Source organism: Carya illinoinensis, chromosome 11, assembly GCF_018687715.1.
Source record: "Carya illinoinensis cultivar Pawnee chromosome 11, C.illinoinensisPawnee_v1, whole genome shotgun sequence".
Taxonomy (NCBI): domain Eukaryota; kingdom Viridiplantae; phylum Streptophyta; class Magnoliopsida; order Fagales; family Juglandaceae; genus Carya; species Carya illinoinensis.
In genome coordinates this window covers 8920345-8992433 of record NC_056762.1, presented here as the reverse complement: position 1 = coordinate 8992433, position 72089 = coordinate 8920345, and the positions used below count along the sequence as shown (strand labels likewise).

Below are 72089 nucleotides of genomic sequence, written 5' to 3'. Positions count from 1 at the left end.
GTATTCGGTCCCTTTTTTCCCCACAGAAATGCATAAGCTTTTTAACATTTTGAGAGATTATTATCAACACAAATATATGCAAAAAGGGACCACTAAAGAGAACAACACAAAAATAAGAATTCCAAGATTTTGTTCTTAAAAAAAAAGCAAGATAACTTTTAGTAACCCACTTCAATGAAATAGAGAAGCAATTAAGTGGGTAGCCTAATTGGTAAGTGCAAATTTGTGTACATGAGTAGCCATGATGATGAGTTTCTAATCTTCGGAAGAGTTTTGGTTCCATAGGTGAGGATGCAATAATTAACAAAGAAACTCATTCCCTTTTTTGTTCAGCATTCATGACGACATCAAATGAATGTCTCAACACTCAAAAAAATTAGTCGATTCCGCTATAAAAAAATTTCTCTAGAGTTTATTAAAAAGAAAGTTAAAATTTCCTACATAACATCCATTTTCTACTTTTATTCATAGATTTATTTTAGTGTCACGCTTCCCACTGATTCAAAATAGAAAAAACAACTGTTTACAAAAGCATCGAAATAGATTTAAACCGTGTCTGTATTTGTTTTTCTTTCGGTGCAAAAAGAAAAAATCCAAACAAAACAAAAACAGTCAATGATAAAAAACCACTACATTACTGATGCAATACAATCCCTATTTAATTAACCAGAACATGTGCAAAATTTATGAAAAATGTGAAAATTTAGAACTAAAAAGAATAAACTAGAAAAAATATTGACACAGAGAGAGGAGGGACGGAGGGGGACGCCTGGGGAAAGGGGGGTTGGACATTTGAGTTTGGCAGAACTACAAGAATTTTTACGGTAAGTATTACGATCAAATAAGAGAGATGAGAAGAAGGAAGAATTAAATCAACCTGTGAGTGTGTGAAGAAGCAGAAGAACGATCTGTCCCTCTCCCTTCATGACAGAGTTGAGACTCCAGCAGCCAGAACAAAAGTTTTTAAGCAACCTCACACAGAAAATGAAATTAGCTAATTAGGAATTGTGGTTGACTACAAAAAATCAAAAATTCATGTGGCTCTCTCGAAATTGTTTAACAAAATTAAGAATCTTCATGTTCTATCAGATTTCTCCTATGGAAATCAAAACCCTGATGTCACAAGTCCAGCAAATAGATTAAAAAAAAATGAAAGCAAATCACATCATAAAAGGAAATCCAGTTGCAAATTGAATCCAATGATGCGAAAGAAATCACATTTCATATAAAACCAAAAAAATCAAAAAGTGAATAAACAGAGATAGATTGAGAACTAAAAAAATAAATTTTGAAGTACCTCTGGCTGGCTGTTGTAGGGGAATAACTCCAGAGGCCATCTCTTGTTGTTATTGAGACGTATGGCAAATAACAACGAAGATAGAAACACTTGGAGACAACTGTTGCGCATCTCTCCTCCTTCAACATTTGCGGTCAGTCATCGCCAGATCATCGAACCCAAATACTGCAATCTCTCTCTCTCTCTCTCTCTCTCTCTCTCTCTCTCTCTATGTGATTCTAAGTTTCTGTCTTTCTTTCTCTCTACATGCAGAGGTTTTAGAATTATGGAGGAACATTGTAAAATAAACAATATGAAACGAGTATCCTTCTTTTTGGAAATTCTAGCCGTTAATATATTTCTCCCTTCTCGGATTTGAAATTCCGAGCCGTTGCTTGTCAGTCCTTTTATATATTATGAAGAATATAATTTAGGATTAATTTTTCTTTGGGGGGAAATTTCTGACCGTTGGATGGATATCCAATCCAAACGGCTACCTAACCTTCAAGGCTTTTTATGTTGTGGGATTTTCTAGCCTTTAGCTCAACCTATGGCAATTTAATTTCCTGATATTCATTTTTAATTCATACACACACACACACATATATACAGATATAAATCTGTAATAATGTCTTTCACCACGGCTATTACCTTCAAAGCAAATACAGGGCTATCCTCACAAGATATGGAGCCTCGTAGCTTACAAAGGTAAATTAGCTTATATTCTGGATTTTTTTGAGCAAAGTTGTCAATGGAACTACAGAGGCAAAAAGACTGAGAAATAGCTGCCATCGGGTGTTTTCAATGCCGAAGAACAGTACCGGCGAGAGTAACATAGAAGAATACTGGTGTCGACATAGATGCTGGCTCCAAACTTGTTCGTAGAATTGCCAAAATGGCACCTCGAATTGGCGGCTTCCGGGACCTTTCCCTTACGGTTTTTTTTTTTTTTTTTGTTCGTGTTATTATATAGATATAGTTTATATACGAGCTGCAAATTATGAACTTTGAGAAAATTTCAAATTCGAATAGATATATATATATATATATGTTTTTTGTATGTGTTCTTTGCCTTCTAATTGTGAGAAAAAATGCCGCTTACAAATTAACACGTTAATGTATCTTTGTGGTTGGTCTGAGTATTGAACCAAATGTTTTGCTAAGCTCTATTTAGTCCGTTTAGCACATTGTCAATTTGTAGTTAGAGATTTGATCTTGGCTTCATTGTCTTGTAATTTTCTACTCTTTGCCGGTTTTATTAATTTACGGTGTTGCGTGATTTCTATTTTTAATTAGATGGTTCTTTAGGTAATGTGTTGAGGGAAGAAAGTTTGTTTGCCCCTTGTGGTTTTATGTGCTTTGCTAATTAACATATCTCGTTGCCGGTACAGTTGGTGTGGTAAGTAAGTTTAAGCTTGCATTTAAAAGTGGAACCCATGAAGGGATTGATCTGGTAGAGATTTATGTGATCGAACTCAATCTACTATCCATGATCAGTTTCTAATACAGTTTTAACTTTGTCCTACTCCAAGTTGTGATGAGTGTCAACGACATCGCTAGTTCTAGAGCAAAGCCATTATTTTTCATGGATTATTCTGCCACTAGCCACCTTGATTTTTTTTTTTTTTGTACATTTGGAGGAGGGGAGATTTCGAGCTCCATACATATTTTTTTAGAGGTTGGAGATTATAGCAATCAGGCAATAGGTCTTTTGCTAGCCACCTTGATGTTGACCTTGTGGAAAGGCACCCCAAATGCATTTCCACAGGGTATTAACAGACTGGGTGTCATAGGTCAATAAGATGGTATATGGACGCTGGGCTTAAGCTGGTTTGAATTTCTTTTTTTTCTTTTTTTCCCCTCATTTAGGTTATAGAGGCATTGTCGATGGTTGCCAACAATCTGATTGCACTCTTTTTTTTTTTTTTTGATAGACTGATCTTTTTCTAACTTTAATTTTTGCTTTGCTTTATTTACGCTGTGAATAAATGCTATCCCTTTGATACATTTTTTCTGGTGAATTAATAATATATCTGAAAGAAATGGAATGTAAAGTGCCATTGTGCCAACTTTATTAAGTATAATAAGTTGAGATATTGTCGGTGTCCACTTCAGTTTAAGGGTTTCACATCAGAGTAATGAATTACTACTTTGAATATATACACCGCTCATTCTAGGTTTGGGATAAGTAATACTAGTCGTAAAATTTACAACCACCGTATATTAGTTTTGAAAAATAGTAGAATTTATAATTAAAAAATTAATTTTTTTTTATATAGAGTCTTGTATTTATTTCTTTTTTTTTAAATAATTACGCGTTATTTGTATACTCACAACTATAATTATCATTTCTCAATTACAAAAAATTAGTATATGATTTTTTTTGTTTTGCAATTTGAGATTTCTATTTTAATTTTCATGAAATTAATTTATAAATTTCAAGAAACTTGCAATTAGGCACCTTCGTCAATTTGTCCCAAAAGTACTCGTAACTTATATGAAATTATATGAAATTTATGAAATTTTTTTTAAGTAATTTTTTTTGTAAATATAACACTACAAGATTGGTCTTGATAATTATCTAGAAGTATGTGGACTTCGAATTTCTCTATCATTTCTTATGTAACAAATCTTTCCACACTCTTCCTTGCTTTCTTTCTTTTTCAGTACCATAATTTTACAGACAATAAAGGAAGGACAAGCACGAGAAATTTATAATATTTCAGTATTTCACTACCATAGATGTCCTCTTACTTCCTTAGCTCAATCAACTGTAAACAAGCTTTCGTGCTAAGAGATTTAATGTAGCCCATATATAATATAGTAATTATTAATTATTATAAAGTTATAGGTGATATTGTTCATAAAAAGATGTATCTAATGATATACTAATTGTAGCACCTCTATTTCAGTATTTCACTACCATAGATGTCCTCTTACTTCCTTAGCTCAATCAACTGTAAACAAGCTTTCGTGCTAAGAGATTTAATGTAGCCCATATATAATATAGTAATTATTAATTATTATAAAGTTATAGGTGATATTGTTCATAAAAAGATGTATCTAATGATATACTAATTGTAGCACCTCTTGATGGAATGGTGCCAGCACTATTATAAACAGAGTCGAGAGGGTCTCTAACCCACCACATGAATCCAAAGTTTAATAGAGAATGTGTATTCCATTTACGAGGGCTTATGGAGATTAATGGGTTAGAAGATCCATTTTCAGAATTCGATGAGTTGTGTTTGAACTTATGGTAATTCACATTCGAACATATGGATTTATGTTTTAATTTATGTTCAAATGTAAGATAATTCATGTTCGAACTTATTTTAATTTACATTCAAACATATTTTAATTTATGTTAGAATGTATAATTCATGACAGTTATAGTTCCAATGTGAAAAAAAATTAAAAAATTAAAAATGGAGTCAGGAGCAGGAAAAGAGACTTTCGAAATCTATTATATAGTGAGGATAAGAGATTATGATAGATTGTAAAACGAGCTTATTATAGTGAATTCTCTCATCTCCGAACCCCCGTGAATGTAAGTCTAGTGCCGAATCATGTAAATCTGAGTGTTCATCTCTCTTTACTTTCCTTGCCTTTATTTACTGTTTACGACCATTTTCGTACGCACCTACACCATATAGTTGTACCGGACCACTATTGTGGGCCCACACAACACTGATTCAGGCCTATACCACATTAGCGGGGCTGAGAATGGATCATTCTCCCTTTTCGGATGTTTGTGACGTTTTTGGGCAATAACAGTTGGTGTCGTCTGCAGGATCGAGTTACTTTTTACACCAGAAGCGGAAGAATGACGATTTTCCAACACGGTCAATAATCTCCAAAGGAGCAAATGTCCAAATAAGTATCTTCGGTCTTTCCACTTTTATTTTTATGAAAAGTATTGTTACAGTGAATGGGCTAGTGAGTCTTTCCTTGCCCAATCAGTTAAGTGTATTGCACTTTTTATGCACACAACGTGTAGGCTAGGAACCCAAACTCCCTAGCCACCTAAACTGCAAATACTCTGTAAGAAAGGTCGGGATACACCCATTGTGCATGAAGGACACGATAGCTAAGGATTATGGAGGTGCATTGTGCACTTAAATTCACTCTGCACTTAAGTGCACAGTACACATGAAGTATGCATGTTGTACATGGCATGCATAATGTCATACACAAGTGGATTATTGGCTTCAAAGAAATTGTTGATTATAATGATTCATCCATTGGCAAGGAGATGGATGACTGTATAAAGGATTGAGAGATCATAAAAGTGATGTGCATCATGGTTGAAAATGCCAGTGCGAATGACACTGCCATTGATTGGTTTAGGCGAAACACGACGTAAATGAGAATATCATTTGTGAGAACGAGTTTATTCATGTTCGATATTGTGCCTATATCATCAACATCATAGTTTCTGAAGGGTTCGAGGAGGTTGATGATTCCTTTATTAAAGTTTGGAACATTATGAGGTATGTGAGGGCTTCCCCCAACGCTCCACCAGTTTAAGGCAATAGCCGAACAGCTTGAAATCTCATCTTCCTATATGTTGTAACTAGACGTTTCGACTCTTAGAACTCTACATGCATAACGTTGGATGTGGCGCAGAAGTACCAAACAGTGTTATAGTGGATAGAGGTCGAGGATGTGGGCATGAGGTACACTTTGCTGGAGTCAGTTAGGGGGAGAAAGGGGCTCAATGCACTGGACACAGTTGATTGGGTCAATGTCAGGTATTTTGTTCAATTTTTTAAATTATTTTATGATATAAATATGTGGATATCTTAGACAAAATATTCTACTATGAACATGTACTTCGAGGAGCTCTCGAGGCTTTATTATGTAGCCCCCAAATTCCGTTTGGGATCGAACGGATACTTGAAACGTCGAGACATGCAACACAAGGTTACCTGCCCCCGTTCATGACATATAAGATGCAATGTTCCTAACATGCATCTAACATTATGTAATATTCGCAGTGGATAAATTTTTTTCTTTAGCAATACTATGCACCAAACTGAAAATATTCCAAATGCTTAAAACATACTTCATACATAAAAACTCATTGAACAACTAAGATCACAACACTAGTCCAAAATGGCTATGATCCAAAAAGTACTGGAGATGCAACTCCATCGTACAAGTAGTAATTTACGTTAACTACTATATTAACATTGACGTCGCATCATCGCTCAGTCAATTGTGTCTAGTTGGTCAGTTTCCAATTCTCCTTCAGGTCCTGTAAGAAGATCTACCATTCAGAGGGAATGGTAGTTGGAACTACCACAGTGAGATTTGATTACAAATCTCAGTAAGTTAACAAAAACCCTCCACACAGCTAATGATGCATGCATGACAGTAAAAAGTATAAATGCATAATCAAATTCATAAGTAATTAAAGCATAACTTGGCATACAATATAACATAATTAGCATAACTTAAATTGAAACGTGAACTAAACTTGATATGAAACTTAACTTAATATGAACTTGCTCTGAAACTTGACTTAACATGAATGTGATCTGAAACTTATTCTTTAATTGCTTAAATACATACTCCACAGTTGTTGTGGCCCCATGTATTCTACATGTCACAATTGCTATGTCTCATGTAATGTATGTATCACAATTACTGTGACTCCATACTTCGTGTGCCTGAAACTTATTTTTTAATTGCTTAAATACATACTCCACAGTTGTTGTGGCCTCCTGTATTCTACGTGTCACAATTGCTGTGTCTCACGTAGTGTATGCGTCACAATTGTTGTGACCCCATACATAAATAATCAAAACATAACTTGACGTACAACATAGCATAACTGACATAACTTAAATTGAAACGTGAACTGAACTTGACTTGACATGAACTTGAACATGAACATAATATGTACGTGAACATAACATGACATAACATAAAGTCGATCTGAAACTTATTCTTTAACTGTTTAAATACATATTCCACAGTTGTTGTGGCCCTATGTATTCTACGTGTCACAATTGCTGTGTCTCACGTAGTGTATGCATCATAATTGTTGTCACCCCATACTTCGTGTGCCTGAAACTTATTCTTTAACTGCTTAAATACATATTCAACAGTTGTTGTGGTCTCATGTATTCTACTTGTCACAATTGTTGTGTCTTACATAGTGTATACGTCACAATTGCTGTGACCCTATACATAAGTAATCAAAGCATAACTTGACGTACAACATAGCATAACTGACATAACTTAAATTAAAACGTGAACTGAACTTATTCTTTAACTACTTAAATACATACTCCACAGTTGTTGTGGCCCCATGTATTCTACATGTCACAATTATTGTGTCTCACATAGTGTATGCATCACAATTGCTGTGACCCCATACATAAGTAATCAAAGTAAAATTTGACATACTTGAGATATGGTTATATCGTAACATGACTTAAACATGTATCACACAACATTTCATAACATGATATCACATGTAACGAAAACATAATTAACATGACATACTTGCAACAGTGAATATGATATGACATACATGTAATAGATGCCATATTTAACATTATGTACTTGCAATATATGATAGAATATCTAGTGTAACAGATGAAACTCATGACAGAATAAATTCTGTGTAACAGACAAATATGTGATAACTTGGTATGGCATGACATATATGATAACACACATACATATACTGTAGTTCCTTTACTTAGCACATATATACAGTAGGCTGCTAGTAAGTTAAAAGCTAACCTACCTCGATCTCCGCGTTTCTTATAAAACCTCAAGCGCGATCACGATGAACTGTAATTAGGGATTCTAAAAGTTAGAACTAAATCACTACTAATTTGAAATATAGAAAATACTAACTTAAAGAGTAAAATTTCCATTTTACCTTCTACATGTAGGAAAATGACTGTTTTACCGCTAACTTAAAGATTTTGCATGCTAACTCTAAAAGTCACCAAAATTTACATGCCTCATGTAAATTTTATCATAAACTAAGATATCAATTTAGAGAAATTTAAAACTAATCACAACTATTAAAACTCCATAGGGTCGAAATTCCCATATGCTATTTCCATTGATTTTTGTTTCTATCTTGTTTTGATTAACCTTTTGATCTATGACTTATAAAGATGTGATTTTCAAACCAAACCATTACATGATTTAAAAAGATATCCTAAAACATATATAAGCTCTAATTCAAGATCACATGGTTAAACATTAATCAAAACATAAATTGAGCCAAAAACATCCACACTTTGGCTTATCCGAACATCTTTTTGCATAATATTTCATATTTTTGAAACTTACATCAAATATCTTCAAAATAATATTCTAATATGTATATAAGAGGCTTAAGATCCTCCAATAAAATTATCAAAGCCATTGGAATAGGTTTAAACCACCAAAGATTTAAACTTTCTCAAAACAGAAACTATTTTTCCTCTTCCAGTTTCTAAGTTTCTAGATCTAAGAAAATATTTCATCAAAACCATTAATCATGCAACAAATCCTAAACCAATAATCATATACACATGTTAACAATATTCCATAAAAATTTCAGACCAAGATCTATCCATTAACTTGGTCAAAAGCTCCGAAATACAACATATTCTCCAGTTTATCTCCCAGAATGATATTTATAGAGTTTAAACAATATTTGACTAACCAAATGATCTTAAAATGTAACAAATAAGATATTCACGTAAACTAGACTAAAAAAGAAACAACTTGTATGAATGAGACTTTATGATAAAATACTTACGAAAGTTTCGAAATGAGCATGTAAAAGAACATCTAAAAGCTGTTCGAGAGAGTGTTTGGTGTTCATTCAATGAAAGGTGTAAAGGAAGATGATTTCATGGGGAGTGGGTTGGATACATTTATGCACAAGATATGGAAGAGGATGGGGCTGAAGTGAGAGTTGACTGTAGGTCTTTCTTACCCAATAATATCTACAAAAATCAGTTCAAGATATTTTTACTCAATAATATCCACAAAAATCAACTCAAGATATTTTTATCCAATAATATATACAAAAATCAGCTCAAGATATTTTTACCCAATAATATTCATGAAAATCAGCTCAAGATATTTTTACCCAAAAATATTCATAAATATCAGTTCAAGATATTTTTACCTAATAATATCAACAAAAATCATATCAAGATATTTTTACTCAAAAATATCCACAAATATCAGCCTAAGATATTTTCTAATGGTATAGTATAGATTTGGAAGAGTGAGGTAGCTCTTTGATTTTTTTTTTTTCCTTCTAGAACCTTCTAGATTCTCTTGACGACATCTGATTAGCCATGTAGGGAGATGAAATTACTTAGCCAAAATCAATGCTAAGGTGTCCAATTAAAACTTTTCTAACTTAATTTAGACATTCCACACTTCTAATACCATAGTGAGTAATAACACTAACTATGTGGTTAGACTAAAACCTATACGATTAGTGGATTTGTGAAAACTTATGGGGTCTTCACGAGGTTCCTAAAACCAATAGAAATTTCACAATTGAATTTCTAGCGGGCTGTTACAATCTTCCCTCCTAAAAAAAAGATTTTGTCCTTGAAATCGAAGTAAATAAGAAATAGCAAGTTAAGGAAGAGGTGTTGCTTACCAACTTGTTGTCTATCACGTATATATTTACCTTTGAGATTATGTCATTCCTTAACTCTTTTACTTTAATCAATAATTATATTATATTTCTTTCCACAAGGTTAACCAAGTTGTATCAACATATTCTCCAAACCTAAAACTTCATGTAAATAATCTTCCAAAATTCTTTCTTAGAAAAATATAAGCGATATACTTCAAGTGTTCTTGTAAATAATATAGGTAGTAGAGAATTCATCAAAATTAAGCCGCTAACCTCTTTTTTTTTCAACAAAAACGGTGGTCATCTGTTTTAGACCAGACAAGCTCTGATCCGCAAGATCTTTACAGGTCTTCTATAGCTATCAGGCGCCGCAGAGCTATGATACTACATTACTCTTCTGTAGCTGTCAGGCGCTATAGCTATGATACTACATCGCTCTTCTGTAGCTGTCAGACGCCGCAGAGTTATGATGCTACATCTCTTGTCTCTTGTAGAAAGATGCTTCACGAGAGATGTTGTGAAGCAATAGAGATGTTTTGTCTTAATTTTCTCTATAAAAGAATTATTCAGCTTATCTTCATTCACATTTCATCTTTTTCACTTTTCTGTAATTAGTTTGCATTCTTACTTTGCAATCTCTTTCTGCATTCTCATTTTGCAATGGTTCAGCAATCTTCTCATGATCAATATATGAGATATTCTGCACCTCGTTCACCAGTTATTTCTGCTTCTACCGTAGATGCTATAATGCAATACAATAATAATCTGACTAATAAATCAGATAATGAAATTATCTACAAGCTTGTGAGTCTCGGTACCTAATACTCATCAACCATTGTCGCATTTTCTCAACGACTACAATCCAAGACTGATGGGGTTGACAAACTCTACGAGAATATTTCTATCCTTCAACGGCTTCTTCTGGAGTCCAACATGAAGATAGAAGCACTAAAGTAAGAGAACAAAAATTTAAAATTCTTGCTTAAATTTTCTTTTCGATTGTCTACTCCTTTAGATAGGAAGGGCATGCAGATTTTTGAAGAACAAGAGCGTTTAAAAAATGAGGCGAAAAGCCTCAAATTTCTGTAATTTTGTTTCATGATAATAAAATAATATTTTACAAATATTCATATTTGTGTTTCTATCTTATGGTAGATGTTCTGTATGCTCCATTTTATTTCTCCTTTAATAATGCACATTTCTTACAAAACCGTAATATGAATCTGAAATATTAATTGTATTTAAGAGATGATATTTCAGATTTAATAATTTCATTCATCTCCCCTTTGAAGCCGCAAGGGTTTCAGATTTATATTTCAAATATGTGCAGTTTTCATGAGCTCTTCTAAAATCTCAATGTATGTCATGATCCAATGATCCATATAAATATGCAGTTAATCATGCAAATCCAATCAATCTTAAATAAGCTTAACAATATAGAGGTATTAGAAATATACGAAGAATGACATTTGCTCTATATGTTCTTGGGGCATCAGTGTCTGTCTCCCAGGAGTGACTGCATACACTCGAGCTGGCACTGGAGGTCGTGCCTTTGGTTTGGAATCTCTGTTGAGCGAAACCCCATTTCTATCATTCCTCAAAGCAACACTAGGGCAGTCTTGATCATATGACCCAGTTGACCGCATCTGAAACAAGTTCCCAACGCGATTTTGCACTTGCCTCCATGGTATTTACTGCACTCTCCACAAGGTGGAAATGTAATCGGCATTGAGCTCCCAGTCTCAATGTGTTTTTTTTTTTTTTATATATGATCTAGTAAACATCTTCTTCCTTTCTGAACTCTCTTCACTAGCATACAGTGAAGTCCTCTTTCTTTTTGCAATGACCGAGGTGGACAAACTCTTCTGCTCGATCTCTGCTATGGCTGCGACGTTTACCATCTCTTGGTAATTTTTCTATTCTAAGGCAAGCTACTTGATTTCGGATACTAGGCTGAAGTCCTGCTTGAAACTTCTGTGACTGCATCCTTTCAGAAGAAATTAAGTGTGGTGTAAACCTTCTCAATGCCATGAACTTAGCGGCATACTGCTCTACAGTCGAATTGCCTTGTGTTAAGGATGCGAACTCTAGGGCCTTCAGTTGTTTGACAGAGTCTGGGAAGAATTTGTTGTCAAACTCTTCTTTGAACCTCTCCCAAGATAATGCAGTCACACTTCCTAGTTCCATAACTAGAAGTTGCCTACGTGTATCCCACCATATTCCAGCTTCTCTTTGGAATAAGTGTCCAGCATATAAAACCTTTTGATCCTCAAGACATCCACAAATCTCATACGTTCTTTCAAGATCTATAATCCATTTCTCGGCTCTCAGTGGCCCTTCATTACCAAAAAAACTCGGTTAACAGTGAATCAAAAACTTCTCATATAGACAACCCCTAACTTCGGGTCTAGGTACATGCACTTATTGCTATTGCTGATGTCTAAGCATGTCAGTCAGCATACGTACAGCTTCAGCTAATCCTCCATCCATTGGAAAATATTGATTATCCTGATTGAAGTCTCTCCCAGGGTTCTGAAGTATTCTACCACAAGTCATGTGTCCATTCTTGAAACACACGAGTACACGTAATAAAACCACATACTACAACCACATACTACCTTTCATACCTTTAAGAAATCTAAGCCTAATGACAACTAAAATTTCACGCCTAATATTTGGTGCATTTCCTAAGGACATGTGGATTTACTGCCCAGAGACATATTGCTCTGATACCATCCTGTGACGCCCTCAAATTTCGTTTAGGATCAGACGGACATTTAAAGCGTCGAGACATGCAACACAAGATTACCTGCCCCCGTTCATGACATATAAGATGCAATGTTCCTAACATGCATCTAACATTATGCAATATTCGCAGAGGATAAATTTTTTTTCTTTAGCAATAATATACACCAAACTGAAAATATCTCAAATGCTTAAAACATACTTCATACATAAAAACTCATTGAACAACTAGTCCAAAATGGCTATGATTCAAAAAGTACTGGAGATGCAACTCCATCGTACAAGTAGTAATTTACATTAACTACTATATTAACATTGACGTCGCATCATCGCTCAGTCAACTGTGTCTAGTTGGTCAGTTCCCGATTCTCCTTTAGGTCCTGTAACAATATCTACCATTCAGGGGGAATGGTAGTTGGGACTACCATAGTGAGATTTGATTACAAATCTCAGTAAGTTAACACAAAACCTCCACACAGGCTAATGATGCATGCATGACAGTAAAAGAATGAATGCATAATCAAATTCATAAGTAATTAAAGCATAACTTGGCATACAACATAGCATAACTGACATAACTTAAATTGAAACATGAACTGAACTTGATCTGAAACTTGACTTAACATGAACGTGATCTGAAACTTATTCTTTAACTGCTTAAATACATACTCCACAGTTGTTGTGACCCCATGTATTCTACGTGTCACAATTGTTGTGTCTCACGTAGTGTATGCGTCACAATTGCTGTGATTCCATATTTCGTGTGCCTGAAACTTATTCTTTAACTGCTTAAATACATATTTCACAGTTGTTGTGGCCCTTGTATTCTACGTGTCATAATTGTTGTGTCTCACGTAGTGTATGCGTCACAATTGTTGTGATCCCATACAGAAGTAATCAAAGTATAACTTGACGTACAACATAACATAATTGACATAACTTAAATTGAAACGTGAACTGAACTAATTTTTTAACTGCTTAAATACATACTCTATAGTTGTTGTGGCTCCATGAATTTTACGTGTCACAATTATTGTGTCTCACATAGTGTATGTGTCATAATTGCTGTGACTCCATACATAAGTAATCAAAGTAAAATTTGACATACTTGAGATATGGTTATATCGTAACATAACTTAAACATGTATCACACAACATTTCATAACATGATATCACATGTAACGGAAACATAATTAACATGACATACTTGCAATAGTGAACATGACATGACATACATGTAATAGATGCCATATTTAACATTATGTACTTGCAATATATGACATAGTATCTTGTGTAACAGATGAAACTCATGACAGAATAAATTTTGTGTAACAGACAAATATGTGATAACTTGGCATGGCATGGCATATATGATAACACTCATACATACACTGTAGTTCCTTTACTTAGCACACATACACAGTAGACTGCTAATAAGTTAAAAGCTAACTTACCTCGATCTCCGCGTTTCTTATAAAACCTCAAGCGCGATCACGAGGAACTGTAATTAGTAATTCTAAAAGTTAGAACTAAATCACTAATAATTTGAAATATGGAAAATACTAAATTAAAAAGTAAAATTTCCATTTTACCTTCTACATGTAGGAAAATGACTGTTTTACCCCTAACTTAAGGATTTTGCATACTAACTCCAAAAGTCACCAAGATTTACATGCCTCATGTAAATTTTATCATAAACTAAAATATCAATTTAGAGAAATTTAAAACTAATCACAACTATTAAAACTCCATAGGGCCGAAATTCTCATATGCTATTTCCATTGATTTTTATTTCTAACTTGTTTTGATTAACATTTTGATCTATGACTTATAAAGATATGATTCTCAAACCAAACCATCACATAATTTAAAAAGATGTCCTAAAACATATATAAACTTCTAATTCAAGATCACATGTTTAAACATTAACCAAAACATAAATTGAGCCAAGAACATTCACACTTTGGTCTATCCGAACATCTCTTTGCATAATATTTCATATCTTTGAAACTTACATCAAATATCTTCAAAATAATATTCTAATATGTATATAAGAGGCTTAAGATCCTCCAATAAAATTATCAAAGCCATTGGAATAGGTTTAAACCGCCAAAGATTTAAACTTTATCAAAACAGAAACTATTTTTCCTCTTCCAATTTCTAAGTTTCTAGATCTAAGAAAATATTTCATCAAAACCTTTAATCATGCAACAAATCCTAAACCAATAATCATATACACATGTTAACAATACTCCATAAAAATTTCGGACCAAGATATATCCATTAACTTGGTCAAAAACTCTAAAATACAACATATTCTCAAGTTTATCTCCCAGAATGACCTTTATAGAGCTTAAATAATATTTGACTGATCAAATGATTTTCAAATGGAACAAATAAGATATACACATAAACTAGACTAAAAAAGAAACAACTTATATGAAGGAAAATTTATGATAAAACACTTACAACAGCTTTGAAATGGGTATACAAAAAAATACCTAAAAGCTATCCGAGAGAGTGTTTGGTGTTCATTCAATGAAAGGTGTAAAGAAAGATGATTTCGTGGGGAGTGGGCTAGAGACATTTATGCACAAGATATGGAAGAGGATGAGGCTGAAATGAGGGTTGAGTGTAGGTCTTTCTTACCCAATAATATCTACAAAAATCAGTTCAAGATATTTTTACCCAATAATATCCACAAAAATTAGGTCAATATATTTTTATCCAATAATATCAACAAAAATCAGTTCAAGATATTTTTACCTAATAATATCCACGAAAATTAGCTCAAGATATTTTTACCCAAAAATATCCACAAATATCAGTTCAAGGTATTTTTACCCAATAATATCAACAAAAATCAGCTCAAGATATTTTTACCCAAAAATATTTACAAATATCAGCCTAAGATATTTTCTAATGGTAGAGTATAGACTTGGAAGAGTGGGGTAGCTCTTTGATTTTTTTTTTCCTTCTAGAACCTTCTAGATTCTCTTGACGACATCTGATTAGCCATGTAGGGAGATGAAATTACTTGGCCAAAATCAATATTAAGGTGTCCAATTAAAACTTCTCTAACTTAATTTGGACATTCCATACTTTTGATACCATAATGAGTAATAACACTAACTATGTGGTTAGACTAAAACATATACGATTAATGGTTTCGTGAAAACTTATGGGGTCTTCACGAGATTCCTAAAGCCAATAGAAATTCTACAATTAAATTTCTAGCAGGCTGTTACATTTATAACCACTTGTAACAAAGTTGTGTTGATAGTGTGGATTTGTTGAATACAATGGTTACGAGAATTGTTATTATCCAGCCCTTCAAATGAGACATTCTTTAAAAAGATCTCTGCCACTCCACATACTTCTCCAAGCCAAAGATGGTTTATAACCCAGATAAGACTCATATTACCCTCCAAAAAAAACTTGGCTTTAAGTATAACAGTAGACAAAAAATCCTACTGTTGGAAAAGTCTCCACCATTGCTTTGCAAATAAAGCTTTGCTAAAAGCTTTCTACCGCAAGCTTAGAGTTTGTATTTAGCACTAGAGCATATTGGATATATTTTGGAGTTTATTGTGTCTTAACACTATGGAGGCTTTGATTTGCACTCAGAACTGAATAAAAGGGAAGCCAATTCAAGTTGAGAGGTGGTTGACTTTACAGAGAGCTAGGGGAAGGAGGATGTTAATCACCCTGAAAGCGATAATTGCTCTAAATTTAATATTTGATTTTGGTTATAATAGATTGTGTGATATTTATTTGATAAATTTAGTTTTAAGTTCAATTGTTGTAGGGACAGATTCCAAAATAGAGGCTCTATCTCAATCTACATTGGTCGCTCATTGATAGTTTGACTTTGATACACTATTAGTTTGTTAATTAATTTTTTGTAGTTTGTACTCATTTTATTTTTTTTCTCTAATTAAAGTTCTTTTCTTTTTGAGACATCATATGATTCATATCCTCATTTTCATACTTGTTTTTTTTTATTTTCTTTATTTTCCAGGTTTTATGATGCCACTTGGAGTTTGAGGGACTCAGCAAAAGATATTTGACAAATAATTTCTTATTTTGTTACCTTTATTTCCTTTTTAATGTATTGTAATTTATAATATTGTTATTCTTAAATTATTCAATTTATTTGTAATATTTTTATAGTAACTTGTAATATTTTTAGATTAACTTGTAATATGTTAGAATTATTAGTTAACAACTTTATTAGGTTTATGTATATTTAGAGATAAAGTGTAATATTATATATTTCATATTTTCAAATTTTATATTATGAATGAAGTGAAAAACAAGTTTGGCCCAAAAAAATCCAAAAACATATTCTAAGCCGAAAAGGGCTGGGCCCAATGAGACCCATGAGTGGATGCACAGCTTGGGAGCCAATCCACCCACCTGGCATTTGGGTGGGTGTACTCACCCAAGTTGGATGGGTAGCGGGCCTAGTTTCACTGATCAATTGTTGAGGGACTTGCGGGAGTAGGGACAAGCATAACGAGAGAGTTTTTCCGAATGACCAATTTCAACCATTAAGCATCATTGAAGGTCTACAAAGAAGACATAGGAAGTATGTATGAAGGACAAATAAACATGGAATAAAAAAAAATGACATCTTAATAATTCAAGTCAAAAATTACAAATACACTTTTAAAAGCATTAGGGGAGGTTCGGATTCAACACTCATCTCAATTCATCTCATTTCATTTCATCTGATCATTGCAATTTTCATAAATTTTCATATAAAATACAATAAGCAATTCAACATTTTTAAATCTCAAAATAAAAATTAGTAATATTTTATTCAACTTTCGTCTCATCTAATCTCAACTTAATATATAAGTTTAGAGTGAATACGGGTAAATACAATCAAATCTTAAAACATATAGTCTATTTTTATATAAATCTCGAACAAAACAAACAAAATTTTTGATTGACATTGTTGTCTAAAAATAGTCCCGACTAGGGGAAGTCCAATCCAGTCCTAAGTGGTTTTGTGGACTGGATTAGGCCAATTCAGTTCAGGATTTTCCCACATTGGACCAGATTGAACAACCTAAGAATCGAGACGGTCCAGTCCCGTCGATCTATTCAGTCCAACCTTCCATTTAAAAAAAAAAATTGATTAATAAATTTTTTTTTATTTAAAACAGTAAATTAAAATTAAGTGACTTATTAAATAAAAATTTCATAATAAATTGTACAATTACTAATATATACTAGTATTATATATTATAGTTATACATTAAATAATATATTAATACATTGATCTAAATATATATAGTTATAGACTTAGTACCAATACTATAATTAATAACTATACTAGTAGTATTACTAATATACTATATGTTAGTGATAAATTGGTAATATTATATTAAATAATAATCTATGTAGTTATAGTGATTTAATACTAATATATTAAGTTAACTACACTAATACTATTATAAATTTATACATATACTATAATTTATACTATAACTCTTATAATATGTTAATATATTAATATATACTAGTACTATATATTATAGTTATACATTAAAGAATATAATACTTATCTAATATTGTGATATATTAATAATTAATTATATACAATTATTTATATAAATAATAAAATATATATATTTTTTAATTTTCATTCGGTCTAGTCGAGTCCGATCTGGGGTGAAAAATTCTTAGACTGTGGACCGAACTGAATGAATTCAGTCCTATATAATTTGGACCAGACGGGACTAGACCAATTCGGTCTGGTCAAAAAATGGCCAGTCTGGTTGGTTTTTTCGGTCCGAACTAGCCAAATCTCTCCCCTAGTCCCAACTAATTCTAGAGGTGCACAAATTTTCGACAAAAAAATTACCGTAATTGCACTTTGAACAAAGCAAACAAAATTAAAAATAGAAGATCACGTAAGAATGTTATTGAGTAATTGTTGAAGATAATTTTCGTCTACTCTCTTATTACAATATTCTTTTTAAAAAAATATGATATGTTATGAAATCATGAAAAGAGAGAGTTTTAAAGATAGAGAGAGAATGATAGAGAGCCATTCTTATTGATTCATATATCAAACTTATCAATTTCTTAAAGAATTCAACGACATATATAGGCGTACAAAGGGGACTATGCTAGCTCACTATGCTAGCACTATGCACTATGCATTTGACGACTAGATAAATGTGGTCATACAATTCAAGATAGTTTATAACACTTCCCCTTTGGATGACCATATTTAAAGAATATGCCTCGTTAAAACCTTGCCAAGGAAAAACCCTGTGGGAAAAAACCAATGGCGAACGAAAAAGAGTACAGTATTCATATGTATCGCCGAGTGCTTTAGGATTGCCTCATTAAAACCTTGCAAAGGAAAACCCAGTGGGATAAAACCTTAGCGAAGGAAAAAGAGTACAATCAGCACAAGTCTTCAAGACATTACTTCCCCTGAAAAGTGCATGATAACAGGTCTTCAAACCTCCGCATTCCAATGTTCTGCATAATCTTTTTAAATGTTGCAGTTGGTAATGCTTTAGTGAATAAATCTGCCAGATTTTTACTTGACCGTACCTTCTTGATATCAATTTCAACTTTCTTCTCATGAATTGCAATGATCTTCTTGTGTGTATCTGAAAGATAACTCGCATTTGTACATCCAACTAACTGTGGACTTGATCCATGTTGATAAAATAATCACAAATGGATCTTTCTGCTGATCACTACTCTTCTGGAGTTCTTGTAAATAACACAGTTAGTGGAGAATTCATCAACATTAAACTGCTAACCTCATTTTTAATAAAAACGGTGGCCAGCCTTTTAAGATCAGACAAGCACCGCAGATTTTCAACTCCTCTGTAGGTGTCAGGCGTGCTGTCAGGTGCTGCAGCTGTCAGGCACCTCAGCTGTCAGGCGCCGCAGAGCTATGAAGCTATATTTCATCTCTTTTCTTTTGCTTCACGAGAGATGTTGTATCATAATTTTCTCTATAAAAGAGATATTCAGCTCATCTTCATTCGCATCTCATCTTCTTCACTTTTCTGTAATCATACTACATTTTTATTTTGCAATCTCTTTCTGCATTTTTACTCTGCAATGGCTCAGCGATCTTCTCATGGCCAATTTATGAGGTACTCTGCACCTCGTTCATCAGCTGTTCCTGCTTCTACCACAGGTGCTATCATGCAATGTAATGATCTGACTCATAGGTCAGATAATGAAGCTATCTATGAGCTTATGAGTCTCGGTACCCGATACTCATCATCCATTGTCGCATTTTCTCAACGACTGCAATCCAGAACTTGTGGAGTTGACAATCTCCACGAGAATATTGCTATACTTCAGCGACTTCTTCTAGAGTCCAACATGAAGATAGAATCAATAAAGCAAGAGAATAGGAATTTAAAATCCTTGCTTAAATCTTCTTTTCGATTGCTCACTGCTTTAGATAGGGATGCCATGCAGATTCTTGAAGAACAAGAGCATTTGAAGAATGAGGCAAAGTGCCTTAAATTTCTGTAATTCTTGCTTCAAGATAATAAAATAATATTTCACAAATATTCATATTTGTGTTTCTATCTTTTGGTAGATGTTCTGTGTGCTCCTTTTCATTTCTTCTTTAATAATGCATACTTCATATCAAACCCATAATATGAATCTGAAATATTAATTGTATTAAAAGATGGTATTTCATGACTAATAACATCATCCATCTTCCCCTTGAAGCCGCAAGGGTTTCAGATTTATATTTCAAATATGTGCAGTTTTTATGAGCTCTTCTGGAGTTTCAATGACATTTAAATCATATATATAAACTGCAATAATAGCTTGTTTTCATTTGCGTTTGGATTGCTTTAGATCATATAAGGATCTTTGAAACTTGATAGAATACATATTTCCAGATGTATTCATATTAGAAGCTTCAGACATTTTCTATCCTTCAGGGATTTTCATATATATATCATGATCCAATGATCCATATAAATATGCAGTTAATCATGCATATCCAAACTCTCGGTAACTTTCAAACTAATAAAAATCTCAATATGATTTCAACCATTTTAAAATCATATCAATATTGTTTCTTCGAGAAACTAACTTGTGATTTCTATATCACATTTTCATATTAAAAGGTTCGGGCTTTTTATATCATGTATATAAATATCCACTGATATTTAACAAAAATCACATCTTTAGGTGTTTGGACTTCAAGTCTATATTTATCACATTTTACTTAGTGATATCAATTCTGCAGGAATTGAGAAACTGACTCGTGATTTATATATCACATTTTTATTTCATTTCTATAAATACCCACTGACATTCAACAAGTATCACCTCTTTAGGTGTTTAGACTATAAGTCCCGATGCATCATATTTTACTAGTGAATCAATTCTACAGGAATTATTTCTTTCAAATATTGGCCAATATTTTACGTCGGTATTCTTCGACGGTTCTTGATTCACTTTCTCCATTACTTCTGGTAATGTCAATTGCCATCTCATATAGGAATACGTTGTCGACAACGATTTTATTTCTATCCATAATTTCTCCATTATTCATGAAATGTAACGAGATTTCATTATTTTCAGGTACCTGTCCCTCTTCAAGGGAAGACATTTTCATGAAAAACCTCTTCAGGAGGCACTTTTCAAGAGTTTATATAGGAGAATTTGGATGGACTTTATTGCTTGTTTTATGGGTATGGTCTCTTCAGGAGCACCAAATTATTTGTACATTTCTCTTTTGAGATACTCTATCTTTTGTATTAATAAGTCTCACATGCCTTTATACATGTTTTTAGACTGCTGAATTTCTTAATTGTCCTACAGGGACTTCAATCCTTGCTAGGATTTTAGCAGCTAGAATATGAGACATTTTTATCTTATTGCATCCAAAATTTAATTATCATCTGAACTTCTGGTTCACATATGATAATCAAGATAACGTTGAATAATTTCATCTTATTTGCTTCAAGCAAATTTTTCTTTTCACTTCTGGTGGTAAGACTTTATAGTAAAAGAATCTTCTGGTTCTTTTATGGACGTCCATATGAAAATCATTCGACTTATCGTAATTGATTTTGGATGATCAAAATAACCATGAAAAGATACAAATATTTTGAATCATATCACTTTTTGATGCATCATAATATTTGATTCCATAATATGTATAATATCATTTCAAAGAGAAAGTTTATAGCTTTTCCAATATGAGCTTCTGGCCCGAAAAGATATTCATTATCACGTTCAATCTCTTAGTTTCTTTGAATGAAACGCATCATTATTTTCACTTCAGAGAATAGAATGATATAAATTCATTATCATTCATTTCAGGGAATGATATAGATCTAGTAAGACGTGACTAATGATTCTTATCAAAAACTCATTATTTTGCTCAGTCACTGAAAGACTTGATACAAATTTAGAATATATTGTGAACGTTTGCATTTCATATTGCTACTTCAGGAGCATACTCGATATTGCTACTTCAGGAGCACATTCGAGACGTTCATTCAAATATATATTTTTTCCACAATTTCAATTATGCAACTTCAGGTGCATAAATCATAGAACTTTTAGTACACGTATCACTCATTTAAACTATGAGATACTCAAAAGCTATTATTGATTTAGGGCGATCCTTCAGGGATGCTCTATTTCCATTCCAAGATGAATCTTATCATCAATAATTCATAATAAGGATAAATAAATAAAACTTGTATATAAACTATGTGAATAAAAATTAATCACAGATATAATTAAAATATGAATTATAAAAATTTTAATTCATCAATACACACCTTAAATATTTCAAATGATATTTAAAAAAAAACTTACTTGAAATAGAAGATTACAATCTTCAATATCATATGAACTTCGTGCACTCTATCTCTTATAAAGAGGGACCATCATACTGTTGCCCGTAAAGATGTCTCATTTATCCATCAATGGTCAGACTCCTTGCTGTCAAAATTATGGACACGCAAATAAATACACTTCCTTTAAGTTGATGCCATAATTGCTCCTGCAGAGGCTACCTACTAACAAGTCATCTCTAGAATAAGTCTAAGAAATTGTATATTGCTACTTTAATAAAGCTACGGCCACCTACTAACAAGTCATTTGTAGAATAAGTCTAAGAAATTGCATGTTGTTACTTTAATAAAGCTACGGCTATTCCCTCATGCCATTTTTCATAAATTAATGTGCAAAAGTCATACTTTTTCCAACAACCCATTTTTAACTTTTATGCCAAGTTACTTTTCTACCCTATTTAATTAATGAATCTGGTCACAACTTTAAAGCTCGTGTTTGCCACTAAGTTGTGTTTGAAACAACTGGTTCTACATTGGCAAATCATGAGCAGCCACCATCATCATCATCATCACGTCTCGCTAGAAACCTGCAAAAAGTCACATGTGACAGAAACAAAATTGCTAAGCTTTTGCATAAATATGAATTTCTCATTTGCAGCAAATATAGACATTTCAAGAGCTGTAATATTTGATAGTGAGGCTGAGAAGTTTCTCCCCAATCATGGCCGACAAAGAAGACCTGCTCCTTTTTATTTTATTATATATATATATATATTTTTTTTTTCATATGTTGCCGACAAGCCTCACGCCTCTTGACTTTTCTTCTCCTGTAGGAAAAACTAATAGAAATTATTAGTTAAATATAACATGCCAACCACTCTCGAAAGCTAATGGAATTTGTTAGTATGCTAAATCATAAAAAAATTTTCTTGTCCTTTCAGCGCCATGATTGTTCCTTTGTCCTACGCTGTTGAAAAATAAAATGGAGTCCGGTCCAGCCCTCTAAACCGGGTCCTCTTTTTCTCCCCGTCGGCTTACAAGTTAAGCGAAGAGTTGTTCTTCTTCTTGCTTGCTTTCCATGAACCATGCCATAGCCTCTATGACCACTGGGATGAATTTCAAGCTGATACGACTTACTCACTTGGGAAGAGGTAGCAGCCTTGAGACACCAAGATCCGACGGTGCTTCTCGGGCTACTGGACTTCACCAATCACCGATCAATTTTCTGATGCGTCTTCGTAATGGATTGGATCTAATTTCGGGCTTATGGAGCCAATCCGTGACCTTCATAACCGGTGCATCTGGGTTCGTAGTCGGTATGCGAGTTGCCGAATGGCCTAGAAAACGTGCTTTCCTTTTCTTCCATGAATATTAGGTTGTACGAGCCAGTACTAGTATTACTCCATCTGGCAAGATTTTGATTATCTTCGAACAAATATTCATGGAAGTAAGCTGATCTTTAGATTCATCATAGATAGAAGCCAGCCGATCTGGTCTACCTTCTTGTTGCTGCTTCTCACGCTATTGGGGACCGACTGTCCGGATCTGGTTGTCGTGGTCCTATATGTGGTGGAGGAGGACGTGACCGGATCTACTCAGAGATCCTGCTGAGCTTGTCCTGGTGGATCATGGTGCTCACTCAGTTCGTGTACATGTGGTTAGCGGTGAGTGTAAGCAGACCTGGACAGGGCTTAGTTTTCATGCATTTACTGGACTCTGGGGGGGCGTGCCATACTTCTCGGTCAAAGAGTTTGGGAACTTGTCGGTGCGCCCATGCAGGTCCCGAAACTGGGCGGATTCAACTCCGACATCTCTCCGGAGCAAGATCTGCTCGTTAACCGCATCTTCAAGCTCCTACACATCCAATCCGGCTAGTTCAGAACAAGATCTGTCGGTGATCGGAGAGGAACACATGATTTCTAAGGCATTGAGGACTGCAGATTTCTAGGCAACCACAACGTGCTTGCCGTCAAGCCACTCGGTCTTGGTCGTACATATGAAGAGCTGGGACCGGGCCTTGAAAGCCTCAGACCGTTCAGAACGGGTCGATTTAGAGAGGTTCGGGTAGATGGGTTTTTGCAGAGAAAGAAGAAAAAGAAGAGGGATCTGGGTTTCTAGTGATGTGGATGAGAGAAACCCATAGAGAGAAATTGGAGCTGTGCGGAGGAAGAAAATTTTCGATCATGCTGATAACGTATTATGAAATCATGAAAAGAGAGAGTTTTAAAGATAGAGAGAGAATGGTAGAGAGCCATTCTTATTGATTCATATATCAAACTTATCAATTTCTTAAAAAATTCAACGATATATATAGGCGTACAAAGGGGACTATGCTAGCTCACTATGCTAGCACTATGAACTATGCATTTGACGACTAGATAAATGTGGTCATATAATTCAAGATAGTTTATAACATGATATATATTGTCCTTCTTCTTCTTTTTTTTGAAAGATATATTGTCCTTCTTGATTGTTAGGTGGTGATTAATAATAATAATAATAAGATAAAGTGTCATTATTGAAGTAATAGGTAAGTTATGTTGATGTAATCGTCTACCTTATCTTACAACGCAATTAAACTTCATTACTCTCATTATTGTCTTTTTTATTATTTTTACTGGAAGTTTTCACCACTTTTTTCTTTATTTTTTGGGTATTAATATACTGCCTATGCCAAATAAGAATACTAAGCAAAAATTAAAAACACCAATAAAAAGGAAACTTACTCCAAAAGCTATGTCGTTTTGGCTGTTTATTCAAATTTATTAGTTTACCCCTCATTTTATTTTTTATTTTTGGTGACACATCATCCTCCGTGAGAGAGAGATAGAGAGAGAGAGAGAGGATAGAGATTTTGGTGACGAATTTCCTCATCCTCCTCTCAGTGGAGAGAAGAGGGTGGGAAGTGAGGTTTGAGAAAGAGTTTGGGGAACTTAGGAGAGGGAAATGGAGAAAGCTCTAACAAAAGTCGGGAGCTTTTGGATTTCCAAGAAAGCCAAGGAAGAGATCTCCCACATCTCTGAAGACCTCTCTGTATGTTCCCCTTTTCTCTATCTCTTTCTTTTACCACCTCTTCCAACTATCAGTGCTCTCGCATTCTTCTGAAATTTTGTTTTCTTAGCTGGTTTGTGATCTTTATATGCATAATGCTGCTTGATAGTTGACACCTTATAAAAAAAAAATATATGTTGCTTGATATCACATGGCCGCTTGATAATTTGCACGATCTAGCATAGTTTAGTTAACAGGTAAATTAAAAATAATGGAGAAATTGGGCTGTTTTATTTTTATTGAGCTGAGGATTCAAGAGGGTCTTTGCCTTTGTGTTTTAGATGTTTTGCTGGCTAAAGTTTTATGTTTCGTTTTTCCTGTGGGAGGGAGGGAACTTCTAAAACTTTAGTATGTATTTCTAATATTTCTAATGCTTCCTTTTAGTATGTTCTACCTAAGTGTAAAACAGCCCTTGCATCATGGCTTGTTCGTAGGTTTCTATATCCTATTCCTGCAAAAGTTTGCCCAATTATTTGTGTAATGGTTGAAATGAAAATGAACGTTTTATAGCTCATTAGTAATTTCTGTATATTAGTTAGACAGGGCAGTGCTTTTATGAGATAAATGAGCCAGACTATTCTACATGATAGGTCATCTAAAACTACAGAAATTATGTCAGTAGTAGCCAAATTGAAGGAATAAAAACCACCATCAGATTTATCTATCGGTGACATTTTTAATGCCATATATTTGTAATATGGTATCTAAGTAGATAACTATTTTTTCTTTTTAACTTCATTTTTTTCATAATTGCAGTCTCTTTCAAATACCGTTGAAGGGAAGGCCAAATGGATTTTCAACAAGCTGAAAGGTAGGGAACCCTTTTTTATAAACCGTATATACCCATCTTGTAAGTAATTTCAAGGCCTTGACCTTGGTTTGCAACTCCTCGTTCAATGCCTTGGAATTCCTTTCATTGTAGATTTGTATGTGTTTTCATATTAGTTCTCTTAAGTAAAAATGTTTCTCATAGACTAGACTACATACATTTTCTTTTTCTTTTAAATCTGCCAGAGATTGACGATTTGTATATCTTTACAAAACAATTCAGGATGTGTACATCTTTATTGAAGATTGGGCCAATAGGGGATGATAAGAGACAATTGATGAGTTTTAAAAGGCCCTTTTCGAAAAAACAGCCAACAGGGCATTTAGAAGCCCCCTAAATTTCCCGATTAGTTTGCTTCCCTCAGAAAGCTGTGTTTGTTCGTCAGCTTGCTTTTCTTCTTTTATCTCAGTGTTCCCCACTTTGTGCATATGCTTCTGAAACTCATAAGTTGAAGGCACCACTCCACCACATGAGTCATGCAAAACATGACTCATGCCAGAGATTGACGATTTGTATATCTTTACAAAACAATTCAGGATGTGTACATCTTTATTGAAGATTGGGCCAATAGGGGATGATAAGAGACAATTGATGAGTTTTAAAAGGCCCTTTTCGAAAAAACAGCCAACAGGGCATTTAGAAGCCCCTAAATTTCCCGATTAGTTTGCTTCCCTCAGAAAGCTGTGTTTGTTCGTCAGCTTGCTTTTCTTCTTTTATCTCAGTGTTCCCCACTTTGTGCATATGTTTCTGAAACTCATAAGTTGAAGGCACCACTCCACCACATGTATAGAGCCACTTATACAAGGGTGACTCATGCCTCATGCTGCCCATGGCGAACAAAAAAGGAAATGAGAAACCATGACACGCTGCCCCCATGCAGGGCAGGTGCTTTCATAAATTGAAAGTCACATAAGGGTCTCTTGATAATTATGATAGAACGCCATCCCTTATCTAGACAGTATCACTGAATTGCATTTCTCTGGACATATTGACAGAAATCTAGAGATCCCATATCTCATGAGGGAATTTGGTCTTATGCTGACTATCCAACAGTAATTTGGATCACTTACAGTACCTATCAAAACAAGAATTGGGTCGCTTACAGCATTTGTCCCACTAGTTATCATCCTTGCCTTTTGAAAATCATTTAGGAACTAGTAGTCCCACTAGTCATCATTCCTAGCTTTTTAAAAATCATTTGCAACACTATTAGTTACACTAGTCCCTTTACCTCATCATTAAGTTCAGTTGAAAAAAGGTTGCAGAAACCTGAATTTTAATAGTAGGCGGCATGCCCTCTTAGCTATTTTGCGTTGTAGCTGGACTGGTTGCTGTTTCATTTGACTTCAGATTCCTTATTACTAGAGTGATTACCATACATGATAAGATGCATATATGTTTTGTGGTTACTTTCTGCTCCACTATTTTATGTATCTTGGTTAGAATGACAAAAGTGCTTTGTCTTTCCCACAAAGTGCATTTTTGAGGCTATGCAATTCTAGGCGCTGCATCTTTGGCAACACAAAAGAAGGCTGCCCCCACATGTAGAAAGAATAAGGGTTGGAGTTTAGACTGCTAACTGTAGTTCTACCTATAGAAAAAATTATTAAAGAGACAACCAGAATGTTGCTTGAATCCATTACGATCCCAAGTTTCCAGACACATTTCTCTTATGCATCATTTTCGTGCCAATTTTTTTTATTAAAGAAATCTCCATTACAAGTATGTGAGGATGTTATGAAGCTTAACCTTCTTACAGGTAAGCCATTGAAAGACTTGCCAGATCTCCTCCGAGAGTACAACCTACCTCCTGGGCTATTCCCACGGAACATAACATGTTATGAATTTGATCAATTAAAGGCCAAGCTCATAGTGTATTTTCCCTCTGCCTGTGAGGTTACCTTCAAGGATTCATCTGTTGTTCGGTATGCTACTCGTGTTAAAGGGACATTGTCAAGGGGCAAGCTCACTGGAATAGAAGGAATGAAGACAAAGGTTCTGGTGTGGGTCAAGGTCACCAGTGTAACGGTCGAAAGCTACAAATCTGACAAAGTGTTGTTCACAGCTGGTGTGAAGAAATCAAGGGCCAAAGATGCATATGAAATACCTAGCAATGCCATTAAAGTAGAAGAATTTTGAGGTTGTTACCGTAAATTTCTGAACTGAAGTAAGCTGTGCCAGTGCATGAATCTATTCATCAGTACATTCATTGTTACTTGTATAAATAAAATAAAAAGAGAAGCTTATCCCTTGTTCCAACGACCTGAGTGGTGGCTCTTTTCAACTTGTGGATTTTTTTTTTTTTTTTTTTTGAACTTTTTTAAGGAGATAGCATTGTTGAGACTTGAGAGGAACATGAGGATTTGTGCATATCCATTTGATTGAGCAATCTTTTCATTTTGTGGAATTCTTCTTTCTTTGTAGGCCAGTCATTTCATGAAAGTGACATTGCAAAAATTGACCGGCTGCCTAATTCTTTTCCTCTTATCTTAATGGATCTTGTTTTGCAGCCCATAATAGCGATCTGTTAAGTGGATTAGCAGATGAACCCCCCAAGTAATTAACTAAAAAACAAAATTTGGAAGATATACTTTTTATCCTTTTATTTTATTTGCAAGTACTTATTAACCAGTTTTGAAATCAAGATTAGGGAAAATTATCACAAAATGGCAAGTATTGTGAGCATTGGCAAACATTAAAAATTGAGTCCATGATCGTTTGAGATTTTATTTATTGAGTTGCACTTTACGATACACAATGTATTTGTATTCCAAGAGTCCTTGGGGGTTCGCTCAAGTGGAAAAAATCTTGATTTTGATGGTATACTCCCTCTTGAGAATCTGTGTACTCTTGAAATTGGTTGAGAGTCGAGACTTTATTTTCAAACATCTAATGCCAATCAAGGTTGTGCAACGTGTGTTTGAGTATGGACGAAGTGGGTTGATGGTTCTAAGGAGAAAAGAATACACGGGTTGTCAATGATTCTTGGTTTCTTATTTTGCCATGTGGTCCAGAAATGAGTATATGTACTTAGGTGATGTGTCAGCTCCCTATTGGATTTCATTAAATTCACATTGTCGGATTTGCCGTTCCAAAGAAAAACGGTTTATTTAATTGTACTTCTATTGATCACATGAGCTTATATCATTTAAAAGGCCACAAATAAAGCTAAATGATATGATACTTTTGGAGAGGATAACAACACACCGCTTCATCTATATTATAAAGACTATGAAATAATTAAACTATTAAGTACTAAAAAAAATGAACATTAAATGCTTTGATATTGCTTAGAATAACACAAAATTAAATCGGTCATTATGCGTTTCTTGACTTACATATCCCTGGATGTCGAGGTAGCTCTTTTACTATTTTGCCCCCATATGCATCCAAAATCCCACATCCCTCTCCGCACATAATAATTGAACGTAGACTCTCCATCGGCCACCACGGACCAATCAGATATGTCATTCAGCCATATCTACCTCCTCTGTGCGTAACACAATCACGGCCCAGAGTCCAAGCCCGTAATAAATCATAGCGTTCAGTAAACGCTAATTGTTCGAAGATGCAACCGGGCCCACACCGCAACACTGAATCCAACGGTTCGCAGCTAATTTGGGCCCACGATGAAACCCTAGGAAGAGTGTGCGTGCGAGCGACACCCTGAGAACTGGGACCTGAATTTACAATTTGTGTATATCTATATCTCTATCTATATATATCTAGGTGTATCTACCCTTGTTCGTCCTCTCCGCCTCCTCCGTGGCCCTTCTGCTGAGAATCCGAGTCCGTTTGAGTTGATTCGAATCGAATCTGTGAGTTGAGAGAGAGCTTTGAGGAAGAAAATCCATGTCTGACAGTGAGGAGCACCATTTCGAGTCCAAGGCCGATGCTGGAGCCTCCAAGACCTATCCCCAGCAGGCTGGTACCATCCGTAAGAACGGCTACATCGTCATCAAGGCTCGCCCCTGCAAGGTTTCTTTCTTTTTCCCCTTTGTTTGTTTCCTCTGAAAGAAACTAGTTTGCTCTTGAGATTTTTGTCGAGAATATGCTGTATATATTTTAGGTATTGATATTGGATTCGATAGATGAGACGTCTTCTTCCTATGAAATTTGATGTACCCAACAAAGAAAAAGATGTTTTTGGGAATTTTCTGATTTTAGGTTTGATTCCTGGACTGATTGTGGACATGAATGTATTGTTGCTTCTATGTGGCTCTGTAATTATGGTTGAGATCCGGTTGGTTAGATGATGATATCAGCCTTCCGTGCTGTCTGATTTATAATTCGGCTCATATTTCGATCTCATAGCCTCAAATTGATTACTTACAATGTTATTTTCTCACGGTTAATTTGGATCTGACCCGTTTGGGTGCTCGGAAATATCATAAATGTTTGGTCAACATAATTTTCAGCTAGCTATTTTGTAATTATTTGGTCTCTTGGTGGAGTTGATGTTGTTTTTCAAACTTCTTTCTTTCATTCCATTATGCCAATATTTTTGCTTCAACGTAGTCCATAAAAATATTCTTTTGCATTGGGGCTTCTATAAAAGTTCAAACGTAAAATCAGATAGGTGCTTGATGTCTGTTTGGTAGCTGAATTTAGGAAGGGGATAACATGCTTTAGCAGTATATCCCTGTTAACAGGGGCAGAACCAGGAAGTCTTGAGTTTTTATTTTGGCCGGGGTGGGGGCTATAATTTTCTTGATAAAAGTACCTCAATAATTCAATTTCTACACATTTGGAAATCCAAGGAACCTTGTGGTTACCCCGGCTCTGCCTGTTAACAAGTTTGGATATATATTTGAAGTAGTGATTTTGATAGGTATGTCGAGAGTGATGAATTCTTATGGTGGTCTCATGAGCTGATGAATCCTGTGTTTCCTGTAACAGGTGGTAGAAGTTTCCACCTCCAAGACTGGCAAGCATGGTCATGCTAAGTGCCACTTTGTAGGAATTGACATTTTTACTGGCAAGAAACTTGAAGATATTGTGCCCTCTTCCCATAACTGTGACGTATGTAGTAATTTTATTTGCATTATTGTTCTTTCAATTTGATTGCATTTTTTAATTGTTACATGGTAAGTTCTTGGTATTTAAAAACGAGTGTTTGTCTGTTTTGTGCAGGTTCCTCATGTTAATCGTACTGACTACCAGCTGATTGATATCTCTGAGGATGGATTTGTATGCTCAATTTTCTACACGCATTTCATCACTCCTTCACTCAACATGGGTGTTTTTCCTCTGAATTTCAGTTTGTTAATAATTTAAACTGTCTTTAGGTGAGTTTGCTGACTGAAAATGGGAACACCAAGGATGATCTGAAGCTCCCAACCGATGACAATCTGCTGACTCAGGTTGGTTAAATTCACATTTCATTTACTGAAATTAGAATGGATTTATTATACTTTTCTCCACTTGTTTCCATAATTTATTACTAGTTCTGGGGTGCATTTATTATACTCTTTAGTGCAAAACCATTTGTTGGTGATTAATTTATGTTTGCGTTAGATTCACTGAATATCTATAAATGGTTACACCATTTGTTGGTGAGTGCAGATCAAGGATGGGTTTGCTGATGGCAAGGACCTGGTTGTCAGTGTGATGTCGGCAATGGGGGAGGAGCAGATTTGTGCTCTGAAAGACATTGGCCCCAAGTAGTTTATTTATAATAAGTGGACGACTGTTTGTTGCAACTTTAGCTGAAAGATTTTTGTGAGCCCTTTATAGCTTGCTCTCCTAAGACAATCGGGTGTAATTCGGTGGTTGTGTGGATGGAGTTATATGGGTTTCGAACAAATTTATATTATTATTATTACTTTCTCTTGTTACGTTATGTTTGTTTTTCTTCTTGTTCCTTGTGTTTGCTTTCTGTCTGAATTGGTTGGAATGTAAAAGGGAAATAGAAATGAGAAGTTCTTGGGTGCAGAAAAGAATTCGCTGATAAGAGGTAGAACACAACCTGGTGCAGAAAGTGGTGTTTAGTCTTATTTAGGAATGGAGTAACTTGTGATGGTTTAGACATAAGACATGGCAGCCTAACATGTTTCTTTCATTTGTCAACCGAATCTTTCATCATATATATATATATATATATTCGCATTCTTAGAGAGAGAAAATCCTCTCCGTACACTTTCATTCTCAGACTTTTATTTTTTCACATGAAATTACATTTCGATGGTGTTCGTGATTGCTTCAAAGTTTGAGCTTTGCTCGTGATTGCTTGAAAGTTGTTGTCATTGAACTAAAAACCTTTGAGGTTTCTAGGGAGGGGCAATGGTTGATTCTTACTGAAAGAGGGTGGAGGTTTGTGAGATGCTTGAGAATAGAGCTAGCAAGGTTTGTGAGATGCTTGAGAATAGAGTTAGCCACTACACGGTGGTTTAGCAAAGTCTTAGAGGACGGCATGAATGCAAGGAGGAAAAGGTTTTATGTTAGCCATCGCGAAGGGGACAAGGGTCTCATTGTGCAGAGGTGCACAAATATTTAAAGTGCGTTCAAGGCGTTGGAAGAGCATTGAGGAGTGGGCGTCGTAACAACATACTTGTTCCTGATAATAGAGATGGGTGGGGATGATGGAAATAGGTGGAGGTGTTACGAGAGGTGGCTCATTTCAGCGGGCCAAGCACTACCAGCGATGACGATAACGTCCTTTACGAAACCTTCTCAATCATACAAGGAGGCTCTCCAACAATCGAGGTCTTCGGACCTATCTCGTCAACTAGACGAGGGTTGCAAGTGGGGTTGCCAGTGGTGCCCTTTTTGCAGTGAACCAGGGACGTGAGGAGGATGGCAAGAGAGGTGTTGGCCTTAAAAAGGAAATGGGCTTGCGGGTATTGACTCATGCAAAAATAGATGGGGGTTCTGCAAGTTAATATCAATTGGCTTAAACGGTGCGTTAAAGAGCAAGGCTAGGGGTTGGCCTTAATGTCGGGTGATGGGTCTGCTGGCCATGGGTTGCTAGATAACCTAGGATTCGGGCCCAATGGGCTATCTAAAGGCAAGGGCCCCTTAAATGGGCCAGGTACTGGTCCCTCTATTGGGCTCTCTAAGGGTAGGAGTGTAAAAAAAAAACTGGTGAACCGGTAAACTAGACCGAATCGGACCAAACCGGTGGGATCGGTTTGGTCCCAAGTTTGGTTCGGTCTGATATAGGTTTTATTTTTCTTAAAATCGGTCCGGTTCTAATTTTTCTTTTTCTAAAATCGGACCGGACCAGTTCATATATATGATATTAATAGTTATATTAATACTGTATTACTATATATTATAATATACTATAGTATATTACTATATTATATATTATCACTATAGTATTATATAATATAATATATTATATTATATAATATATTATATATAATATAGTACATTAAAACTGAAAAATTGGACTAAACCGGACCGAAAATCGGTAAAATTGAAATGTTGATTTAGAAGGGTAACTGGTACGTAATCGATATTGAAAAATGTAAAATCGGTGCATATAGGTTTGGTCCTAAATTTTGTCCAAAACTGGACTGGACCAGACAGGTTACACCCTTATCTAAAGGTAAGTGCCCCTCTAATCGACCCAAGCTCTTCAGGCCTTCCAACGGCCCCGTCTAGAGAAGACGTTGGGCTTCTCTTACCTTGCAGTAGTGGGTTTCATCGAGGGCGACGAGGCTCAGCTACCGATGCCAACGAAGGGTCTGAGTTTATCCGCAAAGGGAGAGGCACCACTATCAGAGGGTTCTCTACAGGTTGCAGCTCGAGCAGGCTCAGTCGACGCGATAGGCAATGATGTTGAAGCTATTTTGAACCCCTGCACCAGCATTGACGTGTTGGGTCTTGTATAGAGTAGGTCGACTGAGGCTACTAGGCCTTTGACGGTAGTCGTTGCCCCTTTTCCACCGCCTGCGACTGTCTTCTTATCTTCTGTGGGGTCGCCGTATGAGGCAGGTTTTCAACTTCTGCTCCAGCAGTCAAGTGGGGAATCTTCATAGAACAGGCCGACAGAGTCGGCTTGCCCCTCGACAGCAGTTGTAGTTCCATCTCCTCATTGTTTTACCTTTTGAGAGGGCTCCAATGGATATGGAAGACCAGTTTCAACCTCAACAGTTGGACTTTACTCAAGACTCAAAATTGGCAGTGAATGTTTTTGACAATGTGCAATCTGTTGGGAGGATGGAGGAACCAACTCCTTTATGCACTCTTCCCCCTAATCCGGTTTTGTGTGTATCAGATTGGGTAGGCCTGCAACCCGTGAAGCAAAGCCGGTTTTTCTGCATGTCGGATCCGACCCAGTTACCCAAAGCGCGCCAACTCGACCCGCACCTTCCGTACATGCCGGGTTGTACGGACGGATCGTTTTTTTTTTTTTTTTTTCTTTCTAGTTCTGTTTTAACGAAATTCTGCAATTCTCTGCACCCGCTTTGGTTTGTTTTCCATACAAATAAATATCATTTTATTACTAAGGAGTGTGCAAAATACTAGTACAAAACTATCAAGAGAAAAACTGCAAAATAAAAATATTTTTCTATACAATTGCTATTAAAACCAATTCCATAATTTGTTGAGAAGGCAGCAACAAAAACCTCCACTCATCCTTGGGTTTCCAAAGCTACTACTTACATTCCATCTTAATCCACCATTTTGCAAGTGAATCTACAAATCCAATATCAAAGGTTTAAAAACTAATATTAGGGAAAATCAAATCAGAATTTTTAATTCATGCAAATCATATAAAAATGAGTGAAAATGAAAATCATACCATTCACGCATACCATAAGCCTTGAGTTACTCCTCAATCTCATCATCATAAGCAAAGCTTGATTTTGGACCAAACTCTAAAAAAACACATGATGATTATTAAAATGATATAAAAATAAACATTACGAAAAAGTTTAATAAATATGTAAATAAGAAATAAATTCATTACCCAATTCTGCCTCAAAACTTTCAATAAATTCAAAAAATCAAGACACAAATAAGGCACTTTTCAAGAACTAGTGCATGCATCACGATAACATTGGTCCAATTCAAGTACAACAAAGTTATATAACTAGTTTTAAAACACTTGTCATGCAAAATAGATTAAAAAAATGCAGCCTGGTTGGGATAAGAACTAGTCAACTAGTTGAGATCCAAAGAAAACATGAATTTACTCTAAACTTCTAGAAGCAACAGGGACATAGCTTGTACCTAAATCACTAAATGCAGCCCATGCTCTGTTTTCTATAGTTACATTAAGCCAGCATTTCAACCCAAAAACAGGGGGTCACTAAAAAAGTAATCATCAATGAAGATAGTCACTATCATCACAAACTCATGCAAACTCTCCTTGATATCATATTATGGGACTTACTCGTCAAAACAATCAATAGACCATTCTGACAGATGGGCGCTCACAAAAAACTATAAATTACATCATTCAAGAAATAGACAATTTGATGGTTGGTTAAGCATACGAAAACTTGATATAATGGACTGCAATTTGTCAAAAGGGGGAAGAAACTAAATCAGAGTGGGAAATGATATAACCATATCCAGACTTGATTCAGCAAAGCTTCCAGTCCGAAATATAAGAGTATTTGGATTATTAAAAAACCATATCCAGAAGCCCAATGCAGTATTAATCAACTTCTAAAAACATCAAAATATCCCAACACCATCACAAAACAGAAGAACAAAAAACCTTCTTCTTATGTTCTTTTCTGTGGTAAATTAAGAACACGGCAATTGTTGGCAGGTAGGAAATGGGTGAACAAAAGCTCATCTTACATCTTTACTTATTTCTCAAAAATGATGCGACCTCTAAGAACCGACACTAGTTCTCTACTTATGGACCACTGTATCATCTCAACATGTATGTGTCATTGACTAAATCAGTGTCTAGGCCATCTGGTCTGCAGGAAAATCTTATATTATCTTATCTCTATTTTCTCTTTTTTTAAGAGGGGTGGGGGTGGGGGGGGGGGTGAAAAGGTGGGACAGAACTATTAGAGACGGTATCTATTTGGTGAGAGTATGATATCTACAACCTTTTCTTCCCTCTATACCAGGATAAAAAGCTATAATCTACTTGAAAATATTGGAAGCAAACAGTTATTATGTTTTTTTTCCCACAACCTGTCACGTGTGGCCTAGTGATCAAAAGGGAGAGTTTGGAATGAGTTGTAGATTGAGACATCTTGGGTTGGATTCCATACTAAGATTACTTTGATAATGTGGTTCTGAGCGGTGGGGTCATGTATTTGGGATTTACTCATTTTGAAGAAAACAATCCGGTCATTTACATATGAAATGCCATTAAAGACACTTTTTTTGGAAGTTTGCCCCTGCCATGAAAAAAGTTACAAATTTGAACTCCAAGGTTATATGACTTGGGAATTCTCTTTTGCAGAATGTGATGGAACAGGCAAGCCAAATATCGAACCACAGGTAAAAGGATTACTGAGCCAAATATTGAACCAATATTATTATTATTCTTTATTATCTGATAACATCCAGCATTATCAGAGACTTCAATATCTTAAGATCAAATTCTATGATGCAGTTTCACTATTAGTGCGAAATGGGATCATCACTGGTTCGACAAATAGCAAAATAGAAAGGAAAATAGAAGGACTCACTGGTTCGACAGCGAAGACGGACGGCGAAGACGAACCGAATGGCGTGGTGCACTGGTGGCTAGGGTTTGTAAAGCTAGGGGAAGACCGAAGAGCTTGAAATGAAGTTAACGGATCCATCGGTTTCGACCGATATTAGTGTCTCTCAACCCGTAAGAGGGTTGGATCCGAATAACCCGACATATGTCGGGTGGGCTCACTTCGGTTGCTACGGACGGACCGGCCCAAGGCATTTTATGCACACCCCTAAGATTGGGTATTTAAGAAGGTTGAGGAGATGCAATCAGTATTTGGTTTTTCTTATATAGGCTTTGAAGATCAAGTTAGAGCCCTTCTTATTGCTATTGAAAATAATCGCTCAAAGTCAACCACGAAGCGAGAAAGGGGATTGAAAAGGCTTTCTTGCTCTGTGAATTATGAGGTTAAGGAATGGGGGTCGGAAGAGATAGATTGAAAGGGATGGGCACTCTTTGTAATTATAAAGCCTAAGATATTGTCGTGGAATGTGCAGGAGCTGAATGACTATAATAAGTGTGTTCGCATAAGATCTTTATTGCTTCATGGAAAGTGGATGCGGCGTGCTTTCAAGAAACTAAGATGAGGGTCGTGGATAGAAGAATCATCCATAGCTTGAGGGGGTGTTCATATGTGGGTTGGTCCTACTTGGCCTGGTTGGGTGCTACCAGTGGGGTCCTTTTAGTGTGGGACAAAAGAGCGGTAGAGTCGATTGAAAAATGTGTTGAAAATTTTTCAGTTGTCAATCGCTTCAAAAATATGATTGACGGATAGGAATGGGTCTTTGCGGGTACTTATGATCCAAATTTGGATAGTGATAAGAGGTGACTTTGGGAGGAGTTGGTGGGCCTAATTTATTTATGGGAGGTGTCGTGGTGCATGGGTGGAGATTTCAATATTGTTCTCTTTCCCAACGAGCATTCGGGTGATGTGAGGCCCATCATCGGGGATTCATCGCCACTCGGCAATTATGGAAGAGTTCTCGGAGTTCTCGGAGTTTGTATTTAATTTGGACCTTATAGATCTCCCCCTTCTCGAGAGCGAGTTCACATGGTCAAATAGTCTGGGATGGTCGAGATTGGATAGGTTCATTGTCTCCCTGTCATGGTAGGCGTACTTCCCTAAACTTTCTCAAAAGCGGTTGCCCCGAGTGTGCTCTGACCATATTCTATCTTGGATTATGGAGGTATTCTTGGTAGACGTCAATACTTCAAGTTCGAAAATATGTGATTAGCAACGGAGGGTTTTGTAGAAAAGGTGCGTTCTTGGTGATCCTCTTATATGTTTACAAGTACTCCCCATTTCATTCTAGCTTGTATGCTCAAGGCTTTGAAGCAAGATCTAAAGAAGTGGAACTTGGAAGCACTTATAAAAAAAAAAAATGGAACTTAGAAGTGTTTGGTAGCATTGAAAATCAAAAGAATACTCTCATGAAGGAACTACAAGATTTCGAGGTAAGGGAATTGACAGGAGACCTCTCGGAGGAGGTCCTAGCAAGAAAAATGGTGGTTGTAACTTATTTGGAGAGTGTGCTTTTGATGGAAGAGATTTCATTGCATAAAAAATACAGGCCCTTTGATTAAAAGATGATGATAAATGTACGAAATTCTTTCATAAAGTGGCGAATTCACGTAAACGCAACAACACTATTGAGTCACTTCACTCAAGTACTCAAGTGTTTTCTTTCACTGATGATTTAGAAAATCTGTGCAGTATTTTGAGAACCTCCTTTCAAAATCGGCGTGCTTGAGGCCTAAACCTGATGGCTTGTTTTTCGAGTCCATTGATCCACAAAGTGAATGTGGTTTGGAAATGGCTTTTGATGAAGATGAGTTCTTTAAGGTTATTTGTAGCATGGCGAAGGACAAGGCACCGGGGCCGAATGGATTCTCAATGGGTTTTTTCTAGGCTTGTTAGGATGTCATGGAATGTGATATTATGCAGGTTTCCGCATAATTTTACTATTTCCATAAATTTGAGAAAAACCTCAATGGGATGTTCATTGCTCTTATTCCAAATAAACATGGGGCCAAGGAGATTAAAGATTTTCGTCCCATAAGCCTTGTGAGCAAAGTTTACAAAATTATCTCCAAGGTTCTTGCTAATCGACTTAGCCCAGTGTTGGAACATATTATCTCTAAACCTCAAAATGCCTTTATTAGGAGAAGACAAATCTTGGATTCGGTGCTTATTGCCAATGAGTGCTTGGATCATAGGATGTGGAAAGGCGTCCCAGGTATTCTTTGCAAGCTTAACATGAAAAAGGCCTATGACCACGTGAATTGGGACTTCCTTTTTTACTTGCTCAGTAGGTGTGGCTTTGGTGATAGGTGGACTTCTTGGATCCGTTATTGTGTTTCTAATACTCGTTTTTCGATGTTAGTTAATGGCACTTTTGTTGGGTTCTTTAACAGCTCACGTGGATTGAGGCAAGAGGATTCCTTGTCTCCTCTCTTGTTTGTAATTGTTATAGAGGCACTTGACTGGCTGGTGAAGGCTGCTGTTGGAGGAGGTTTTTTATTTGGTTTTTCGGTGGGTAATGGCACGAATGCCCATACTTCACTCTCTCATATTTTATTTGTAGATGATACTCTCTTATTTTTATGATGTGGATCCTAGTAAAATTCAATCTCTACAAGATCTTTTGTTATGCTTTGAAATAGTGTCGAGGCTTAAGGTTAACCTTGGTAAATTTAAGATGGTTATAGTGGGTGCGGTGCCTAATATTAACAGCTTGGCACGGTTGTTGGATTGCAAGGTGTCTTCCTTGCCTATGAAATATTTGAAACTCCCACTAGAGGGCACCTTTAAGGTTCGAGCCATATGAGATGAGGTGGTGGAGAAAGTTGAGAGAAAGCTTGCTGGGTGGAAACGTATGTATCTATCGAAATGGGGACAACTCACTTTAATTAAGAGTTCTATAACTAATTTCCCCAAAATTTTTCTTTCACTATTTCCTTTGCCTGTAGGGGTGGCGACTAAAATTGACAGATTATTCCAGGCTTTTATGTGAGGGAGGAAACTAAATTTCATCTTGTTAATTAGAACAAAGTTTGTTCTCCAATTCCGAATAGCGGCTTGGAGATATGCAATTTGATGACTTTCAATAAAAAATTTTTGGGTAAATTGTTATAAAGGTACCACTTAGAGGGAGACATACTATGGAAAGAGATTATTGATTCTAGACATGGGAGTGCGTGGGAAGGTTGGTACCCCACACACTCCCATGTAGTGAGGAGGGACATAGTGTAGACTTATGGAAATTCATTAGGAGGGCTTGGTAGGGCTCGAAAGCCACATACGGCTCATGGTGGGAGATGGTTTCATAATCAGATTTTGACATGATGTTTGGTGTGGAGAGTGCACTTTATACATGACATTCCCAGCTCTCTATAGTATTGTAGCTAACAGAAAGACTTCTGTGGCAGATATGCGGGTATTCTCCCATATTTCTTGTAAAGGCAAAAATTGGCTAGGATTAGATGACTAAATGATAAGATTTATCTTATCATTATTTGATTAAATTTGAATGAATGATAAGGTTTATCTTATCATTATTTGATTAAATTTGGATGAATGTAAAATAAGTATTGATTTATATCTAAATAATATTGAGTCTATCTAGAAGTCTTAGGTGTTGTTTAGATAAGTTCCTGAAGTCAAAATCGAGTTCTGTTAGCAGTACACTTATCCAGAAGAAATCGGAACAGAATTCAGTCTATATCAGAAGAAGTTATCTCGAAATGTTAGCAGTCCGTCGGGACGCGTTTTCGCGTCTGTTGCTAACCGTCAGCAGAGTCCTACTGCAACTAGAACTCTTTTCAGATCTTCTATTTAAAGGGGATTCGGTTTTGCATCTTTTCAAGGACTTCAAGCCACGAATTTTACAGAGGAGATCCTGAGTGTTTATGAGAGAAAATTCACTTGAGAATTTTCATGGGATTTTTCATATCTTCTTGAGTGTGATCGTGCTTTGAGTGCGAAGCAACATTGATTGTGTTTCAGCCTTTGGAGTTCCAGAAGGGAGGTCAACATTTGAAGATCGCCAGAGGTTCTGGCTGCTACTGCGGTAGAAGACAAACGGGTCGTTTGTCTAGGCAAGTAAGAGAGTCGAATTGCAAAGGTTTTGTAATTGATTATTGCTTGTAATTGTTCTTCAAATAATAAGATTGACTTTCCTGGGTTTGGCTGCCCTGTAGGGTTTTACCTTTAAAGAGTTCTTTAAAGGGTTTCCCTTCGTAACCAATCGTTGTGTCTTGCAAGTTTGATTATTTATTTTAAATTACTTGATTCGTTTCATAATCTTGATAATTGAGATCTAACCTATTTGTTCAAGGAAATTGGTAGACAATTTCGTGGTTTTACAGGGGTACGTTGGGAATTTCAATTGGCATCAGAGCGTGGTTCATTCATTCGAGTGTGATCCGTGCCCTTGTAGATCATGTCGACGTCATTATACGTTCCACCATACTTCGATGGGGAAAACTATGCTTATTGGAAAGTTCGTATGAGGGCTTTTCTCAAGTCTTTGGATGAACGTGTATGGCATTTGGTTGAACAAGGATGGACTAAACCCGAGACATCTATAGATGCTTGGACAAAAGATGAAATTAGCAATTGCAATTTAAATAGCAAAGGACTTAACGCTATTTTCATGGCGGTATCCTCCGAAGAATTTAAAAGAATCTCCATGTGTGAGATTGCTAAAGAAGCTTGGGATATTTTGGAGGTTACACATGAAGGCACAAGAATAGTAAAAAATTCGAAATTGCAAATGCTAACCTCAAAATTTGAAGAGATTAAAATGTTGGAAGATGAAAATTTTAATGATTTTTATGCTAAACTGAATGATATTGTGAATTCCAGGTTTAATCTCGGCGAGAAGGTGGAGGATTCAAGGATCGTGAGGAAGATTCTAAGGTCTTTACCTGAAAGATTTCGACCCAAAGTTACCGCTATTGAAGAAAGTAAAGATCTTGATGCAATAAAGGTAGAAGAATTGGTAGGTTCTTTGCAAACGTATGAATCTTCGCTTCCTCAAGCAAGAAAAGGTAAGTCTATTGCCTTAAAAACTATAGAAGAAAATCAAGATAATTTTTCTGATGAAGAAAATCTTAACAATAAGGATATAGATCTTATAGTAAGAAAATTCAGAAAATTCATGTTTAATAAAAAGTATAGTGGAAAGGAAAAAGGAGGTAGAGAATTTTCTGCAAAGAAAAATTATTTTGAAAAATGGAATAAAGAAAAATCTGATAAAGTAAAATGTCATGAATGTTCTGGTTATGGTCATATAAGAATTGAATGTCCAAATTTCAAGAAAAGTAAAGGAAAAGCATTGAATGTCACACTTAGTGATAGTTCAGAATCTGAAACTTCAAGTTCATCATCTGATTATGACAATACTTTTGTGGCTTTTTCTACTGTTGTTAATGATTTTTCTGATATTGAGCTAACAAAATCTGAAAGTGATGATGACAATAGTGATTTTGAGGTTGCTCTAGTTGTGGATGATCATGAGTTGAGTTTACAAGAAGCTTACAATGATGTGTGTGAAGAAGTGATCAAATTAAAGAAACTCAACAAGAAGCTGTACAAGAAATTCACTAATATGGAGAGTGAGAAAAATAACTTGTTTGAGGCATTCAAAATTTCTGATATTGAAATAGCAAGATTAAGGGATCAAAAAATTGCATTAGAAAAAGAGTTGGAAAAGGTTCAAGAAAAAACAGCAACACAAAAATTAGAAGAGATGTTGAGTATTCAAAAATCTAGTTGTGATCGCACGGGTTTGGGGTATATGACTTCTCAAGGTATGGAACTTAAAGACTCATCATCCGCTGCCACCTCATCAAAAAATATCATTTTTATTAAAGGAAGTCAAGATGAGGAAACTCCAAAGAAGGCCGTGTCTACAACTCATGTTTTAAGAGCCTCACATGATAGATCAATGACAAAGAAGCCCAAACAAGGTAAGTCCAAAGGTAAGTTTATTCCTATTTGTCATTATTGTGGTGTTGTTGGTCATATAAGACCAAATTGCTTTAACTTGAATAAAGTGAAGAAAAATGGATGTGAAAGAAATCTAAAAAGGAAAGGAAATAGTCTAGAGAATCAAGTTTGTGATATGAGTCAACAAATCAAATTTTTAAATCTCAAAATTGGTGAAATAGCAGATTTTTGCTTTCAAAATAAAGAAAAGATCATACAAAGTGATGTTGACAAAAAGAATAGGCCAAAATTTAAAGCAAAATGGGTGGTCAAAGAGGATGCCATGTCATATTAATGGATATGATTACTTGCATGTTCTTGCATCCGTTATATTATTGCATTAGCCTAGGACATGCATTTTATTTTTCTGTTTTATGTTTCTGCTTTTCAGTTTTAAATAAGAAAAATATAATATAAAAAAAAATTCTGGTTTGGTTCATAACTTTTCTTTAAGGAAAGTGCATGCTTGATATGTCAAAGTTTGAGCATTTGTGTTCTTACTTAATAAATTCCTGAACCTATGCATCTCTCTACTTTGTGCAATTCACTTTGTGTATACTAACCCTATGGATTATCTTAGCAAAGTTCATTTTCAATGCACAGTGAGAAACTTATATGTATGTTTTTTATAATTAAAGTTCACATCATTTAATGAGATGCTCATCAAAGAGAGAGTTCCTACCTTGAATTGACTAATACTAGTTGAACCTAGTACATCAATAAAGAGCTCTCTTCTTGCCAAACACAAAGAGTGATCCATATAGAAAAAGTCGGTGTTAATTCATTGTGGAAAAAGACAAACACCCTACACGGATCTATCTCCTTAAGTCCTTATAGAAAGAATCGTTGCTCTAATCATTGTGGAAAAAGATGAGCAACAAAAATGGACTTAAAAAAGGGGATTGTGCAAACTAGTGTTTGGAGGAGATGCTCATGTATCTAGGCCCTAGCATAAAGTTTGACTTTTAAGGTGAAGCAACAAACTCTTGTGAGCATCTATAAGAAGCAGTCTTTCATGAATAAAGGTATCAAAAAGAAAAAAAAAGATATTGAAGAAAGGAGTTCATAAAAATGCTTTGTTATAAGTATACTCACTCACACACTCACATGAACTTTGACATTGATGATCTTATGAGGAGTGAATATCCATAGTGATTGTTGCAAATAAAAGGGTGTACTTTATTGAATTTGTTTTGTGAGTCACACTATGTTTGAACTAAGATGCATTTAGGCATGTTACTTGCCCTATTGCTTTATATAAAATAAAAAATTAAAAATAAAAATTTTTTGTTGTTTTTATTTTTACTAATCTCTATTTATTCTGGTTTCTATAAAATAAATACAGAAATAAAAATATGAAGCCTTTTTGGTTTGTTTGAGATATGAGCCTAAATCTGTGTTTTTTGGTCACTTATGCTAGTGTTGCAGTAGTCCCAGTGGGACTCTTTTTCCTCGGGCACGTGCCTAGGCACACGACACTTATGTGCCTTATGTTTTTCCTTCTTGTGTCTCATACATGCGCCGATCTCCCACCCCCTTTCTCTCTTATTTTGCACGGCGCCCAGCTCTCTCACACATTTCTTCCTCTTTTGAGACCCAACCGAATCCTTCATTCACTCATATCACTAGTTAGACTTTTGAAATTCTGAAGATCATCCAGTTCTACTCATCTTTGCATCCTAATCAAGGTAAGGCTTATATGTTTTTCGGTCTTCTGAAATTTCTAGGGTTGATATGTTTTTCAGCCGATTTATGAGGGGCTATTCATTATATGTGATTGGGTTGCGTTGAAATCACTATGGTTGCTCAGTTGAGCATTTTGTTTGCATGTATTGAGGACGGTTTTTGAATGGGTCCTTAGCCTTTGTCATTCGGTTTTCATGGAATGCCTACCAAGTGTTTGTTTTTTTTTCTCAACTAAGTTGTCTCAATCATTTGCTCATTGTTTAAACATGCATTCATGCTCATACATCAAGTGCATTTAATCCATGAAAAATTGAGACACATGTGAGTTGTTCACCATGTCTTTCTTAGTATCTTCATATTGACTCACATAAGATATTTATTCTATTTTGTGTCTTGTCAGATTAGTGACAAAAAGGGGGAGATAAATAAATTGGAATATCTTGATATTGTGAAATTTAGGGGGAGTTTGAGTAAGTGGGTGTTTAATGAATTTGCTGAAAATAAAAAGGGGAGCAGCAGAATATTAAGGGGGAGAACTAAGTATTGAACATGGTTATTGATGATGAATTTGCTAAAAATAAAAAAGGGGAGCAGCAGAATATTGAGGGGGAGAATTAAGTATTGAACATGGTTATTGATGATGACTAGAACACTTTCTTTTTGTAGGTTTACATTGCATCTAACCTTTGATTATTATTGGGACTAGTTTCAAGGAATGTTCTATGTCATTTCTTATCATTACTGTATTAAGATATTTTTCACGAGATCTTGGTCTGCTGGTTGTTTTTATCTTAGGTACACACTACATTCATCAAGTTGATTTTGTGACCGATCCGCCAAAGGGAAGATTGTATATCCAAGACATTCATCAAATTGGTTTTGTCACCAATCCGCCAAAGGGGGAGATTGTAAAGGCAAAAATTGGCTAGGATTAGATGACTAAATGATAAGATTTATCTTATCATTATTTGATTAAATTTGAATGAATGATAAGGTTTATCTTATCATTATTTGATTAAATTTGGATGAATGTAAAATAAGTATTGATTTATATCTAAACAATATTGAGTCTATCTAGAAGTCTTAGGTGTTGTTTAGATAAGTTCCTGAAGTCAAAATCGAGTTCTGTTAGCAGTACACTTATCCAGAAGAAATCGGAACAGAATTCAGTCTATATCAGAAGAAGTTATCTCGAAATGTTAGCAGTCCGTCGGGACGCGTTTTCGCGTCTGTTGCTAACCGTCAGCAGAGTCCTACTGCAACTAGAACTCTTTTCAGATCTTCTATTTAAAGGGGATTCGGTTTTGCATCTTTTCAAGGACTTCAAGCCACGAATTTTACAGAGGAGATCCTGAGTGTTTATGAGAGAAAATTCACTTGAGAATTTTCATGGGATTTTTCATATCTTCTTGAGTGTGATCGTGCTTTGAGTGCGAAGCAACATCGATTGTGTTTCAGCCTTTGGAGTTCCAGAAGGGAGGTCAACATTTGAAGATCGCCAGAGGTTCTGGCTGCTACTGCGGTAGAAGACAAACGGGTCGTTTGTCTAGGCAAGTAAGAGAGTCGAATTGCAAAGGTTTTGTAATTGATTATTGCTTGTAATTGTTCTTCAAATAATAAGATTGACTTTCCTGGGTTTGGCTGCCCCGTAGGGTTTTACCTTTAAAGAGTTCTTTAAAGGGTTTCCCTTCGTAACCAATCGTTGTGTCTTGCAAGTTTGATTATTTATTTTAAATTACTTGATTCGTTTCATAATCTTGATAATTGAGATCTAACCTATTTGTTCAAGGAAATTGGTAGACAATTTCGTGGTTTTACAGGGGTACGTTGGGAATTTCATTTCTTATAAGTGGAATGTTCTTTTTAATAGGGATATTTATGATTGGGAATTGCAGGTTGTGTCTACTTTTTTAAGGTTGCTCCATTCTATGGGAAATAGTATAACTCAAAAATATAAGTTGCAATGGAGGGCTAATGATAGTAAAAAATGTACAGTCAAGACATACTACAAGATTTTGTTAACCCAAGGCCATGTTACATTCCCATGGAAGAGGATTTGGAGATTCCGAGTGTCTTCTAAGGTAGCTTTCTTTGTATGGACTGCCACTCTTAAGAAGATCTTGACTACAAACAATCTAAGGAAGAGAGGAATCATCGTGATGGATTGGTGCTATTTGTACAAAAAACACGGAGAATCTATAGATCACTTACTATTGCATTGTAAGGTCACAATGGGGCAATGAAATAAGATTTTTAGAAGAATGGATATTGCTTAGATAATGCCTTTGAGAGTGGTGGATTTATTGGCTTGTTGGAATGAGATTCAAGGTTGTCCTCAAGTGGCGGCAATGTGGAAGATAATAATGTTGTGTATCATGTGGTGTTTATGGTTGGAGACGAATGAGAGATGTTTTGAAGATATGGAGCACGCAATGGCGGAACTTCAGATTTTTGTTATGCGCACTTTAATGCTTTTGTTTTCGACCATTGTACTTGAGGAAACAATGTTCACGACTTTCTTTCCTTAATCTAAAATGTAATTAGGTGTTCTTTTGTATACTTTTTGTGTATATGGGCTATGCCTATTTCATTCGTATAAATAAAATCTACTTATTACTTACCAAAAAAAAACTTTCATCAAAACCTACAAAATTATCATTTGTTTCATACTGATGGATCCCATCACGTGTTAGAAGAAACGTGGGATTTTCACTTTGTCAATTTAATTATCCTTAAATACAATCAAAATGCCTTCTTTGCTATGTTATTTTCACTTTGAAACATTGTATCTCATATATCATGTCATATTCATAATATGGTATCCAAACCTACGTCATGTCACAAATATGAGATTTGGTATTTTATTACCCTAAAAATAATTCTACAACTTATTCCCTTAATCATTGATTATTTTCAACATGCCATTATATGATGAGTTTTCCTTTGAAGCGGTACCGTCTGGTTTAGAGTTTAAAGCATCACCCAGTAGTCAACTTACACATCAGCATTGTACAAAAAAGATTATGAGAATGACTACATCAGATTTTTTCTCAAAATACCCGTGAACACTATTTTCCTCTCCAGCAGATGCACAACATCCTTCCCCAGACGCGACCCACCAGTTCCATCAGTAGGATTTTTCTTCTTTTTTCACGGTAATTTACTGTCTAGTGGATCCCTACCCATTTCTTCTCCTTTCAAATCAGTTCGCCAATCCTCAGTTTATCCCCATCCTCTACCATTTCGAAAAGTTATGTCTCAACTAATCTCTTTCATGTAGCAAGGTCTTCCGACAAACATCCATCTCACCCATCTTGCTTGCCGCTGTCCAACACAATAAATTGCGAGAACAAATAAAAAACGATGCTTGATCTGCCACCAAATAAACACGCAATCAAAGACATCTTAACTTGTTTTATTTGTTACCTATGTATCAGAGCAGAGCAATGAAACAAGATCTAGCCAGGAAATATTACAAAACCGCTTGGGAACTTTGATATGCTTGAGAAGCCAGAAAATGGGTTTGCATATTTATTGATTTGAGTAGGATTTTTTGAGTAATTTTTGTGAAATTATTTTTCAAGTGTTTTCCATAATGTTCTCATTCTATATCAACGAACTCTCTCTAGTAGTTGCCTAGTTTTTTCCCATAAGTCTTTTGATATCTTTGTAAAACTTTCAAGGAGTAAATACACAAGCAAGATTTACATTTAACGGCTGATTGAGAATTAGACGGATGAAAATTCGGGAAATAGATGATGGTGCGACCCATGATAAAACTAAGGCATGGACTATAGAATTTTTTTAGGGGGCCAGCAAGATTTACAGTGGACTGGGATTCAACGGGAGAGAGGGAGGGTCAGCGGGAGGGAGGTTTTGGAAGAGCGGAAGGGTTAAGGTGGGAGGGGATTTGTCCTTATCAGCTGTTATGCGGCTATATGGTATTTAAAATGGAAGCCTACGTGTCAAACACATATTATAGGACTGTTATTTAAAGAACAACAGATCAACCGGTTTGAATGTTTTCTCTTATCGAAAATTCTGTACATAATATTGCTATCTTACTTTCATCCTACTAAATATGATTTAACATATTTATCATCATTAAGTAATCATTTATTATATGTTTCTTTTTAATCCAATAGTAATAAGTGAGCCACATCTTATTTAATTGGATAAAAATAAGATAAGAATGTGGTGTATATCATTACTTTTCTCTTATATGATAGCTTTAAACTTGTCCTTTCCACAGGCAAATTTAGAATGTGTCTCCTCACTTATATCTTATTTGTATTTAGGGAACATTGGAACACATGACAATCTCAAATAATCTTATACATAGAGGTGTAGATTCGAGTCTCATTTCTTCCGGTCTGAAACTTGAAATCTAGGCGGAAAAGATGAATCCGAATTTGGTTACAAATCCGGTTTTGCGACTCGGTTATCTAGTTTTTTTTTTTTTTATTTTTATTTTATTTTAATTCCTGATTCCAGTGAAGGCCAACAACTATAACTCCAACTCTCTTATACAGTAATTTTCATTTCCTCGCCTATCCTAAGAAGTGGTGATTACATTTTTTCTCTTGCTTAAAATATTATATATACTGCTATATAATAGCCTATGCACCGCACTCTCTCCTTTTCTTTTCTTTTTCTTTTTTTTCTTTTTTTTTATTTAATTTTCAGGACCCATCCAAGTCTTTCTCTCTTTGAAATCTTATTTACATTATTTGAATCACTCTCATGAGTCTCACTGAACCCCCTCAGCCCCTCTCTCTCATCAAGCTCTCTCTCACCAAGTCCTCTCTCTCCTTGAGCTCTCTCTCTTTTCTCAAACTCTCTCTCTAATAGCCCTGTCTATCTCTCTCCAAGTTTTGGGTTGGCTTCAATTTCACTTTATTTTTTTGAGAAAGTCTAAACGCAAGCTTGGAGGGCATCCCCGCGGACGGTCTCCTATGTGAACTAAAATGCCCCGTTTGAATTAAGTGATGAAAACGCCCATTTTTTTGTTCAACTGATCGAACCCCTTTTTAAAAGGAAAAATATAGTTGCAAGCACAATTGTACACTAATCTGTACACCAATATGATGTGATTGGTTAAAAATTAGATTTTATTAAAAACAGTGTTAATCTAAATTTTAAGTATAAATGAATCAGTATTGGTACACAGATTAGTACGCGACTGTGCTTGTATATAGCAAAACTCTTCTAAAAATATAAAATGCAACATTTTTCATTTGAGACTCCTCTCCTCCATCCACTCGAGAACACGCAGCGTTTTTCCTTTGATTGTTGTTGTCTTACTCTCAGCTCAGCCGAAGAAGAAATGAGGGAGAGACTGACACAGATAATGCAAAAATAGAGAGAAAGAGGGAAGACACATTAGTGCTCTGTGATTGTGTATGTGTGTATGAGTGGGAAGCAGATGAGGCAAGCAACTGTGAAAAGGTTGACTGGAAAATCCTTTTTGTGTGAGGGGCAATCATTTGCAGCTTTTTCCTTTTTGCCATTTCCTACAAAATAAAAATTTGTGAAAAATACAATGAGTCTCTGCCATTGGCAAATTGAAAGAAACTTATCAGGTTCGAAGCCGTGGGTTGCTGCAATTGGTGCCCACCGGAGCTACTATGCCGAGGAAGAGAACGAAATGGTGAGGCACGGCATTTTTCCCTTCCACTTGAATTGGGCATGCATTTTCCCCTTCTCAGTTCATTTGTATCTTTTTTTTCTTTTATTTTTTATTTATTTATATATACATATATATCTATATATATTTATATAAATGCCACGTTAGTGGCGTTTGCGGGCAGGCACGGCATTATGCCTGCCTGTAGCACTTCTTTATTTTTTTTTATCAAATTTTATACACGCAAAGACACAAAAACACGTAAACAAATAGAGAATCTAGAGCCGATTTTTATGTTTTTATATTTAATTGAGGAACCCAATTTGCCACATTAGATGTGTGGTGTAGAATATGTGAACCTGCCAATGAGAGGATTTTCTATAACAATTTTCGTTGATTAATTTAGTAATTTCAGTGAGTGAGAAGTAATTGATAAAATCATTACGAATAAATAACGTATTTATTGAGTCTATAGGAGAGATGAACACAAGGGGTGAGCACCGACTTAGTCGAAGTTGAATTCTCTTAAATTTGACTCCGACTTATGTAGGCTCATATCTGGAGTTAGAGTAGAGTCGGATTTGGGCTTTTAGTTTTAAGCTTTTTATTAGTTTCATATTTAGTTCATTTTAAACAAATATTTTTTATGGCCTTTCAAATTTCAAATTTTTCAAAAAATTTATAACTAAAATTAAATCATTCACTACTAATTTACTTCTATATTAATATCTAACTAATTTTTATACTAAAGTTATACTACAGTATTTAATTACATGTTATCATACTATAGCATTACATATTATTTTTAGTGTCTAATTACATGTTATTATACTTTAGTAAATTAGTATATGTGTTATTAATTTAGTATAATATACTTATTTAAATACTAGTGTATAATTTATTTCTATACTTAATTATGCATGATAGTAATACTATGATGTTTACATATACTAAACTATCATTAGTCTATTTATATTATAGTATAAATATATTATTTTATAGTAATTAGCTCATATTAGTATATTATTGAATTGAAAAATTATATACGTTAAACTATCATCTCATTTTTATCATATTATATAAGATGTGTCATATTTATCATTAATGGGATGAAAGTAAGATGAAAATGTATGATGTATAACATTACTCTATTGAATTTAACTATATAAATTGTAGTTATATGACTTATATATAACTATACTAGCTAGTATATATGATAAATGTATAGACAAATACATATTTTTATAATATATACAATATTAGAGTCTGAGTTGGAGTTGGTCCAGCAGCACTTTTGACTTCGATTTTGACTCTAGCTGAAAAATTAAAAGAAAATCCAACTGTAATTTCATTTTGTTAGTTAGAGCGGAGCTGAATTTAGAGGCGAATTTTTAAATTTTTGTTCAGCTCTAACTAATACGAAAAAGCCTTATAAATAAAGAAATGGAAAAGAGGGAGTCGAAGGACTGGGGCCATTGGGACAATACGACGAACGGTTGGAGAGCTCTCTCCTTCTCCCCTCCGAGTAAACCACAGAGAAGAAGGAAGAGCGGGTGATAGTTAGATGAGTTCTTCTTCTTCGCCTCATCGTTCTAGAGGCGGTGGTTCTAACAGCAACAGCAGTGGGAGTAGTGCTGAGGACAGGCCGAGGTTTTTCGACTCCAACACGAAGCGCAAGTGCTGGGCAAAGGCAGAGACGCTTATAGGAAGACATCCAGAGAGGTGGCGCAAGGACGCAGCGGGCAACATCGTCTGTAAGCGCTTCTGCAACTGTCAAGGCTGCCTCTGCTTTGAGTATGATCACATCGTCCCCTTCTCCAAAGGTCCTTCTCTCTCTCTTTTATCATAATATTTTGCATTCGAAAGCATTTGTTTCTGGGTTTTTCTTTTTTCTTCTTAGTTTTATTTGTCATTTCGGGAGAATTTCCTGGGAGCTTAGTTTTTAGCTTCGGCTTGCAAATTTGAGCTTTACGAGTTAAGTTTCGAAACGGGTTTATGGGTTTTGCTTTCGAAGGGGAATAATATCAATTAGTTGGAGAAGGTTAGATGGGCTATTTTTTTTCTTGTTAATCGTATTGAGAATTGGGAGTTCTTTTGTCGGGTTCTATTGTGCGGTGCGCTCATTCCTCTCGCTTCACTTTTCAATTGCCGAGAAGTGATGGCCAAGAAAGGTGGCTTACATGGCGTTTTAGTTTATTGGAAACGCGAAACATAAACATTCGTGAAGTTTTTTGCTTTTTGTTCTCATTCTTCTCCTCACCATTGGCAGAAGGTAGATTTTGGATTGTATCTCGATATAGAACAGAGTAGTTTGTGCCTTTCCTACTTGTATATTCCTGTGTACTCAGGCTGCCTTTCAATTTTTTTAAATAAAATCAAAATTACTTATAAAAAAAAAAAAAAAGGATTGAGTAGTTTGTGAACTGGGATAGTGTTACAGGTGGTGAATCTACATATGATAATTGTCAGATACTTCAAACAAGGGTGAATAGATTTAAATCAGACAAAGACAGTGTGGATCCAACTCAATTGAGACGTTACTCCTGTGATATCAAGTTTACAGGTATGTTTGCAGGACTCTCTTGTCTTCACTTAAATGTGAAATGCTTATTTTTCTTCATTTATTTAGAGCTGCTTAGTTGGTGCGCTTGGGTATTTGATTCTAAATCCACTTCAAAAAGATGATGATTGTGCTGTCTTGGCCTAGGGTCTAATTTGTAGCTTCCATGTTGGAGGAATTATGTTTTAGTTTTTAATTATAATTACAATTTAGGTTCAAACATTCATTTTCATGGTAAGTTTTGATTGTTTGATTGTTGTTTTCTGAGTTTAAAGATTGCATAATTTGGTCATGCTGGCAATATAACAAATATTCTTGTTGTCATCATTTTAGTAAGAGTTTGTTCCTTACCTGTGCCCATTATTGGGAAAAATCTGGCACCAAATAAGGGCACTGTTGTTCAAGAATCGAATTCAAGTCCTGATATTCTTTATATTGCATCTCTAATAGTTTTGAGTTTCAGCCCTTGAGTTATGTGTTACCTTTTTCAAATGGCCTATCAAGTGGTTTATCCCCATGATGTTCTAGGAATAGTTATAGTTAAGGATAAAATCCAGATCTATACCATATAATACGTTTCTAGATGCAGGATATGTTGGGCGTAGGTTGGTCAACCTATTTTTGCCTTGTGGAAGGCACTTAGCAGCCGAATTTGAGCTCCATGGCCTATTCAGGCAAGAAATGGATGAAATCAGGAGGGACTTTCATTGTATGAATATCTAATAACTCATTTTAGGTGTTTCCAGCTCAATTGATCTAATCATTATTGTGTTGGGCTCTTTTACATGTACTCCACCCTTGTTTCTGAACTGAGAGGCTTTCATAATTTAACCTTGGTGTTGGACGGAATGAGGGGTATCAATGTATCGGTTTGGTTTCTGAAAGCTGCAATCTAATGCCTGACTGGTGGGATGAGAGGTTATGGAAGATTGTGATGTCAACCAATTTATTTGTGGTCTGTAAAAGTTAAAGATTTGGATGTTAGTTGCAGGGTGTAGGAAACTGAAAGTATCTAGGTTTTGTTCCAGCCATGCATAAGTTGTTATTTTGGAAGGTTTGAAAACTGTTTACATATTTTCTTTTCATTGGTAAGAACAGTCTCATCATAGGATGTATTCATTGAAAAGTCTGATTTCAACTTCCTTCTCACAATATGAAGGACATGGTGAGTGTTTGTGTGAGCTTTGAGTAAGCCTGTGAATAAATAAGGATCGTACTTGAAATAATAATACATGGGATGCAGGGGTGGCAATCAAACAGACGATGCAGATACATCGAATTGAGGGATAGACATGCCAAACTCTTTTGGGGATTATTCAACTACATTCATGTTGCCATTCAACCGATTATCGGATCTGTTTGTTTTCAATAAGAATCCTCCATTTAGCTACCAATTAAATGTATTATGATTGACTCCATGCGATAAAATCCTTGGTTGAGCAATTGAGCTCAATCTCCTTGACCTAAACTGAACTGTATTTTCCACTTGAATTATTAATTTGGCACATACTGGATGCATATCGTTTTCTTTTGTTACTTGTGTATCGGTTCCTTGCTCTTTGTTCTAAAACCCACATATTTCTCCAACTTGCAGATAAGGAGCTTGATATAATCGAAATGGCTGTTTATGGAGATGTGATCCGGCCAGGAAAGGAATGCCGATGCAGAACTGTTGCTGAAATGCTTGGCCAATCCAAGTCAAAGGATAGCAAAGCTGCGTGTAAATTGCCCAATAATAATGAACCATTATAGCAAACAAAAACAAAAAACTGTTGATACACTCTGAAAAGAATGTAAAAGGGGTCTCTGCCGGATTTGGCATTCACAACTCCTCCACAGACCACAATCGATAGAAAATTCTTTGGCAATTGAAATTGGACCCTTTTTACTGCGGGTCCCATTGGCGGAACATTTTCAAATAGAATCCCTGCAAAAAGGGGGCGTCTTGACTCTTGATGTGTTCTTATTCACCCCAAAATCTTCTGTTTTATTCTGTTTTACCCGAGTTTGACGATAAATAAAATATTAAAAAAAAAAAGAGTGAGAATGTTAATAAGATGGATGAATGTAAGTATTAGGGAAATATGGGATAAACAATGAAGTCATTGTTGCATTTAGGCGATATAAATTGATGGAATTGCTGAGAATGTTGTAGTTGGGGGATGATTGCAAGTTTAATAAACGGTAAAGTATAATGTATTCGTGTATGCTATTTAACTGATTTATAAAATTATTTACCAGTTGACTAATTTATCGTTGATCGGTTTCTAGAATTACCAGGCATTATTATAAATTCCCCAAGATTTTTTCAGTCCAGATATGATATATATTGAAAGAAGGTAACATATTATAAACACCGCTGCTCCCAAGTTATATGATTTTAACTGCATTTTTCTTTTTCATGTGTTTGTCGCTCTCCCAGTCGAAGCTCTTTCCTCCAGTGGTATAATATCCCCTGAAGTATAACTGATGGCCTTTATTGTTTGCTTGATTGCTTTACCTTGTTTTCATGTTGTTCCTTTTGCACCTATTGGTCCTGTCTGGTGAACTATGGGCTTTTGCAAGAATGAAATATTTGAGTTGGCTGGCTAGAGCTGTACTGGATTGGTTGCTGTACCATCGTTTGGGGTAATGAGATGATTGTTGCTGATGTGGTTATGCTGTATTCCTTTCTTGTACGTGAGATAATATGAGTTTGCAAGTCTAGTATAGGTCTTTTTGAGGGAAAAAAAAAAAAAAAAAAAGAGAGAGAGAGAAAAAGAAAAAGAAAAAAGACCTACTGTTTAAAAGTGAAATTTTTTTATGGTTTTTATTTATTTTTTCTAAAAGATATGCGGGATTTGCATACACTAGACTTATACAATTCAGTTTCTACTTTTTAACATCAAAGTTGGCATATTCTGCTTTGTCTATCCATAATATGTTAACTTCTTGTTAAAAATGATAGGTTGTCTATCCATAATATGTTAATTTATTAAAAATGATAGCTCTATCTATCCATGTTCTGATTATGCTGGAGGGGCTTCCTGGGTACCGAAAATGGTTGTTGAAACGCTCCTCCAAGAGTTTTGTGATGCTATTGGATGGTTGGAATATTTTTCTACCATTAATATGCATAGTTGTTGTCTTTTAAGATAGTGTGATGTTGAGGCAACTAATGGAATGGAGGTATGTAACAATCCAAGTGTCTCAAATGGCTTAAGTGCAAGCTTAACCATGTATCTAACTAAGTTCTTGGGCACTGGCTGGTTTTTTAGAGTGAGTTCTACCAAAAATTTTATGTAGAGAATGATGGTATATTACTGTTGATGTCGTGTTTCATGACCCGAGCAGTACCACGGCTGCCCAAACTTCCAGTACCTGCAACGAGGAAGAAATGCGGGCTTCAGTGAAGTTTGGAAACCTTCTGATGACAAAGTCAGTGGAGAACACTTGAGGGGTGAAGTAAGCTAAATGAATCAAGAAGATGAAGAATCAAATAGCTTCCACCCTAATGGGATCGAGGTATTTATACCTGGGTCATTTTCGATTGTTGGGGGAGATTGTGGGGTGTTAGGTCATGCTTGGGCCAGACCTGCCACTAGCCTCCTACCTTGGCAGAGTGTCAGGCAAAGGTCGTGCCGTCCTATTGCGCCTGCATGCAGTCACATGTTCGGGCCTCCTGACACATTAAATGCGATGTATCTCTGACCTAACATACCTTGGATCATACATGCCTAGCCACCTGGGCCTTGCGGTAGTTGTCGGCTATGTAACCTCGCTCAGGGCTAGGCCAAGGTCACCAGAGTACCAAGTGCTAGGTGTCCTGTTGTGGACCCTTTACCTGGGCAGGGCTCGGTGCCTTGGCCACTTCAGATGAGGAGGTGCGCTGTGGGCTCTATGTATGACTCCTGTCCCGGGCCCCTGGCTCGCTCTAGTTCTCGCTTGAAAGGCCCGAAACCTCCACGGCCTAATTTCCTTGGGACTGGGCCTTTTTCAGGAATTGCCTCCTCTCACATTACCCCACGAATTCTCATCACAATCACTTGGTGGGAATTCAATGCACCTTGCCCTTCCTCTTTGAATGTGTGCCTCGCAACCTACCGACACTTGGGGGGCCCCTTGGACTTTTGAAGTCTCTCCAACTTCTGACGGTTGGGGTCGACTCTAAGCCTTTCTTTCTTCTCGGTTGCAAATTGGTTTGTGCTCTCCATGCTCTCCTTACTTTCCCATTGCCCACTCTCGTGCTATCACCTGTCGGTTGAGTTCCTAAGGCCATCTGTCTCCCCTAATGAGTGCACACCTCCTGAACTTCTACGGTTCTCCCATTTCCCTACCATTGATCAAACTAGTCTATTATTCCATTTCCACATATCGAGAAGCTCATTGGTACTTGCTTCCCATGTGCCTAATACAATGACTACCACGCATACCGATCACGCTTACTGGGATCCCCAAGCCGTTTCACTATCGTCATAAATGTCAGTGCCACTTCGTTTCCCACACACCCTCCAACCGGCCTTTGCTATAAAAGGCTTCCCCATCTCCATTTTTTCTCCATTTCTACCCATTACCTTCAGTGTTTCTTCCCCTTCGTTTCTACTTTGCTTGCATCTCCTTCTCACTCCTCAAGCATCCTTCATTGTCGCACCTCTTTCACCTTTCCGAGCTTTTCTTTACCCTTGCTTCCTTCTCCACTCCCTAAACAACTCCCTTGTGTTTCCCTGTCATCATTTCTTTATTTCTTTCCTATTGATCTCATGGTCCCCAAAGCTTCTTCTGAGTCCCTACTCCCGTAGTTCGTAAGGAAGCGTTGGAACTTGTGGGTCACTGGTGTGGATCTTCAGGTCCTTCAAACCAAATACGACATCCCTCATTATGCTATTCTAGAAGTTCCTCGACTAAGGGAACATGTGGTCACCCCTAACGGGATGGCATCCCGAGTGGCCCTTCACTCTCGATGTTTGTGAATGGCTTATGCCTCTTGTTCTGCAATCCCATTTGTGAAGACCTCAATTATTTGGGGTTGGCCCCAGCTCAGCTCCACCCTAACGCATGGTAACTCCTAACGTCCAGCTACGTCATCTTTTGGAAGGCTCTTATCGGAATTTTTATCAATGTATCATATCAACCACCTACTGGGGAGTATATGAAGTTTCCCAGTTCAGATTGCTTGCCAAAAGATTGCTACGCTGGAGTAGTGCCATTCGAGCATTAAGGATTACTCCTAAAAATTCTTTTTCATGTCGAGCTCGGGATAGGAATACCTCAAGGGGGAGGCAGTTCACCAGGAATACCCCACCTGAGCAGCCTGGGGGGTCCTCCCTTCCTCGCAGAGCGTAGAACTTAGGTTGAACCAGAGGGAAGAGGCCCGACTAAACACTATGATAGCTTGGGCAAAGGCCTACCCTGAGGATGCGTGTACTAACCTGGGCCTCTCTAATGAAAACATTCGGGATCACTTGTTTGCACCCGATCACTCGTTCGTGCTCGGTCGGGACTTCTTGGGTGAGATCCCCTCGCCCCGGGGAGGAAGCGTGCCTCAACTTTTACCAATGGAAAGGGGAAGTGGCCAAGGGTTCACCATGACCTGCTCCCAGAACTTTGGGCAATGAGGCCAAGGGGTCTGGCAACGAGAGTGATGCTCCCCAAGGCAGGTGCCATACCTCCCGAGGCCAAGAAGCTTGTGGACGAGGGCAATAGGAGTTTGCACGCCCCAGAATCCTAGTCCCTTAAACTTGGAGAACCACAACGTCGTTCCCCAGCGGGTCAAGCTCCACTGCTGAGCCCTCTTCTTATTCCGCCAGCCCTTGTTCTACCTTTGTTGGGCCGTCATTCTCATTCTTAGAAGTAGAAGAAGAAGGTGACTTATGGGCCACTCTCTTCAACTCCTTCACACACCCCACTCATCACAGGGCTCGGGAGGTTGAGCTGTTCATATCTTTTGAAGACACCTTGAGGGAAGAGGCCACCCATGAGGTTTTGAAGATTGCCTTCTGAGACCGAGCACCAAGAAGAAGAGCGGGATGTCTCCCTTGAGGCCTCCCCAACTATCTTCAAGGAAGCCAAGAAGAAGGAGGAGGAGAAGAAGAAGAAAAAGGCCAAGAAGGAACCTCTCCCGATGCTTCGTCAACTACTGCTGAGCCTTAAAGTCATGGGGAAGGGCAGGGGACCCTTCCTGACACTTCCCTGCCCATTACTAAGGTTGGGGACCAAGAAGAAACCATCAAGTCCTCCCCTCCCAATGTTAGGACCGCTCCTCCCTCGTCTTCTTCTGTCTGCCGCATGGCTTGGACAGCTATGAAGGTCCCCAAGATTCTCACTTCATCATAGAACTGAGTGATGATGATGACTCTCGAGACTCCTAGACTAGGTCCTTCTATGCCACCCAAGGGGGGCGGTGCCAACAGGCCCCGTCCCCAGGCAGCCCTTGCTCGCCAGCTGCGACTCTTCTTGAGCAAGAGAGGCGGGCTCATGAAGAATAGGAAGTTGAGGGGAGGGGGCGAACCCCTCCCTACAGTTGGGAGACGCTGACCCATCTTCTTCTAAGGAAGCTCGGGGGATCTAGGCCCCTCCTTCAGATTTCAAAAAGGCCTAGGCCACGGCCACCGAGCGAACTACCCAGAGGCTACGACCCTTCTTTGCCCAGGTATACTTTCCCGCATCCTACTCATCCTATCAAGTCCTATCCCCCTTTACCTCAAAATCTCTAATTGTCTTCTTCATTGCAGGCCACAAACCTGTTGGCAGCAATGATCAACAAGGAGTTGAGGGAGCTTACGGAGGCTAATTGAGAGCTCGCAATGCTATGCTCGCCAACTGAGAATCCTCTTGAGCAAGAGAGGCAGGCTCATGAAGAATAGGAAGCTGAGGGGAAGGGGGCGAACCCCTCCCTACAGTTGGGAGTCGCCGACCCATCTTTTTCTACGGGAGCTCAGGGGAGCTAGGCCCCTCCTTCAAATTTCAATAAGGCCCGAGCCACGGCCACCGAGCGAACTGCCCAGAGGCTAACCCTTCTTTGCCCAGGTATACTTTCCCGCACACTACTCATCCTATCAGGTCCTATCTCCCTTTACCTCAAAATCTCTAATTGTCTTCTTCATTGCAGGCCGCAGACCTGTTGGCAGCAATGATCAACAAGGAGTTGAGGGAGGTTACGGAGGCTAATCAAGAGCTCGCAACTCTAGTCCGCTACGGACACTATAAGCTAAAGCAAGCTGGCGAGCAAAATGAGGTCCTTTCCACATTGCATTAGGGGCTAATCGAGGTGCTAGAGGACATGCAAAAGTGAAACCGGTGCTTGGAAGAGAATGCCGAGAGACATAAGCAGGAGAGGAAAGCCTTGAAGAAATTGCTACTCGAGGCCGAGGGAAACATTGACTTGTGGGCAGAAAAGAGCCAGAGTTGGAGTCAACCCAAATGAAGCTGCATGAGCTCCAGCAAGATCGAGCTTCTATCATCGGGCAGCATTGTGGCCGCTATCCCAACACTTCAAGGTCACCCGAGAGGCCCAGCATTTGAGAGAACAGTTGAGGCAGTCTAAGGAACGAGTTAGCGATCTCTTGTAGAAGGTGATTGAGATGAACCTAGTCATCATGGCTCAGGATCTCGAGATCACAGGTATGAGGTCTCATATGGACAACATCACCCAGCGTGCTGCAAAGATCAAGTCTTGGATCACAAACTCCAATGTGATCCGAGAGGGCCTTGAACGAATGCACGAGCATCTGCTAGCACACCCTGGACTGGATTTGCAGACCCTAGACTTGTCTTCCCTTCTCCCAGACTCCCATGGGCAAGCTTACGTTAAAAACTTCGAGAAGTCGGGATGTTCCCCTTTACCCCAGGGAACTCCTCCTCCTCCACCTCCTTAGTGACTAGCCCGAACCCCCTTACTTTTATAATAACTCCTTTTTTTTTTTTTTTTTGCAAGGACTAGTTTTGTTTTTTAACTTTGTAAAGAATGCATGTTGTACATAAATGCAATGGAAGTGCCTCTCTTTTAACTGCCATTGCCTCGCTCATTATTTGCTCTCCTTCTTTTTTTTTTTTTCTTCTCTCTTTTTCTTTTGCTTTAGAATCAAGGCCTTGGTTGCAAATAGTGCTAGGCCTCAACCCCACAGTGGGTCCAAGGTCTTAGCTTTGTTAAGCGGGGAAGGGGGGGTCAGTGAATGTAGAGACTTGGCTTCGTGGTGAGTTTAGGGACTCCGTTTTGTTGGATGGGGAGTTCGACGAGTCTAAAGACTCAATTTTGTTCGATGGGGGATTGGTGAGTCTAGGGACTTGGCTTTACCCCGTAGTGTGTGTAGGAATTTGGCTTTACTTCATAGTGCATCTAGGGACTCGGCTTTGTTGATCAGGGAGTCGGCAAGTCTAAGGACTTGGTTTTATCCCACAGTGAGTCTAGGGACTTGGCTTTGTTGGACGGGAGGTCAACGAGTCTAAGGATTTTGCCTTGCCCCGCAGCAAGTGTAGAGACTTGGATTCGTTGCGAGTTTAGGGACTTGAATTTGTTAGACAGAGGGTTGGCAAGTCTAGGGACTAGGCCTTACATGGCAACAAGTCTAGGGACTCAACTTTGTGGCAAGCTTAGAGACTCAATTTTGTTAGACGGGGGCTCAGCGAGTCTAGGGACTAGGCCTTACCCTGCAGCGAGTTTACAGACTCAACTTTGTGGCGAGTTTAGTGGCTCAATTTTGCTAGACGGAGGGTCAGTGAGTCTATGGAATAGGCCTTACCCCGTAGCGAGTCTAGGAGCTCGACTTCATTATAAGTCTAGGGACTCGGTTTTGTTAGACAGGGGTTCAATGAGTCTAGGGACAATGCCTTATCTCGCAGCCAATCTAAGGGCTCGAATTCGTCATGAGTCTAGGGACTCAGCTTTATTAGTTCTAAATTTTGAAGACAATGCATTCAAGACGGACATTCGTGCATTAATATTCATAAATTTGGAATTTACATGTGAAGTATTGCTCCCTCCCCTTATGCGAAGTATTTCTTTAGGTGCTCAGCCCTCCATTGGTGAGGGAGCTCAAGTCCCTAGCTGTCCTTAAGGTGGTAGGAGTTGGGTCAATTTCTTGTGGTTACTACATGTAGACCTTCCTAACGTGGTCCCAGCTTCCCTTCCTCCTTGGTAGTTACTCCAATCTGTTTCAGGACCAAGTCTCCTATCCTAAAGGAGTGCGGTCTGACCTGTTTATTAAAGTATTGTTCTGCATTTAGCTTGTTATTTGCCATTCATATAACCTCCTCTTCCTTTCTTTCTTCTAGTAGATCGAGCCCCTCAGCTAGCCTCTCGTTGCTAGTATCCAGGTCGAAGTGTTGAACAAGGAATGTTGGCATTCCGACTTCCACAGGGATTACTACTTTGCTCCTGTAAGTAAGGGTGAAGGGTGTCTTGTTGGTGGGGGTTTGGATAGTTGTTTGGTAGGCCCATAGTACACCCAGAAGTTCTTTGGCCCATTCTCCTTTGTGTGACCCGAGCTTCTTCTTGATGATGGAGATGAGAGTTTTATTGGTTTGCAGGTGTCCTAGCGATGAGTACTTTCACCTTGATCCTAAGCTCCGTTGTCTGATATGAAGCTTTGGTAAAACTAAACTGTCTTCTGTTGTCCGATATGAAACTCTAGGGTATGCCAAACTTGCAAACTACCAATTTCCATAGGAATTTTGTGATGGCTCAGGAGGTGATGCTTATGAGGACCCCTGCTTAGACCCATTTCATGAAGTATTCGACCACCATGACCACAAACTTGGCCCCTCCTCTCGCTGCCGGGAATGAGCCGATTAGATCCGGGCCCCACTAGGCAAAAGGCTATGGGGCAAAGATTGACGATGGCGCCTTCGATGGGCAATACAGCATGGGCCCGTATACTTGGCACTTCAAGCATTTTCTCGCAAAAGGTTCTACATCCTTGAGAGAATGAGGCCAATAGTACCCGACTCGGGTCACTCTTGTGGTCAACACATTTTCTCCGGAGTGGCTTTCACAAATTCCTCCATGGATCTCCGCCAACACATACTACATCTCGTTAGATGAGAGGCATCTAGAAGCCTCTTTTGTACAAGACCCCATCTAGCAAGGTGAAGCTAGCCACCCTGTTCCTAACTTTGTGTGCTTCTTTCGAGTCACTCAATAGTTTTCCCTCTTACAGGAACTCCCTCATGTCCACAGCCCATTCTAAATCCCAGATATGGCCTTTGTAACAAAATTCGCCAATACTTGCCATTTGATCTCAACGCGGCGAAAACACTCGATATTGAACTTGCTAAGCTCGATTGCCCATTTAGCAAGCCAGCCTGAGGTGTCTGGCCTTAATCTTCTCGCAACGACAATCAATGCAAACCATTGTTTTTAAAATCATATCGTACCGGCCGGTACGGCTGGTATATTCCGTACTGGCCACTGGACCGGTACAGAAATTCTATATATTTTGTACCGGTTCAAATACAAGTCGTACCGGTTGTACCAGCCGATATTTCGGCCTGTACCGGCTGGTATTTCGGTCTCGTTTTTTTTTTCTCATTTTTTCAAACTACAAATTCATTTTTTTATCCCCAATTTAGACTAAACTATTTATAATTTATATAGATATATGTATTTATGTATAATTTATTTATATATAAATTATTATTTTGAAATATAATTAATATATATTTATATATATAATTTATTTATATATCAACTATCCCGAAACGGTACACGAAACGGTACCAGTACCGAAATATTTCATTCCAGTGCCTTGATCGGTACGGCATCCGGTACGATATTCAAAACATTGATGCAAACACCAACATTTTAATCCACACGTACCTAGCCTCCTCTCCTTGGAAGGCCTGACTTGTGTAGCAGACTGGCCATGACCCTTCTTCTGCTTCCTAGACCAGCACCGTTGACACAGCATGAAGGGACATAACTAGGTATACAGTCAAGTCCTCACCTAGGTTCGTTTGGCTCAAGAGCAGGGGGTGTGCCAGGTACTTCTTCAGGTTAGTGAAAGCTTCGTCACAGGCTACATCCCATCCTTAGGCCCAACCCAAGGCAGAGGGAAAAATACGTGGTACTTGATTGCTTAGTTTTGCTTTTATGGAAGCTTTAACAATTTATGCACTGGTTATGAGACAGCGGTCAATCAACCACACAATGAAGCGATTCAGGGCTTCTACCCATTTGACTAGCCTCTGGACTTTGTGGAGGTTACGAGGGAAAAGCATTCCCACTATCGCTTCAACCTTTTTGGGGTTCCCTTAATCCCCCTCTCAGAGACTATGAACCCTAGGAACTTTCCCGACTGGACCCTAAATGCACACTTTGATGGGCTGAGCTTCATCTGGTATTGTCAAAAGACTGAGAAGGCTTCACGAAGATCTGTCAGATAAAGCTCGAGCTTCTTGCTCTTTACTAGCAGGTCATCCACATATACCTCCATGTTCTTGCCGATCTGCTGTTTAAACATTCGATTGACTAGCAGCTGGTAAGTGGCTTTGTGACAATAAAGCCCCCTATCCATGACGAATGTTGTCTTTTCTTCATCGTCCAGGCTCATCTTGATCTGGTTGTATCCAAAATAGGTGTCCCACCGTTGAGTCCACAATCAGATCGATGCGCAGCAATGGAAAGCTGTCCTTCAAGCAAACTTTGTTCAAGTCAGTGAAGTCGACACACATCTGCCACTTCCTTTTGGCCTTCTTCACTAGGACCACATCAGAGAGCCACTCCAAGTAATGAGCTTCTCGGATGAATCTCTCTGCTAGGAGACAGTCTACTTCCTTGGCTATCACCGCATACTTCTCAACACTGAAGTTTCATCATTCCTGCTTAACTTTTTGAGCTGCTTGGTTGACGCATAGCTTGTGCTTGATGATGGAGTTGTCTTCCTCATAGCTCCAAGCGAACACTTCTTGGTGTTTGATGAGGAGGCATTTCAAGGCTTGTCGCAACTCAAGGTCCATCTTGGTCTCAACCTAGACCATTCTCCAGTCTCCGCTGGTCAACTGAACCAACTCCAAGGGCTCATTGCGCTCGACCTGTTGAAGGGCCAACTTGTAGCAGACCTCTTCATCCCACTTAACCAGGACTGAAGGTGAAGGTGGTCGGACTATCTCTCCAGCTCCTCCAATGGTTGGAGCAACCCCAACTTCGCGCCTCAACTCCTGAGCCAAGACTGGCTCATTGTGGGTCTCCCCTACTCCCAATGGATCCTTGCACCCATCGCGTACCTCTAGCAAATCAGTAACGTGCAATTGATCCAAGGAGAAGGCGTGCCCATTTGCCGTGAGTCAACGTGCGTGTTGTCGCTAGGTCTGCCTCCTCTAGCTAGCTCTTCGTTGGTCCTCTTCAGTGCCGCATTTTCCAGGCAAGGCATTCCTTTTTCATCCATGAGCCCCCTTATTGTCTCCCCTATCCCTGCAAGTTTTCGCCACCACTACTTTGTTCTAGTTCTCCTCTCTCCACGTAGCTTGGGGTCATATTGTTGCCAGCACGTGAAGTGCACATTTCTATATGGAAAAGGATCCCCAAACAGCACCACTGTTGCTATGGTTTTTGCAGTGTAAGCAGTACCACAGCAGCCCAAACTTTCAATACCCTCAATGAGGAAGAAAAGTGGGCTCCGGTGAAGTTTGGAGACCCTTTGATGCCAAAATCAATGGAGAACACTTAAAGGGTGAAGTAAACTAAGTGAATCAACAAGAAGAAGAATCAGAGAGCTTCCCCCTGACGGGATTGAGGTATTTATACCTGGGTTGAATTCGATTGTCAAAGGAGATCATGGGGTGTCAAGTCGTGCTTGGGTCAAACTTGCCACCAACCTCCTATTCTGGCCGGGTGTTAGGCCTAGGTCACGCCATCCTGTTGCGCCTGCATGCAATCGTGTGTTCAATGGTTCATGCCTCCTAACACTCATTAAATGCAATGTGTTCCTGCCCTGACATGCCATGGATTGAACACACCTAGCCACCTAGGCCTTGTAGCAGTTATCGGTTATGTACCCTTTGGCCAGGCTAGGCCCATCACTAGAGTACCAAGTGCCTGCTTTCCGAGTGCCTTGGCCTTTTGGATGAAGAGGTGCGTCATGGGCTCTACATATGACTCCTATCCCAAGCTCTTGGCTCGCTTTAGTTCCCACTTGAAGGGCTTGAAACCTCTGCAGCTTGATCTCCTTAGGCCTAGGCCTTTCTCAAGAAGGGCCTCCCCTCATAGTTACAATCCCAGTGTCCCCCACATGGCTTAAGGGCAAGTACAACCATGGACACCCTCCTTATACAAGCTAGTTTTCAATGGCAAGTTTAAAAGTGATCTAGACAAGGATTCGCATCAAGGTGCCATCAATAAAGAGGATTATATGAGAGCTATTGGATTCATTCATTTAAGGTGTACTAGCTGCTTTGGTTTATCTATGCCCCTTTGGAATTGTTTCATGGAGTCTTTTAGAAAGCCTAATTGAGAATGGCATGAAACAATTACATAGTAAAACATCTAAAAAACATTTGATTTTCCTTAAAAAAAACTGATAGAGTTACGACTTTTAGATAACTTTACCCAATTATGATTAAAAAAGTAATTGCTTCATATATTTTCTTGTTGATTGTGAGATTATGAAGGAAGTCGAGGTCACAATAGCCAGCTCTCTCTCTCCAGATGAGTTCTCCTCTATAGCTTCTAGTAGTGAAGTCTGATTCCCACCCCACTCATACAATTGCCACCTTTCCATAAAAAACCAAACACTCATCCTGCCACCCTTCCCTTTTTCTTTCAACATTCCTTTTACTTTTTTTCCAAAATAAGCACACTGCTATCCAGTACTTTCTTTCCTCTCTGGATATGGAAAAGCCGATTGACTAGACTAAAGCCCTATCCTTGAATCAGAAAATGAAAACTAAGAGTTATCACTCATTGGTAGAATAGTTGCAACTTGACCTCTCAATATGATTTCCTTACATGCTTCTTTCAGGGCAACTTGGAACTTTATCTAAAAGTTCCACATTGAAGACCTAGATGTAAACCTATTGTCTTCATGTTCCAGAATGCTAGTGATAAACAGAGAATATTGAACCAAATTCCATGGAACTTCAAGGGGCATCTCCTCATCCTCAAAAGTTGTTCTGCAGGATCCACATGACAAGAGATAAGTCTCAATATATCAATCTTTCATGTTCAAATACATGGTTTAACCAGAAATCACATGATAAAAAAAAAATACCTCTAAAATCAGGAAAGCTCTCAGTAATTATCTAGGAGTGGATTTAGATTGAATGTTTGGATTGGAATTCAAGAAATTCATTAGAATAAAGGTTGAGTTTGAAATTACCCAACCTTTGAAACAAGGACTCTGGGAGCCTAAGGACTAGAACATCGACACATGGGTTTTGTTCAAGTACGTCTTTCAGACTTTTGTTATGCATGTGGCAGAATTGGTCACTCCCAAATTTCAAGATATTGTTCCTAGGCAACCTATGGACAATATTGCTGAGGATAAATCTAACTACGATAACCCATCCAATCAAACTTTGTGATTGAGGAAAGTACGTTATTTGGAAACTCGGCCCTAATTTTTCCTGTCTTTATCCCCAATTTCTCACGACAAATCAAGTGGCATTATTTCTCCTTCATTTGATGAAGGGAAAGCTATTCTAACAGAAGCATTGGTTGATAAAGGGAAAGCCACCCTAATTGAAGGAAACTCCTCTGTAGTAGGAAATCTCTCCATTAGGGGTGGACTGGAAAAAACTCGGCAAATTCCTCAAGAAGATACACTGGTTAGTTTTGAAGCTGTAAAATCTTTGCAACGTCCAATCAGAGTCAAGTCTTTTCAAGATCTTCTCTCAAGCACAAATGCTCAAGATAATCATTTCAAGTCTCAGAAAGAAGAAAAAACTAGAAAAGAAGATAGCAATCTTACCTTTCGAAGCTCGACGTTGTAGTTGCAAAAGAAGGTTGGCCCTTGAGCGATGCTTTCGCAAACCTCCTTAGCCATATTCGGCTACGCACCCAGAAGCCAAGCACCCAAATAACTGAAGGCTACGATGAACCCAGCCACTATGGATTACCTGTAGCCTTTCATATAGTAATAGCCCACCATCTACTATAGAAGCTCCATTCAATCCGAGCATTAACTCCTTCCCACCAAAGTTCGAAACCTTTTCCCATCAGTCACTCAAGATCATCACATCTCGCAACTGACGGTAATACAACCTCTCTACAGCAATTTGATAGAGTCGGCACTACAGAACTTCACCTTCCCCTCAGCTTTGAATATAGAAGCATGGTCTTCTTAATGGACGAAGATCCAAGCGGCGGTAATAGGCTTCAAAGCACTACAACAGCAAAAGGCCAAGCCTTCTCAACAAGGCCCATCGACCACCCTACTGAAGCTAACCTTGATATATTTGCAAAGCTTATGGTCTTCTTAATGGACGAAGATCCAAGCGGCGGTAATAGGCTTCAAAGCACTACAACAGCAAAAGGCCAAGCCTTCTCAACAAGGCCCATCGACCACCCTACTGAAGCTAACCTTGATATATTTGCAAAGCTTGCTAGATCTCTTGGCCCACCAGCCGGTCAATCCCAGATGAATGCTCAGGCACAGCAAACCCAATGGAAATGCGGCCCTCCTTTCAATGCCCATAACCCCACGCACAAAAAGCACAAGGACCAAAATCTCCTCCCCACTATCTCATATCAGCCAGCCCACCTGATCTCGCCTAACCTAGTCCCTCACCCTCAATCTGAACCTCAACCAACAAAGAAGCCTAGGCCCACCATCCGATAAGTGGCCAAGTACAAATCCTCTAGCCTAGATAGATTTAAAGCCCATTTTGGAGTACCGACACCATCAAAGAGTTTGGCGACTTTAGTCCCTCTATTAGACATTGAAACTCCACTGAAAAGGACTGCTCCACCTTGTGCTGAGGATACTTATCCACCAAAACCAAAACAAAAAAGTAGAAAATTTCAAAGGAAATCAACCCGCAATCAGCATTTATTGCTCAAGAGATCTGCAATGAAGAGAAAGAGGCAACTCTCATGCTTTTATCCATCAATTCAAAGCCCTCGGGGAAAGTCAAAAAATTTAAAGAAGTTGCAAGATCCAAACCATATAGGAGGGCAACACCAAAGGCATCATCAACTAGAAAACTCAAGAAAGCTAACGAGGTGGGCTCTACCATGCCTCTAAATTTCCCATAAAGTCTTTAGTATGGAATTGCAGGGGACAAGCCCGCCCCAAAGCAATCAGAAGCATAAGGGCCTTTATTAACAAGCATAATCTAGATATTATTTTTTTGTTGGAAACCATGGTGTCTAATATGCACCCCTACTATTATAAATAGACTAGGTTTCCACCATTTTATAAATGTCCTCACCTCATAAAAAAATGGAGGCCTTTTGTTATTATGGCGACTAGGTGTGGATATTGAACCGGTCCATACTAATACTAATGCTATTTCTATTTTGGTCTATTCTGATCCCCCTAATCACCCTTAGTTAGCCACTTTTGTCTATGTTCCAGCTCAATGGCAATACAAAGCAAATTTCTTAACTCTTTTGGATATGACTCACCATTCCTTTCCAGGCCCATGACTTTGTATTGGCAATTTCAATGACTTGTTAAGTCAACAAGACAAAGCTAGGGGCCGACAATTCAACTCATCATCCATCGGTGGCTTAAAATGCCTAATGGATTCATAGGGCCTCATTGATATTGGTTTCTCGAGACCCATGTTCACTTGAACAAATAATCGTCATGGAAGTGCGATAATTAGAGAACATTTGGACCATGGAATAGCAAATGCACATTGGTGCCTACTTTTTCCGAATGCCTCTATACAGCACATGATATCTTTAACCTTATACTATAATCCTCTATCGCTCAACACTAAAAAGATAAGGAAGAATGCTTCTCCTTTTAAATTTGAGGAATTATGGACTCGAGAACCACTTAGCAATGTTATAATGTAAGATTCATGGTGCCAACAATTCTATAGGAATCCTGCCTTTATTCTTTGTAGCAAGATCAAGGAAACAAAAAAGGCACTTAAGCTTTGGAACAAAATCCATTTTGGGAGAATACAAACCAACATCCATCATATTGAGATGGAGCTAAGCCAACTTCGAAGTAATCCACCAAACTTATAGAGTTTACAAAGAGAGAAATCCCTTCATCTCAAACTCCAAGAACAGCTAAAGCATGAGGAAACTCTTTGGAGGCAAAAGTCAAGAATAAACTAACTCACCATAACATATTTGAATACAAAGCTCTACCTTTTGACAATGACAATCCGCTGAAGAAGCAATAGGATCGATTTCATCAAACTGAGTCCAAGTAACAGGACAATGGATAGGGATATTCTTGAATCTTTTTTCATAAACTATTTTAGATCCATTTATACCTCCATAGCTCCTATTTTCCCAAAGAATCTTGAGGATCTTTTCGAGAATCATATCTCAGGAGACGAAAATAAATTCATAACTGCTTTGCCTTCAGAAGTTGAGATTTATAGAGCTCTCAAACAAATCTCAAACCATAAAGCTCCAGGTCTTGATGGAATGATAGCCATTTTTTACAAACATTACTGGCACATTATCAAAAGAGATGTGATTGCAGCTGTCCAAAATTTTTTTAGAAGCAAAAAACTTTTGAAACAAATGAACCATATCTACATTGCTCTCATTCCAAAAATAGCAAACCCAAGCTCCCCTCAAAATTTTTGATAATAAGCCTGACCAATGTCATTTACAAAGTAATTACAAAAATCCTTGCAAACCATTTAAAGAAAACCCTTCCAGACATTATTTCTCCTTTTAAAACAACATTTATGCTAGGCCGAAATGTTAAAGAACACTCCATAATTGCCCATGAGATGTTTCATCATCTAAAGCATCACAAAGGAAAAAAGGGTTAGGTGGCTTTAAAACTAAACATGGAAAAAGTTTTCAACTTCATCGAATGGAACTTTCTTTTTGCTATTATGAAAGTCTTGGGATTTAACTCAACCTGGATAAATCTCATAAAAGAATGATTATCGACAGCTTTTTTCTCTATTCTCTCTCATCAATGGATATCCAATGGGTCTTTTCAAAGCTCAATGGGGCCTTCAGCAAGGCCCTATTTCACATTTTCTCTTCATCCTATGTACGAAGGTCCTCTCAAGGCTACTGGTCTGATCAGAAGCTTCACAGCAATTGAAAGATCTTAAAATCAGTAAAATTTGCCCTCCAATTTTCCATTTTCTCTTTGCAGACGATTTGATTATCTTAGAAAAAGTAAAGGAAAAATCGATTCAGGCCATCAACAATGATTTAGAGAAATATCAAGCTTGTTCATGTTAATGCATAAACTAAAGCAAATCCTCAATTTTCATTACTTAAAATACTAGTCATGCAACAAGAATGGTAATCTTGGCAAATTTGCCATACAAAGAATCAACCTCTAAAATGAAATATTTGGGGATGCTGATGACTTGGGACTACAAAGAGATGCTGGAAGAAATAAACAAAAGACTTGAAGGTTGGAAATCAAAAATGCCCTCTCAAGCTGGTAAAACTGCTCGTCGAAACTGCAGCAAACTCCATTCCCATATATCATGTTGAGTACTGTAGAGTCTGGTCCATACCACTCGAGCGGAGGCATTGGCCACTCGAGCGAATTCAGGCAAAGTCGAACGCTCAATGTTAGCTCGACAGAAAGCTCGAGCAGGAAGTCTACGCTCGAGCGGAGGCATTGGCCGCTCAAGCGAAGTCAGGCAGAGTTGAACGCTCGATGTCAGCTCGACAGTGAGTTCAAGCAGGATGTGGAAGGGAAGTTCGCTTGACGCGCGCTCGACACGCCGCTCGAGCGAACATGTATTTTTAGGGTTTTCCGCCGTTTAACTATATATATGATATTTTGCATCATATGGCCGTACGGTTGATGTATGAGTGAACACAGTGGACGTATTGTGTTGAGATCCATCATTGTAGTGTGATATTCCTCAATAATAAAATCCTCTGCAACTCCCGTGGATGTAGGCAATTTGCCGAACCACGTAAATCTTGTGTCGTGTGTGATTGCTTTTCTCGTTCCATTTTTATTCTCTTTTTCAATTCATTGACATCGTTTTCCACAACAATTGGTATCAATAGCCAAGGTTCGAGTCTGAGGAAAAACGATGGCTGGAGATGATTTGAAGGTATTGGGGATCGAAAAGTTTGATGGCACGGATTTTGGATACTGGAGGATGCAGATAGATGACTACCTCTATGGAAAGAAACTTCATCTTCCACTATTGAGGAAGCAATC

At 37.4% G+C, this 72089-nt stretch overlaps 4 protein-coding genes across 4 annotated transcripts; all 4 read left to right on the top strand.

Moving 5' to 3' along the window:
* The first annotated feature begins 25266 nt into the window (after positions 1–25266).
* LOC122282937 (uncharacterized protein At5g01610-like) lies at positions 25267–28752 on the top strand. Its single transcript, XM_043095026.1, has 3 exons — positions 25267–25498; positions 26273–26327; positions 28105–28752. The coding sequence occupies exons 1-3, from the start codon at positions 25412–25414 to the stop codon at positions 28482–28484; spliced, it is 522 nt and encodes a 173-aa protein (XP_042950960.1). The 5' UTR covers positions 25267–25411; the 3' UTR covers positions 28485–28752.
* A 1294-nt stretch (positions 28753–30046) lies between these two features.
* Positions 30047–32182, top strand: LOC122281762 (eukaryotic translation initiation factor 5A-2-like). The gene is made up of 5 exons (XM_043093527.1): positions 30047–30323; positions 31245–31367; positions 31479–31535; positions 31634–31708; positions 31911–32182. The coding sequence occupies exons 1-5, from the start codon at positions 30198–30200 to the stop codon at positions 32010–32012; spliced, it is 483 nt and encodes a 160-aa protein (XP_042949461.1). The 5' UTR covers positions 30047–30197; the 3' UTR covers positions 32013–32182.
* A 6783-nt stretch (positions 32183–38965) lies between these two features.
* Positions 38966–39797, top strand: LOC122282190. The gene is made up of 3 exons (XM_043094140.1): positions 38966–39206; positions 39354–39482; positions 39634–39797. Exons 1-3 carry the CDS (start codon positions 38966–38968, stop codon positions 39795–39797), a joined length of 534 nt encoding a protein of 177 aa, XP_042950074.1.
* Positions 39798–51619: 11822 nt separating this feature from the next.
* Positions 51620–54787, top strand: LOC122280560. Its single transcript, XM_043091513.1, has 3 exons — positions 51620–52096; positions 52714–52836; positions 54428–54787. The coding sequence occupies exons 1-3, from the start codon at positions 51838–51840 to the stop codon at positions 54583–54585; spliced, it is 540 nt and encodes a 179-aa protein (XP_042947447.1). The 5' UTR covers positions 51620–51837; the 3' UTR covers positions 54586–54787.
* Positions 54788–72089: the final 17302 nt, after the last annotated feature.

Bases quoted from the DNA above. Each gene is read 5' to 3' on its own strand.
- LOC122282190 (XM_043094140.1), top strand. From the start codon at position 38,966: ATGTTCATTGCTCTTATTCCAAATAAACATGGGGCCAAGGAGATTAAA. The intron at 39,207-39,353 runs GTATTCTTTGCA...TTTCGATGTTAG, and splicing joins GATGTGGAAAGGCGTCCCAG to TTAATGGCACTTTTGTTGGG. The intron at 39,483-39,633 runs GTTTTTTATTTG...GCTTTGAAATAG, and splicing joins GAAGGCTGCTGTTGGAGGAG to TGTCGAGGCTTAAGGTTAAC.
- LOC122282937 (XM_043095026.1), top strand. From the start codon at position 25,412: ATGGAGAAAGCTCTAACAAAAGTCGGGAGCTTTTGGATTTCCAAGAAA. The intron at 25,499-26,272 runs GTATGTTCCCCT...TCATAATTGCAG, and splicing joins ACATCTCTGAAGACCTCTCT to TCTCTTTCAAATACCGTTGA. The intron at 26,328-28,104 runs GTAGGGAACCCT...ACCTTCTTACAG, and splicing joins GATTTTCAACAAGCTGAAAG to GTAAGCCATTGAAAGACTTG.
- LOC122281762 (XM_043093527.1), top strand. From the start codon at position 30,198: ATGTCTGACAGTGAGGAGCACCATTTCGAGTCCAAGGCCGATGCTGGA. The intron at 31,536-31,633 runs GTATGCTCAATT...AACTGTCTTTAG, and splicing joins ATATCTCTGAGGATGGATTT to GTGAGTTTGCTGACTGAAAA. The intron at 31,709-31,910 runs GTTGGTTAAATT...TGGTGAGTGCAG, and splicing joins ATGACAATCTGCTGACTCAG to ATCAAGGATGGGTTTGCTGA.
- LOC122280560 (XM_043091513.1), top strand. From the start codon at position 51,838: ATGAGTTCTTCTTCTTCGCCTCATCGTTCTAGAGGCGGTGGTTCTAAC. The intron at 52,097-52,713 runs GTCCTTCTCTCT...ATAGTGTTACAG, and splicing joins CATCGTCCCCTTCTCCAAAG to GTGGTGAATCTACATATGAT. The intron at 52,837-54,427 runs GTATGTTTGCAG...TCCAACTTGCAG, and splicing joins CTGTGATATCAAGTTTACAG to ATAAGGAGCTTGATATAATC.